We start from the raw sequence: 72,089 nt of genomic DNA on the forward strand, positions 1-72,089 counted from the left end.
GACAGCAGAAGCTCCTGCTGTCACTCCGACGATGTTTGCCGGCATACCAGCTGTCCCGACTAGCTCTCAACAGCTAGAAGGAGTCCACCCAGGGACTATTAGGACAACTTGGTCTGTTCCAGTTTGTTCTTCCGGTATAATACCCGGTAATTCTTATGTTGAAACTAGACAAATTGATCCCTTTGGAAATCAGTTTGGACCATCCAGTCCTCAAAGGCAATCCATACCCTTGAGCTCCGGATTGTTATCGTATGGGGGGCAATATGCCCTTTCACTTCCTCCTCCGGGAGGATACCCATACGGCAGTTTTCAACCGCATTCAGGTTTGACTGAAGTTACAACGAGTAGTTGGGTGCCTATGTTGCCCCAACAACCGAGAGTTGTATATTCCATGCAACAATGTGTACCTATGTCTAGCATCCCGACGACGCCAGCAATTGTAACCGTGTCGCAAGTTCAATCGATGCCTGTTGTATGTCAACCCCAAGTTGTAATGCAACAGCCCCTTGACCCTGCAACACAACCACAATCGCCAACTGCCGGGACGACACAGATACAAACGGGAACCATAACCCCGCATCTTGGTCCGTCGGTTAGTATCGCACAGCAAAACATGGCTTCGCAGCCATGGATGGTGCAATACCAACAACCTCAGTTTCAACAGGTGTACCAGGGATCTGAGCAACAGATCTTTGCGAATAGTGGGCAACCCTATATTCAGAACGGGTTAAATCAACCACTTTACAGTGGCCAAGCCCACCAACCATATCAGTCCTATCAACATCAGTTGCATTATGCTGGTATGCAAAGGCCTACTGCTCAGGCGATTCCATCGTATCCTGGGTACGCCTCGCCAAACCTGAATCAGCAGTTGCCATTCGTGGCGACTCTAGAATTACCAGATTTACATCGATTGACGAATGATCCAATCGCCTATGCCCATTGGTGGCCAGCAATTCCTCACAAACTTCCTTCGGACATTCCTAAATTCAATGGAAATCCTGGCGAAGACCCGTCGAATCATGTGATGACTTTTCATCTGTGGTGTTCGTCGAACACCTTGAATGATGATTCGATAAGGCTTCGCCTTTTTCAGAGGACTTTGACAGGTCCAGCGGCTAAATGGTATATTGAATTACCTAGAGCCTCTTTCGACAATTTTAGTTCCCTAGCCACGACTTTCTTAACACACTTTCAGTTACCTATAAGGTACGAAACTGGAACAGAGATCTTGACCAATTTCAAGCAGACAACGGCCACACATATATCAGATCATATACATGAGTGGCGTCGTCGTCGCAGAATGGTGAAGACCTATGTTCCAGATCAGCTATTAGCTGAGTGGTTTATAAAGTCGCTTCTTCCTGCTATAACAGAAGATGTGGCCAAAGGGGGAGTCGTAACAGAGGAGCAGGTTATTGCTCGTGCCCAGTATTTAGACTTAGTATATACTCAGTCTGGCACGCTCTATGACAAGATACCTGACGCCCCCAGACCGGAATTTTCAATTCCTCTCCCTCCTGGATCAAATAGTGACTCTCATGCCGGCGATGGTGTGATTGGCACTGCAAACGCAAAGTCAACACGGGATTCGTCTAAGAAAGCCCGTAAGACTTCGAATCAAAATGCAAATGAAGAACTTCTTGCCTCGGAAGTAAGTGCCGTGTCGGACGACAAGGGCAAACAACTGAAGCAACCAGGGGGCAAGAAGAAAAAGAAAATGAGAAAAGGGAAACCCCCTTCGGGCTGTCATATATGCGATGAGGATCATTGGACAGCAGATTGTCCATACAAAGCTGAGCTTAAAAGATTCTTTAAGAGTTCAAAAACCTCAGCTGTGTTGACTGATCCGTTTCCTAATCCAGGTCAAAATCTGGTTGCTAATCAAAATGCTTCCCGATCCCAAGTGCTTATGTTGTCTACCTCAAAGCAGCATAATAATGCTTTGACAAGGAATAAAGATTACGGGAATCCACGGCTGTCGAATAACAAGGCTAATGAACAACCTAGTAGTTCGACGACAGCTTTGACCAAAGTTGTGCCACCCATCATTCCTGAACCAATGATAAAGTTGCCAAAGGGAGTAGTACACAAATCGACATTTAATCCTCGTGCCAAAATAGCACAGAATTATAATATAATAGAGGACCTGGCCCAATCGCCGTCCGCTATGTCGACACTTGAGGTACCGCAAAATTGCCCCTCCCAAGAGCAAACTTTATTATCAGAAATAGGTGGGATTGGCCCAATGGATTCCAATCTTGTGGCCTTTGATCATAAAGGATATGACCCTAAGTTGCCAGCTCAACTAGCTTTCCTTATTCAAGTGAAAGCCCTCAGCAAAACTGTTCATCGAACAATTATTGATGAGGGGGCATCTACATGTCTTATGTCGATGAATTGCTGGAAAAATTTAGGCTCACCACCCTTGTCGAAATCGTCGACGACGTTAAAAGCATTTGATGGACGATCATACACTCCATACGGGATTTTAAGTAACTTGCAAGTTGAACTAGGGGGCAAAACAGTAGGAATTGATGTTGAAGTAATTGATGGAAACCTCGATTACAACATCCTACTGGGAAGGCCCTGGATATATGCCATGGCCGCAGTTGTGTCGACCTACTTCAGGAAGATTGCATTTCCCTTTCAAGGAGGAATTACAGTCGTCGACCAACAAACTTTTCTCCCCGACAGTTCACAAGTTACGGGAAGCATTCCAGTGATCCATGGAAGCAATCATTCGCTTCAAAATATCGGAGTAGGTCTCCTAAAAGACCCTGCCTTAATGGGTACTTTTGCCCTACCGCCTGCAAACAGTCTGGCAGAAGTGGCCACAGTGGAAACTTACAATATGAAATCTTCTATATCTAATGGATTTGGAAGATTCCTAAACATTTTGTCAGCGTGGATCATCGCCCTAATGGAAATACTGTAAATACAGTGGGCTCCGAGGACGGTTCTTATCTCATGTCAACCTCGTTAAAAAATGAAACAAGGAGTCATGAGGATAGTTCTTTTTCTGTGTCAACCTCATTAAAAAATGAAACAAATCCCCTTTCTCAAAGGTAAACCTTCATTCCAACCACCGAGTTGGATGCAATGAAGCTTGGGGGGCATGCACCTCGATTTGCATTATTATGCTGGGGGCATGCAAACTTATTACCGAGCAGTTTTAGCACATAGTTCATGCTCGTTAAAAAATAAACATAAGATTGAGCAGTGTTTTGACGCATTCAAGCTCGTTAAAAAATGAACCCATCCCGGTAAATAACCAATAAGAATGTAACCTGATCAACCATAAAAAGCCTTGGTCGTGTTTGTGCACCGTCACCTCCACTTTTCATTTGGCCGATCATTCACTTCCATTTGTGTGTTTACCCATTTTGAGGAACATCTGCGAAGAGTGATTTTACTTAGCCATCCTTGTGACACTGCCGTGATTGGAAAATTCCAATTTGTACCTGGAATTAGTTGCTATCCCTGTTTATCACTCGTTCCTCAAAAGACGAGTCTTCTTTGAGCTCTTTTCATCTGACTCGTAAAATATGAAAAGTTTGCCGAGTTTTGGCCTTCCAGCTCATTAAACGACCGGAAGAGCTATCCCTCCTCTAGATTTTAATCTTTTTTGGACCTGAGGGATTATTGCACAAAACGATCGAGCGCTTGTCTTGTTCGGCTCGTTAAAAGTACCGAACACCCATCCCTTCTGTATTGTTTTATACTTTTTTCGGACTTAAGGGATTAGATGACGAAAAAGGAATTATGGAGTTAACTTTCTGTACCTTTTCAGACTCTCTAAAAATGAAAAGGACCGAGTTTTCCTTGTCGTTAGACTCGTTAAAATGATTAAATAGCGACAAACTTGTCTTTAGACGAGAACGAGTTTCCCTATCGCTAAGCTCGTTAAATCATAGCGATGGGCTTGCCCGAAGGGCGGGTTATAGAACAAGCATATGTTATCCTCCTCAAGCTTGACAAAAATAAAGAGGTACTGGTCAGAAATGACTGGGGAAAAATTGGGAGAACATCAAAGTTTAATGGTAGCAAGTCGCTCTTGAACATGACACTTTTCCTCCGTACCACATCGGGTTGGGTTGTTTCATTCACAGGTCTCATCACCATGGTCTTCGCCAAACCGTCCACATTTGGGGTAATGCTACCGATCCATCGCATCAGTGTCGTTATATGTTCAAGAGAGGTCATTCTGAAAGCGTCAACCATGTCCCATCCACTGCCATACATTATCCTTCATCCATTCACGATCGCCACCCTGAATCATATGTCACAGTTTGTTTTCACCTCCACTAAAATCATTAGCTCCGTTCCGTGTCATTGATGTGGGATTCATTAAGGCCCTCCTTTGACGGATCGCTTCTTGTCGACTTCAGCTCATTATCCAAGAAGTTGATCTAGGAACACCCCCCATCAGTACTTTGAAGCTTGCATGCCTCAATGGCAAGTTTCTCACTTTCGGCGACAGGTATACATCAATGACCTTCGACCAGAAGATTTTGCGTGGCGTTCGACGCCAAGTCCTTTATTCACGCCACGTGAATTGTACTGCAGTACCTTGAGGGTCATTATCATTATCGGTGATTCCTCTCGCGCTTGTTAATGGTTTTCATTATTGGCCGGTAATCAAGCGATGTCTTTCCATGTTCGACTTCAGCGCAATTCTCACATGGATCGACTTGTACTTAGAGTGAAGATCGAACGAGTTTGAAGACCCCGGATCTAGTTTCATCCATCCGGGCTGCGATATATATTCAGGAAATATAAAAGCATTTGTCATGTACATCATTGCAGCAGATGATCATCCTATTCAAAGGATGATAATTTCAGCAGAGAATTATCAGTCTACCATCAGACGATCGTCCGTTCTATGTACCAAAATGTATTTATAAAGCTGAGCATGGGAATGCCCACCTCAGCTAGATCATGAAAACAGAATGAAAAATAATGTATTGTATTGTATTGTATTACAGGGCGCCTCCTCAGCACTGGAATGAACTTCGGACCCTCTAGATAAAGCATTTCACCCGATAAACGGCCTCATACTTTAGGGGGCAACTGTTATAGACATTTTTGTGCCTCGCAGCATGGAGCATGAAATGTCAATAATTACAGGGATCCTCAGTCCCTAAACATGTTGTTCTTACCCCTAGAAGAACAAGGTCAGCAAACCACAGCACTTCCCATCAGTTCTCCACCTGAAAACACTCAAAAACAGGCTATTTTTGGATCATGTCAGCTGCTCCACTAAGCAACTGCGCTGAATATCAACTGCTCCTCCTTGTACCTGCGCTGAAAGTCAACTCCAATGAAGGCTACCTGCGCTGGGCGAGATTGGCCAAGTGGCACAGTCATTCTGCAAGGTGTCAACTGCCCAGGAAGCTTCCAAACTGACACTTGGTTCAAGGGATTCGCCCTGTGATGAGTAAGAAGGTCTTGATCTCCAAGTGGACTCAAGAACTGAAGATTAACTAAAGTGGGAGAGGACACAAGGCGGCTTTAGGTCAGTCTCAAGCTGACTCATCCTTTCTCCAAATCTCCTATATATAGAGCTCTTCTATGAGGTCTAAGGGGGCTGGAATTTTGTGCAAAGCAAGGAAGTGCTGTTGGTTTACAGTTAGAGCTATTGGGTGATTGCTTTTATAGAGGTGAAGAGGAGATTTCTTGCTGCTGGGGAGGTGCTGCTGGATTGGAGCCATTAATGGTTGTAACCTTCTCAGAACCTTTTACTTCTATCAATAAAGCTTTGAATGTTCTCCTATATACTTGTATTGCATTGATGTATTGTAACTACTTGTATATCTGATTCACTCTAATCCATGCATCAGTTATGAGTACATGTTTCTTGTAGTTTCCCTCTCTTGTTTGTGCAGGATCTTTGTGTAGCTGGGCCGGCAAGGGAACAAGGAGCTGGGAGCAAGGGATGAAGAGAGAAGACAAGATCGACAAAAGCGAAGGATATCGGTTGGTCAATCTTTTCTTCCTTCTCTGTACTTTCATAAAGGAAAATATCAAAGCTTTACTTTCAGTTGTTGCTAAGGAACTATCGCCCTTAGAGTAGGGATAGGGTCATTCCGAGTCGGATACTTTTCCCCACAACAAATAGTTCATTTTTTAACGAGCTTAAACACGGGTGGAAACATTTGCTCATGTCTTATGTTTATTTTTTAACGAGCTTGAACTATGTGCTAAAACTGCTCGATTAATCCAGTCATATGATAAGAAAGTCTCATATAAAAATGGCAATTTTTAGATTTTTGCCCCACATCCTTTCTTTATGCAAGTTCGGTGACGACTAATCCTACGAGTTTAAAGGGTTAGAGGTCCTAAAAATTTAAAAAATAAATAGCCGCCCCTCGCTTGCACTCCAAAAGGTTTGCATGCCCCCAGGTATAAAATATGGTTTCAAAGTTACCCCTCAATTTGCAGACAAAACATTTGTTCTATCAGGAAAGGCCTACCTCTTACAGGTTACCCAAAGATTGTTCTATTCGCGGTGCAAAGAAAACACTTCTTCGACGATGTTTACCAAGATAAACAAAGGTGAGTGACGACGTCCGCCAACTCACATAACTTTGACAAGAGAATCTTATTCTAGAATAACCCCTCTTCCACCGACAGACGGGGTACAAACTAGTCATATTCTCCCGCGGAAACCTACCCTATACCCGAAGTTTTCCTGCCGAAGCAGACCAGGACGCATGCCCCCTGGGTTTCAATCCAATCCCTCCGAATTACTCGCGCTCATCGGGAGGACGGACTGGGGATTGAGACATTTCTTGCGTGAAGAGACCATTTAGGGATGGTATATGACTATTTTCTATGCGTGATCCGGGAAATGAAAGTTGATCCATGAGCTTGACCACTCTTCCTTCGTGCGGAAAACACATTACTCTAAAGAGTGAGGAGACGATGGCTCCCATGCAATAAATATAGTCTCGTCCAAGGAGTAGGTTATAATCCAAGAGTCCTTGAACAACCATTACGTTCATTTGCACTATCTTCCTTCTCAATGTTATGGGCACATCGGGAAGGATCCCTAAAGGTCGACTGGTTCCTTTATCAAAGCCTGTCACATTTCTCATCTCAGGCAACAGCGATGGCGAACCAAGCGCTTTCCAAGCAATAGAGGAAAGGATACTCACAGAAGCCCCCTCATCTATGATGGTACCAACCATGACCATTCTATATATTTGAACGATAATTCGGAATGGTATGCTTGCTGGTAAACGGGGTCTGCCTAGTTGATTCCAGTCGAAGGAGACAATTAGGTTGCTTGGAGGTGGGACCAAGTAGACGGCCGGGTATGGCTCTGACGAACTTCCTTCCTGCGGTAAAGGAATGGGTAGATTGCCCCCATGTTCGTCGGAGTCTGTGTTGATGAAGAGAATTTGGACGGTGTCATCCTTCTCTTCAGTGACTGTATCATCCGAAGATAAAACCTCTGAAGGCAAGACCGGGTCAACTGTCGCCTCAACCTTTTGACTTTCGTTTGGTATGGATTCAGATGGTTTATCTTTAATGATAGGCGCTTCAGCCGACCACTTGAGCGGGCCAGCTGGATTCTCAACTAGCGACGGACTCGGCAAGAGTTTTTTATATCCAGGAGGAAGTCGTAATGGTGAAACCAGATGATCATCCAAAACTCTTTTCGCTTCGTCTAAGAAGGGACAACGGTGGATGGTATGATTGCCTTGGCACAGTTTACAAGGAAATCTAGCTTTTCCTTTTTGTCCTGGGGCTTCACTTTCGCTAGTTGACAGTGTGCTTTCAACATGATCACCAGAGGTTGATGACACCAGATTGTGCAAACGAGGAGACCAGTCCCTTAGTATCCGAGGGATGCAAGGACAATCTCTGTGAAAGTGGTCTCCTTTGCAAATGACACATGGCGATTTAGGCCTGGTCGGTGTAGTGTGTGGATTTTCGTTAGACGACACTCGTTTTTCCCCATTCGCCTTTGGCTCCTTCTTCTTCTCCTTCTTCTCCTTAGGAACTTGACTTTTGGCTTTGCTAGCCCCATCAAGCGAAGAGAAAGGAGGAGAGGAAGAGTTAGAGGAAGTAGAAGGTTGGTGGGTAACTTTGGACTCGTCTAATTGCTGATTCGATTGTTCAGGAATGGTGGTGTTCTGAATGGCATTGGTTGAGAAGAGCCATACTGGCAAGCCAATTTTCAGTCCTGGAAGCGACAATGTGGCCATATGGGGTGCACCAACATCTCCCCAAGAGGAGAAGGGACTAGGATTTCCACCAAGGGGAATTCCTTGGTTGGTAGACTCCATTTTCTCAACCTAAGATCAACGTAGGAAAAGGGCATGAATATTCCGTTTAAAATAAATTTTTAGACGCTTTGACACAACTTGTTTTTTCAATTTTTAAGAGTCGAGAAAAAACAAAAGATGACTCTAGTCTCCTTCGATTTTTAATGAGCCTGAAGTGACAAGTGCTCAGATGGACCTTTTCCGTTAAGGAGTCTGAAAAGGAACGAAAGGGATTGCTCTGGAGATCTAGGTAGAGGGAGTACCAAACCAATCACAAAACTGCAGAATACTTTTTACAGTACGACAGTCAATCTTCCCGAATGCTGTGTTCGGTGCATTGCGATCAGTAGGGCGGCCGACACGACTTCCTATGGATAAAAGGTTTTAAGCCTATAGGGGTCTCCCAGTATATACTCGACGGTACGTGGGAGCACAAGTCCGTACTATTACTTATCGTCTCAAAGTGGAGGAATCACCCAACCATCAGTGAGGACAATAGTTACCAGGCTTTACGACGCCGGAATACGTCTCTAGCCTAGACCTCTAAATGTTGTGCGTTAAGTTCCAAAGCGTTGTTAGATTCATTCAATTTATTTTAAGTTGATCTTTCTTAGAAGTTTGCCTTTTGGGATCACCACGAGATGTAGATGTAATTCCTAAAATGCAATCTAAAGATGATAAGCAAAATTTTATCTCTTTTCAGCAATGAAAATCCTAGCTACAAGGGGAAAAGAAAGACACAATCTTTTCTCAAAGAGCAAAGATCACACTGTAAATGCACTTTTCCTAAATCAAGCCAAACAGACTGTCAATATGCAAATGCACATATGCATGTATTTGTTTTTCACTTTCTTAATATTGATGCCTAAAAAGAAAATTGATGTACAAATCTGAATCTGCTTTCAAGTGATAAACACAAACAAGCTTCTTTTCGAAATCAAAAGGTAGAGATGATTACGACACTTTATGATTTTGAAGTAAATACTCGTTTCGACACTAGAAAGTCACAAATTCAAACCAAAGGCAAAATTAAAAGCATAATCGACTCTCAACAGCAAATAAACTTTCTCCTAAGATCAAAATCGACACTTACGACAGATCTAAATCAAAGGACGACAGTATGACTATTCTACTTTTTCAATGGAAAACTGTAAATGATGTAACAAACACACAAAAACATCTACAATCTTTTTGTAAAAAGGAGGCGGAATTAAGGCAAAGAAAAGGGGTTTTTAAACAGACACATACACTGATCACAGGCTGCAAAAATCAGAGACAAAACTGAAAAAATGAAGCAAAGAACCTCAGCTGCACAAGGCTAGGCTGATCAGCGCACCTGTTACACAGAGAAACTGGATTGCAGCATAGGTAGCCCTCTCGAGAACTGCGTTGAAATGCAGAATCTCTTCACAGAGCCTGCGCTGGGGCAGAAACAAGAATTCTATCTGGGTTCTAGGTCACGGTTTGCAGTTTAATCTATGGTTTTTGGCTGAGTAAAATCAATCAGTAATGCACAATCAGAGGGTAGATTTAAAAGAGGCCTAAGAGCTATCACAAAGGGCAATCAGATCATTTGTGAATCAGCTGTTCAGATCATAGACAGATCCAGTGAATGGATTGGAGTAGCAGATGTCTACTTTGCATTTGTTAATGGCAAATGCAGTTCGATTGATACTTCTAAGTTTATGAAACAAACAACAAGAGAAACAAAAACAAAATAACTAGACACGATCCCCAGTGGAGTCGCCATTTTGTTAACAGGAAAAGTGTCTATTCAGAATGACCCTATCCCACTAAGGTGTGACAGTGACCTTAGAAACAAACAGAGAAAACTACTTTCGTATTCTTCTTTATGAACTATAAACGAAGAGGAATAGGATGAGCCAACCTGTGTCTTGCGCTAGTCCTTTGATCCAATCTCTCTCCTCTTTGACAGCTTCTAGCTACCTGCTCCCTTACTTGCCCAGCTTCACCAAGTTCCTGTAAGATCACAGAAGAAGAAAACTACACAAAGACATGGATTTATATTCATAAATAGCTTAGGATCAGATTTAAGCTAAACATGCAAATAGCAAACATCAATGATACACAAGCATGTAGGAGAAACTCAAATAGTTTTATTGATATAACAAGAAGATCCAGGAGGAGTTACAACCAATGATTCCTGATCCAACATCAACCTCCCAGCAAAGGAGTCCCCTCTTCACCTCCAACAAAGCATAAATCACCCAATACTCTGATATCTATCTCAAAACCAACAGCAATTCTCTGCAATGTACAAAAATCCAGCCTCTGGATCTCTGGGATGAGGGATCCATATATAGATGTATGCAAAGAGGATGAGTCAGCTTATGATTTGACTAGTGGCCTCTCTCTGTCAGTTCTTGTTTCCACTTGGAGACTGAGAGCCTCTTACTCATCCTTGGTCGAACTCAGTGAGGCAAGTGTCATTGGGGAAGATTCTAGAAGCTTCCATTGTCTGTCCACCTCGTGGAATGACACTGCCATTTGTCATTTCCCGCTCAACGCATCCTGGTAGTGCATTTAGGTGCGTTGCAACGCACCTAGCTAGTGTACTTGGGTGCTATGCAATGCAGCTAGCTAGTGGAGTAGCTGAAATGATCCTGATTTGACTGATTCTGAGCAGTTTCTGGTGGAGAACTTATGGGAGAAGCTATAATTTGTTGACCTTGTTCCTTTAGGGGTCGGAACAACAATTTTAGGGACTTAGGATCCCTTGGTTTATGGAAATTTCATGCTTAGAGCTGTAAGGCACAAAAATGTCTATAACACTATGGAAACTGTTCCTGGACAAAATGGCTTCCTTCTAGAAAGAAAATGATCTCTAGATTGGGCACAACAAACTTTAGCATCTCACTATTGACACAATACTCCACTCCCGGAAATTTCAGAAAATAATCCTTGGTACCCATGATCACAAGGGAAGGAGCTTGAATAGTGCGTCCATTGAAAAGAGTCAATCTCCGAGGATCCCTGTAAACTTGAGTATCTGTAAGTTTATGGTGATTTAAAATGAAATGAAAGAAAAGGGAAAACCAAGGTTCTAATATCAATGTTCTAATATTAATACTCTGTGCCTTACATGTTCTGCTTTGATTGATATCCACTCACAGGTGCTGATTTAGAAAGCCAGGAGAAGTTTATTCGGTGCTGATTTAGAAAGCCAAGAGAAGTTTATTCACTTCCTTTGGAAACTGTTCCTGGACAAAATGGCTTCCTTCTGGGAAAAAAAATGGTCTCTAGATTGGGCACAACAGACTTTAGCATCTCACTGTTGACATAATACTCCACTCCCGGAAATTTCAGAAAATAATCCTTGGTACCCATGATCAGAAGGCAAGGAGCTTGACTAGTGCGTTCATTGAAAAGGGTCAATCTCCCAGGATCCCTGTAAATTAAATGTTCAAAACGAAGATCAAATTTGAGTATCTGTAAGTTTATGGTGATTTATAATGAAATGAAAGCAAAGGGAAAACCAAGTTTCTAATATCAATGTTCTAATATTAATACTCTGTGCCTTACATGTTCTTCTTTGATTGATATCCACTCACAGGTGTTGATTCAAAAAGCCAAGGAGAAGTTTATTCACTTCCTGTGGAAACTATTCCTGGACAGAATGGCTTCCTTCTGGAAAAAAAAATGGTCTCTAGATTGGGCACAATAGACTTTAGCATCTCACTGTTGACATAATACTCCACTCCCAGAAATTTCAAAAAATAATCCTTGGTACCCATGATCAGAAGGCAAGGAGCTTGACTAGTGCGTTCATTGAAAAGGGCCAATCTCCCAGAAGCCCTTTAAATTAAATGTTCAACATGAAGATCAAATTTGAGTATCTGCAAGTTTATGGTGATTTATAATGAAATGAAAGCAAAGGGAAAACCAAGGTTTACCTTTTGCTGCAAAGGTATGAGACTTGCATAGGGAACACAAAACTAGATTTCTCATACAGGCTTGAATACATCTGATGGTCATCCTCAGTTAACCATGGTGGAAATGGTTTGGAAGGATCATAGAGATCCATTACCTCCTTACCATCTTCTGCCATGGGCAGTTCACTACTAGAGAAAAGAGTATATATATTCCTTACCATCGTTTTTACATCAAAATGCCCAAGATCTGCCAAGCCTCTCCCGGGTTCCGGTAATAATGAATCCAAAGGAGACTTTCAAAAAATTCCATGAGGGCTGCTATCATTATTTAAAGAAAAACCTGTATTATGATACAAATTTCCTTGTTCAATGCATATTTTAAGCACAGAGATGGGATAAAACATACCTGCCAATGTCTAAAACAAACTAAATACCTAGGATAGACAAAGTAAAACAGAATACCTGGTAGAAATTGTAGTAAACTCTTTGTTCATGGGCATAAATGAAAAATTATGTGCCATGCCCAGTGGGCCAGAATTTAGAAGAAAACTTCATAAAGATCTTGGAGTAGATAACCATATCCCATCTGTATATTGACAACAGTTTCCACAGCTGTGCAGAGTAGTTCAGAGAAATAAGAAAAATATAATCTTCTTAATCTAAGAACTTATTGTAAATGCCATGATCAGAGGGCTTATAATACATACAAGCAGATCAGGTTTAAAATTGATAAGTTTGGTTTGAATAACTCCAATGATGACATAAACAATGACAAGTTTAGTTTGATAAGTTGAACTGTTATCGGTCACAACCTTGACACCTTTATCTGTATGTTGGATGTCCCTCACAACTTATCAAAAGATTTAATGACAACACATGATAATAGATCAGTAAGTAGAAATAAGTTTTTTTTGGATAGAAAGCACTAAATTTTTGGGAGACCCCAACCTAGTTGAGCTTGAGATATATATTCGTTGTGTGAATCAAGGAACTCCTGAGCTATTTTATGAACTATGTGTTCGTATCCTCGACTGTCGGACACAGTATTCATCTTCCAAAAATTCATGAAAATTGGGATTGGGTAACACACTATTTAAGCTCGTCACTCATGGAGGTTCTACAGATCCACATCCAAATGCAATCATTTCCAGTGTGCATTCTGTATTTTTTAAAATTCATGGTCGCAATGTAAAATAAATGTATATTGTTCTATATAAATAAACTAACACAACTACATGCAGTTGATATAGGCTGATTGGCCTGTATGGTAGGGATTTAATAGTTCATAGTTGGGTTGCTTGGATTAGACTTACTGCACTTTAAAAAGATAAAAATAATATGTGTGCACTTTATGCTCTAACAAATTGATTGTTAGACTTATTTGAAAGCGCAATGGATACAGAAAAACAAAATTATTATCCTCCAAATGCTTTTGGTGGGTAGTAAACCTAACCAAATCTAGAGGTGCAACCTACTTCAAGCATTTGGTGAAAACAATAACAAAGGTTAAAACAATTTTGAAAATACAATAGATATGTCTCTGCATTTCTCTGTAAATTACACAAATGAAAGATATATCTGTAAATCTATGCTAATTGAATCAGGCATTGTGCAAATAATCATGATGAGAATTTGATATTTTGAAGTCGTAAAAGTAATAGTCGGTGGCCATATCCAAAGGCGTTATTGGCACACTACGTAACATGAAGTTGACCAGTTGACTATGGTTAGGGACAACCTACTCTTGGTGATAAATATTATAGTTGAGATTGCAACAGGAAGATTTGAAAGTCCTCAACTTGTATTTCTTTGGTTACCAATTCAGCTGTATAGTGCGTTCATTGAAAAGGGTCAATCTCCCATGATCCTTGTAAATTAAATATTCAAAATGAAGATCAACCTTGAGTATCTGTAGGTTTATGGTGATTTATAATGAAATGAAAGAAAAGGAAAAACCAAGGTTCTAATATCAATGTTCTAATATTAATACTTTGTGCCTTACATGTTCTGCTTTGATTGATATCCACTCACAGGTGCTGATCCAGAAAGCCAAGGAGAAGTTTATTCACTTCCTCTCGAAACTATTCCTGGACAAAATGGCTTCCTTCTAGAAAAAAAAATGATCTCTAGATTGGGCACAACAAACTTTAGCATCTCGTTGTTGACATACTATTCCACTCTCGGAAATTTCAGAAAATAATCCTTGGTACCCATGATCACAAGGAAAGGAGCTTGAATAGTGCGTTCATTGAAAAGGGTCAATCTCCCAGGATCCCAGTAAATTAAATGTTCAAAATGAAGATCAAACTTGAGTATCTGTAAGTTTATGGTGATTTATAATGAAATGAAAGCAAAAGGAAAACCAAGGTTCTAATATCAATGTTCTAATATTAATATTTTGTGCCTTACATATTCTTCTTTCATTGATATCCACTCACAGGTGCTGAATCAGAAAGCCAAGGAGAAGTTTATTCACTTCCTCTCGAAACTATTTCTGGACAAAATGGATTCCTTCTGCAAAAAATGATCTCTAGATTGGGCACAACAGACTTTAGCATCTCACTGTTGACATAATACTCCACTCCCAGAAATTTCAGAAAATAATCCTTGGTACCCATGATCACAAGGGAAGGAGCTTGAATAGTGCGTTCATTGGAAAGGGTCAATATCTGAGGATCCATGTAAATTAAATGTTCTTAAACGAAGATAAAACTTGAGTCTCTGTAAGTTTATGGTGATTTATAATGAAATGAAAGCAAAGGGAAAACCAAGGTTTACCTTTTGCTGCAGAGGTATGGGACTTGCATAGGGAACACAAAACCATATTTCTCATATGTGCTTGAATACATCTGAAGATCATCCTCAGTGAACCATGGTGTAAATGGTTTGGAAGGATCATAGAGATCCATTACCTCCTTACCATCTTCTGCCACGGGATAGTCACTACTAGAGAAAAGAGTATATATATTCCTTACCACTGTTTTTACATCAAAAAGCCCAAGATCTACCAAGCCTCTCCCGGGTTCCTATAATAATGAATCCAAAGGAGACATTCAGAAAATTCCATGAGGGTTACTACCATTATCTAAAGAAGAACCTAGATTATGATAAAATTTTCCTTGTTCAATGCATATTTTAAGCATAGAGAGGGGAGAAAACATACCTTCCAATGTCTAAAATAGATGCCTTTAGGAGCTAAGTCGCATTTATCTAGTCCTCTGGGTTTCAAGTAAGGTATACCCAATGTTACAATTCCTTTCACTCGATCTGGATGACACAGATCTAAATAATATGCAACAACTGCTCCAAAATCCTTCCTCACAACCAACACCTACTTCATGAAATGTAGTTTGAACTTTGAAATATGTTGATTACGATATATAGATACTAAGTTTCCAACTACTGATGTTTGCATAAGCATAGAGCAACCTTGATCATGAATTTGTTGAGCACAGAGAACATGAAAGCATTGCATAAGCACAGAGAAAACTTAATCAGGAATTTGTTAAGCACAGAGAACATGAGAGCGTAACTAGCACAGAGCATATTAACATGAATCAAAGTTCATGAATCAAGACTTATTTTTTTAACAATTTTGATAATTTTATTTATAGATATTAGTCCTATTAGTCCTATTTTCAATCTAAAAAGGACATCCATTTTATTAATGACTAAGTGGAGTTATTCCTTCTTAATGTACTAGATGATAAGAAGTTGTAAAAGAGTAGTTTGATATCCTAATTTTTTTGAACTTTTGAAATGGCTCAGGTGAAAAAAGTTTATTGGCGAAAACATATGAAAAAACAAATTATTTCTTCTAAATTTTGTATGGTTTCTAACTTATTGTCTATATTAATAGAAGCTTAAGGACGACTTTTTTCTTTGTTGAATCATACATCAAGCAAGAGATTGTGGGGGGATGATCATGGCTATAAGGGTTTATGGACAAATATTACTTTGGTAAGTTGAAGTTCCCTGTTTTTGGCTTCATTTGCCATTCAAAATTGCGTTCAAATTGTCCATTCCACCTAGTTTTATCCGCTTGGAGGCCTCTGCAAGCAATTTTCATCTTTTATCTTCCTTCCACATAGTACTAACTCATATGCAAAGGTGCCCGCTCAGCTGGTTATGTTAAATCTACCATCATGTAGGTTTATTTTTAATCTATGGGATATTAGAGGGGTGCTTCATTTTATATTTCCCATGCACTGTGGAGCCACCCATAGCTTGTTTCCTTTGTCTATAGAAACTAAGTTGGTCAATCTACCTAGATTCTTAATGACTTGGTATAAAAATAATCATATTTTCTTTCATTTTTACATATATGTAATATGATAGAATCCAGATTCTGTACACAATATCGAAGATTTAATGAATAAAGGCGTTTAACTTACTTACATTTTTCATGAGCCTCTGTAAAAATTGATGTTTTAATTTTTGTTTTTTGTTTTTTTCACTTATGCAGACCTTAGTGTTTGTATTGAAATAAAAACTTAATAATATGGAGTTGAATTGAAAAGAAATGGTGTTTTTCTAATTATTCTAAGTTTTAATTATTAAATGGTGGTGTCTAATTATTTTGATCTTTTACTATTATAAGTTTGGGAGTGTTTTTGGAAAAACAGTTGATATCCTTTGGTTAATTGATGCATCTCTTTTGCGTGTTTTTGGAATATCCTTTGGATAATTGATGTATTTCTTGAGCTCTGATGTTTGCATACGAAATCTATAGCTTCATGTATCTCATTTGGTCTTTACTGTTTGCTTTACTAACAATAGATTCAAAAAATTTCCAACATCAACTGTATGAGGAAACACAAAAAACGTTAACCATCTTTGCATCTTATTTAGATTTTCCCATTCCCATGTTGTGATTGTTCCTCAATTTATATCTTACAGCGTTTCCTTTGCAACATTTGGTACAAATGCTAGTTTTATTATGCTTCAACTTATGAATATGGAAATATGATTTTCAAAATATGAATTAATCTGACAATTGCAAATTGATTTTTTTTTAATTATATATATATATATTAATCAAAACTTATTTATTTAATGGATATTCAAAATCATATCCATAGATAATAAAAAACATGTAATGTATTTAAAGTATTCGTGATAAAAAGAATAAGGCACATTTTTGAGCAAGATGGAATAATAATTAAGGAATAAAGGACGTATGACATAAAGATGGAGTTAGGACATATATATTTACGCCGTAAGGGGTTCCCTCTGAGATGAAATTTCCTGTGGTCTTTGCTGTCATCGTTATCGTCCGTCTGATTTGATGTTAGACGATTCGAATAATGCCTACCGTTGGATCAAATATCCGGTTGAGGTGAAGGTGGAGCGTTATGGGTTGTGAAATTGAAGAGATTTATTTTTTCAGTATTTCTGTGGGTAAATTAGCTGCAACTCCATTCGCAACAAAATAGACTCGTCTAAGGGCGGATTGACACTCGCCTTGTTGACACCACCTCGTCTCGTTGATACAAATTCGTCATTCTATTTTTGATTTGGTAAACTGCTCACCCTATAGATGTCTGTTCAGAAAAAAATCGTTAAAATATGGCGATGACCCTGGAAGAAGTTAATGCTTATTATTTCTTATTTCGATTTCAGACTGAACCTGTCACAAATTAAAAGGGTTTACTATTGTGCGGAAGGGTTTTACTATTTTTTCGATTTCAACGTATTTCAATACACAGGTATGCATTTTAATTTTAATTTTTCTCTATTTTCCTTTGGCAATTATTGGTTATTAATTTGGTCTAGCGAATGATTTGAAATAAGCTCCGATTTGCAGTAGGTTAAGCAAGAGGATTTACTATTGAGAAAGTAGATGATACGAGGGATGCTTTTGTTTCAATTTAAAGGGCTGACATTTTCTTGCATACGTTTTGTTCGTTTGGGCTGTTTATCTCATTTATATATAATCAATATGGTGGCAGATTCTGATTGTTTTCTAATTTTTGTGCGTAGCCATTGAGGAGATGAGATGATGTTCGAGTGAAGGAGAAACAACGAATTTGTATGTAGCCATTGAGGAGATGAAATGATATGCTAGTGAAGGAGAAACGTCGAAGAATATGGTTAGTTACTTTTCTTGGATGAACTTCCTTTGCTTCAGCTGCTAGAAAAAACTAGGATCACATGGAGGGTTGCCACTAAACCTTCTCGACAAAATCACATCAACTGCTAGATAATGACATTATGGAGGGATTTTACTATTCTTCAAATATCATTTTCAGGTTGATGTCTAAAGGGACCATCCCTTCTCATAACTGCATCCTCTATTTTTATTGGCTTCAGGGCACCTCTTATGAAGGTTTCAAAGAAATGAATATTTATTCCTTATTGATTTGCAAGTTGGCTCGTCAAGGCTATGTTGATTGCATGACGAGACTACGTTTTCAACGCCCATCACAACCAGAAAATCTTCATATGCATTAATCTCGATAATTATACAGGTAGACTCAAAACAGTGACATTCTGGTGTATTGCCCACAATGCGGTCGATGCTTTTTAAGTGGTTTTTCAGTCGCCCTAAGGTTTCAAATTTTCATTATTTGTCTTAAAGTGACTTGTGTGGGTTTTTATGGATTTCTTTACAGTTGGATTGTTTTTTATATTTGTAGAATTTGAGATCAAATCATAAGAAGAAAACATATAATGTTTGACTGTGTTTTAAGAAATTCTACATTATACTTGTTTAGCGGTTTATTTAATTTTGTTATGAGTTGAGTTTCCATGAAGTGATTATTTTTAAAATTAAAAATATTTTGTTCTTGTGATAAAAATATAATAAAGTTATTTAAATTTCTCTTTGATTGACAAATAAATGATTTGCGCAACGATTTAGGTGCTATGATTAAGAAACACATTTAATAAAGCATTAGAAATTGTGAAAATGGTAAATCCAGCAAAACATTCAACCACTGGATGTGCTGAGTGAAGTTTGCGCAACGATTTAGGTGCTATGGTTAAGAAACACATTTAATAAAGCATTGGAAACTATGAAAATGGTAAATCCAGCAAAACATTCAACCACTGGATGTGCTGAGTGAAATTTCATAATTGGTGCTGATAGAAGGAAAGTACAACATCAAAGAAAAGTACTTTCATAATTGGTGCTGATAGAAGGAAAGTGAAACATCAAAGAAAACTACTTGTCCGAAACTCCACTGCCAAGTAACGAAAAGCACGATCATAGAGAACACACATGGAGATTGGTTTCACAATCTGAGCTTCATCACCGGATGAGTTGCATGATGCCATTAATGAATTATGAATATTTAATACAAACCCAATAAACCATGGTGTCCAAAAGTCGAATTGTTCTTCTAATGTCGCGTTGATTTTAATTCAGAACCACCCAAAAAAAGACGATGAGAATGAAATGGATCCTGATTAATGAAATATTTTTCACTCTAATCATGTCTTATTTATTAATACTAAATTTGAATGAATGTTATTTTTAGAAAATAAAAATTAATCTTGTCTTACTTATTCATACTAAATTTGAATGTATGTTATTTTTCAGAAAATAGAAATTAATCGTATCTTATTTATTCATACTAAATTTGAATGAATGTTATTTTCAGACAATAAAAATGAACAATGGCATCATATGAAAGGTCAATTACTCTGTCCACTATTTAATTTCCAGCTATTATGTGATTGACGATATGGCCTGAAATTTAATTTCTGGTTAATTAAATTCATCAAGTTATTTGTTTAATTAAGATCATAAGGGCATTAGTCATCCGGTCATTCTTACTGTAGTGTGCCTTACCCTAATGGCAGTAACCCTCAAAAGGATGAGGCCAGCAATCATTCATGTTGGATTTTGAGAAGTGCAAGTGCATCCGCTTTCTAATATTAAGTGGATTTTGAGAAGTGCAAGTGCATCCGCTTTCTAATATTAAGCAGTCCACCAGGATTTCATTTTTCACTGTTGTGTCCATTGTGACCTACCCAAATGGCAGGAGTCTCAAAGGGCAGAGGATGTGTGATGGTGCATATTAGATACTAGGCAGTCCTCTTGAATTCCTTTCTTGTTGTAGTCTGCCCTAACTAATGGTAGGAGTTTCAAAGGGATGAGACTGTGCGATGGTGCATGTCAGACACTAAGCATTCCATCAGTATTCAGTTCATAATGTAGTGTGCCCTGTCCTGATCCCTAACGGCAGGAAGTCTCAAAGGAATGAGGATGAGAAATGGTGCATATTCATTTTGAGTAGTGGGTGTGTCTACTTTTTAAAAATAAACTGTCCACGAGGATTCCATTCTTACTGCATTATGCCCTATCCTCATGGCAGGAATCTCAAAGGGGATGAGATTGGGGTAACGACGCATATTGGATACTATGCAGTCCACCCATATTACATTCTTACTATAATGGACCCTACCCAAATGGCACGAAATATCAAAGGCACGACGCTGGGAGACGGGGTATAATGTATTTTGAGAAGTTCAGGCGTGTCTACTAAATCTCGAAGGTAAGAGGCTGGGTGATGGTGGATACTGAATCCTAGGCAGTCCCCCAGGGTTACATTCTTGTTGTAGTGTGTTCTATCTGAAGGTAAGAGTCTCAAAGGGGTGAGGCTAGGTGATGATGTGTATTGGATATTAAGCAGTCCACCAGGATTGCGTTCTTCCTGTAGTCTGTCCCACCCTAATGGCGGTGGCTCCATGGTTTACTCTGTCGACGAGGTCTTGAATCTGAAGAAGAAGACAATTCGAATTGGGTTGGACATCGGAGGAGGAACAGGAACTTTCGCCATGAGAATGAGGGAGCAGAATGTAACAATTATTACGACTTCCATGAACTTGAACAGGCCCTTCAACAGTTTCATTGCCTCCATAGGGGTTATTCCCATGTATATCACTATAAAACACAGGCTGCAATTCTTTGAAAATACTTTGGACATTGTTCATTCTATGCATGTTTTGAGCAATTGGATTCCCACACAACTGCTCGAATTTGTACTCTATGATATCTACAGGATTCTGAGGCCTGAAGGCCTGTTCTGGCTAGATCATTTTTTCTGTACAAAGGATCAGTTGAAGATCTATGTGTCCATGATTGAGCAGCTAGGGTATAAGAAGCTGAAATGGTCTGTTGCCCCTAAGTTGGATAGAGGGCCCGAGCTCAAAGAAATGTATATCTCTGCTCTCTTGGAGAAGCCACTTAAGAGGCAGTGAGCAGGCTACTTGTAGATGCAGTTTTAAGTTTCATGGGCTTAAGGTCCCTTAACTTAAAACAAATAAACATTTCTCTCCGTAATGTATTTTAATTTTCAATTATGGGAATATATATGATGCCCTTGCCTGTCTTTAAGATATTTGCCACTTTCAGTGTATGGTTCATGTATCTGGGTTTGATTTAGGGCTCCAAGATTTTCATATTCATATTAATATATAAAACAGATCTGCAATTTGAATTTCTGGATTTTCTACCGTGCCGTGGTTTTCATTAATTTTTGAAACAATGTGGATGGTTCGTCTGTAATTGTCAAGGGCTGAAATTCAATGGCCATGTTTAGTAGGTTTTGACTGCAATGGTGAAACTGCAAATTAGCTGGAATTCATCGAGATTGAATTACGAATGGAATAACAAGCAGATACGGTATATAGTAAAATCACATTATTTTTATCGCTGTGAAATGTAGAATTTGTGTACTGTGTCCAAACTCTTTGTATTAGTGATAAGGACTTGGCCTCTTCTTCAATACACAAAATAGGGTTCCTTGATTTTACTAATATAGATGGCATAGGATGCCCACTGATTGTCTTTTCAAGGCTTGGAAATATATGCATACAAAATCTCGACTTCCTTAAATTATCAAGGGCCTCAGAACTGTCCTTTAAAAGATTCTCCGCTTCCTTACAAATATGTGGAATGACAAGTCCACCACCTTTCTTCTTTTATAGCCCGGAGATCAAGAATTCACAACTCCAATGACCTATACTGGTCGGCCAAATTCACAGAGCATGATAGTATATAGCAGTGCTTTATGTGACGTAGGCTTCTTGGCCTTATTACAAGCACAAGGAATAAGTAGGCATCTTCTTAGATAAAACAATTGACATTAACAAAACTTTTTCTCTTCAATAACTCAGAGAACAAAGAGGCATGAATAGATCGGATTCACTGTCTGAATTGAAGAGTGAGAGAGAATATATAACAGCATGGAGAGACCATGCAGAGCAGATATGTACATTAATACGGATCTAGGCAGTTCCATGTAGTTTACAAAATAGTTCCATATTTTCATGCAAATAGGGCCGTGCAATCCATAAAGCAACACATTCCAGACATACAGTATGCCGTATCTCTCGGGCCAACTGTACTGCTCAGTTTAGGGTGATTTGTTGACCATAGAGTTGCTGGATTTTAGCACACTATGAAGGTTTCTTCGTAAGTGTTTTTGAAAGAATGAAAATCTTATTTTGAAGGAGAAATTACCTCTGTATGTGTGAAACTGTTTTATGCTTCCACTATTTAATTTCCAGCTATTATGTGATTGATGATATTGCCTGAAATTTAATTTCTGGTTAATTAAATTCATCAAGTTATTTGTTTAATTAAGATCATAAGGGCATTAGTCATCCGGCCATTCTTACTGTAGTGTGCCCTACCCTAATTGCAGTAACCCTCAAAGGTATGAGGCCAACGATCATGCATGTTGGATTTTGAGAAGTGCAAGTGTGTCCGATTTCTAATATTAAGCAGTCCACCAGGATTTCATTTTTCACTGTTGTGTCCATTGTGACCTACCCAAATGGAAGGAGTCTCAAAGGGTAGAGGATGTGTGATGGTGCATATTAGATACTAGGCAGTCCTCTTGAATTCCTTTCTTGTTGTAGTCTGCCCTAAACTAATGGTAGGAGTTTCAAACGGATGAGACTATGTGATGGTGCATGTCAGACACTAAGCATTCCATCAGTATTCAGTTCATAATGTAGTATGCCCTGTCCTGATCCCTAACGGCAGGAAGTCTCAAAGGAATGAGGATGGGAAATGGTGCATATTCATTTTGAATAGTGGGTGTGTCTACTTTCTAAACTAAACTGTCCACGAGGATTCCATTCTTACTGCAGTATGCCCTATCCTCATGGCATGAATCTCAAAGGGGATGAGATTGGGGTAACGATGCATATTGGACCCTACCCAAATGGTAGGAAATCTCAAATGCACGAGGCTAGGAGACGGGGTATAATGTATTTTGAGAAGTCCAAGCGTGTCTACTAAATCTCGAAGGTATGAGGCTGGGTGATGGTGGATACTGAATCCTAGGCAGTCCCCCAGGGTTACATTCTTGCTGTAGTGTGTTCTATCTGAAGGCAAGAGTCTCAAAGGGGCGAGGCTGGGTGATGATGCGTATTGGATATTAAGCAGTCCACCAGGATTGTGTTCTTCCTGTAGTCTGTCGTACCCTAATGGCGATGGCTCCATGGATTATTCTATCGACAAGGTCTTGAATCTGAAGAAGAAGACAATTCAAATTGGGTTGGACATCAGAGGAGGAATAGGAACTTTTGCCGTGAGAATGAGGGAGTGGAATGTAACAATTATTACGACTTCCATGAACTTGAATGGACCCTTCAACAATTTCATCGCCTCCAGAGGGGTTATTCCCATGTATATCACTAAAACACAGAGGATGCCATTCTTTGAAAATACTTTGGACATTGTTCATTCTTTGCATGTCTTGAGCAATTGGATTCCCACACAGCTGTTGGAATTTGTACTCTATGATATCCACAGGATTCTGAGGCCTGGAGGCTTGTTCTGGCTAGATCATTTTTTCCGCACAAAGGATCAGCTGAAGATCTATGTGTCCATGATTGAGCAGCTAGGGTATAAGAAGCTGAAATGGTCTGTTGCCCCTAAGTTGGATAGAGGGCCCGAGCTCAAAGAAATGTATATCTCTGCTGTCTTGGAGAAGCCACTTAAGAGGCAGTGAGCAGGCTACTTGTAGATGCAGTTTTAAGTTTCATGGGCTTAAGGTCCCTTAACTTAAAACAAATAAACATTTCTCTCTGTAATGTATTTTAATTTTCAATTATGGGAATATATATGATGCCCTTGCCTGTTTTTAAGATATGTGCCACTTTCAGTGTATGGTTCATGTATCTGGGTTTGATTTAGGGCTCCAAGATTTTCATATTCATATTAATATATAAAACAGATCTGCAATTTGAATTTCTGGATTTTCTAGCTTCAGAATGACTGGATGGAAGGACTGCTAGCTTCTGAATTCTGATGTAGAGGTGCCAAAGGGATCAGATCTTCAAACATACTGTTGACTGCTTTATCCAATGAGAAGATTGGACTCAGATCAAAAAATTCTTAAAACAAAACTCTTCATTGACTTCTTATCATGACACATGGTTTAGCTGCTGAAGGAGGACTTTCCTATTGTAAGAACATTGAAATATTACCTCCGCAAATAGCATATCAAAAGTACCTAAAAAAATTAAATTACTGCATTAAATGGGTAATATGCATTAAATTACCTAATCCATGATGAGGAGGAGTCCTTTGCATCTAGGCATCCATATTCATAAGACCATCTTTCATAAGATCCTAGCTCAACGCATCAAATTGCCCAATGCCCTAATCAAGATGCCAAAATCAGGGTCCTCACAGTTCCCTCTGCTCATCGTGCTCGCCAAGACATAGGATCAGCCATGCACATCCTTGTTCCAATGTGTTCTTCATGAGGCACCCTTAGAGATACCATACCTCTGATTTTATGTTCATACAGGCTACTACAGGGGTCTGCTCCAAAGTGCCTCACACTTCTTCTATCTTCCAGACTTCCAAGGGTACTGTCACCCTTATCCAATGGTGCCAACACAAAGGAGCTGCATACTTTTCTTGGATGAACTTCCTTTGCTTCAGCTGCTAGACAAAACTAGGATCACATGGAGTGTTGCCACTAAACCTTCTCAACAAAATCACATCAACTGCTAGATAATGACATTATGGAGGGCTTTTACTATTCTTCAAAAATCATTTTCAGATTGATGTCTAAAGGGACCATCCCTTCTCATAACTGCATCCTCTATTTCTATTGGCTTCAGGGCACGTCTTATGAAGGTTTCAAAGACATGAATATATATTCCTTATTGATTTGCAAGTTGGCTTGAATGGAACAGGATTTTAACACTTGTGTGTGTGTGTGTATATATATATATATATATATATATATAGATATATAGATATATATATAGATGCGCTTGTAACATTGATAAGGACTTGGCCTTTTCTTCAATACACAAATAGGGTTCCTTGATTTTACTAATATAGATGACATAGGATGCCCACTGATTGTCTTTTCAAGGCTAGCAAATATCTGCATACAGAAGCTCAACTTCCTTAAATTATGAACGGCCTTAGAACTGTCCTTTAAAAGATTCTCCGCTTCCTTACAAATATGTGGAATGAGAAGTCCACCACCTTTCTTCTTTTATAGCCCGGAGATCAAGAAATCACAGCCCCAATGACCTATACTGGTCGGCCAAATTCACAGAGCATGATAGTATATAGCAGTGCTTTATGTGACATAGGATTCTTGGCCTTATTACAAGCACAAGGAATAAGTAGGAATCTTCTTAGATAAAACAATCGACATTAACAAAACTTTTTCTCTTCAGTAACTCAGAGAACAAAGAGGCATGAATAGGTCGGATTCACTGTCTGAATTGAAGAGCGAGAGAGAATTTAAGACAGAGTTCATCGAGCCATAAAATTTCTGCCTCCATACCACAAGATTGAGAACAGAGTAATCCTTTCTCCAAGGTTGGCTTCATGAAATGACCTTTGGCATATTCTTGTGTTCTTGCACTTTTCTTGGCCTCTTAGGAGAATAAAGTTATTTTCAAAAGACTTATCCAAAAGCATACTTATGCCCAGAATGTAAAAGAGAGATAGCTCCATTGCATAGCAGACCTTTATTGTTTCTTATGCTCAGAACAATGGGAACACTTGGCTCCTTCTTAATGGTTCAGAGAACTAGGCCAACAACTTGGTTCTTCATTGCTCCATAGGACTCTCTTTAATTCATTGATCAAATCCAAATAAATATATGTATCCCTAGAGTCACTTGTTTGATCCTCAATAACTTTGCTTGTTGGACATCTTTGTTTACAAGACTTGAACTTATGTGAGCATAGGTCACTGGATGGAAGGACTGCTAGCTTCAGAATTCTGATGCAGAGGTGCCAAAGGGATCAAATCTTGAAACATATTGTTCACTACTTTATCCAGTGAGAAGATTGGACTCAGATCAACAAATTCTTAAAACAAAACTCTTCATTGACTTCTTATCATGACACATGGTTTAGCTACTGAAGGAGGACTTTAACATCTTCAGATTTGATTAATGGCCTTCATGAGCTATTTAGCCCAACTCTTGCATATACCTAGACTTGTATTATTTTTTGAGACCTCTCATGATTTCTAAGGGTTGCAACAAGATACTTCAAATACATTAACAGTCCACTACTTCATCTCTTGAGATTTCATTCCTCCTCTTGCTTGGGCTTGACCTCAGCTAGCTCTAATACCATGTTAATTTTTGAGTTAACATGTTCTTTGCTTAGGTCAGAGGTCAGTTACTTCATTAATCCATTAGCCCATTATTAATTCCATTAATCCATTAGCAATCACGTTGACCATTATCACATGACGTAACTGATGAAAAAACATCAAACATAAATGCAAAAGACAAGCCAAGACAAGAGGACACCATGATTTAAACTTAAAGCTAGGGCAAAACCCGACAAGGGGGAAAACCCGCAGATCTTTTCTTCTTGATAATATCAAATGTTCATAGAGAGAGAAATCCATAAGTACATTGATACATTAGTCAAACTCAATATATTGACTTGACATAGATGATCCCAATCAAATGTCCAAAAGTCAAAGTCACATATGCAGAAGTCAACAACAGTCAAAGCTATCCTAACCAATCAGCAGTCAACAGTTAACAGCTCAGTCAAATCAGCCCAATCTATTTGGTAAAAGGAGAGAGAAATTCACCCTCTCTAGGTAGTCAAAATGCAGTCAAGGTAGCCTTCAAAAGTCTGGTCAAAACTTGGTCAACAGTCTGCAGTTAAACCTGCCTCAGACCTGTGGTCAAACACCTCAGTTTGTGATCGGTTCCTCTGCTCACAAGTGCGACCTAGCTGGAAGAGTAATAATCCATCAAAGTCGCAGTCAAACAGTTGGTCAAAGTGCCTAGTTAATGCTGCTCTGTGTACTAGGAAAGTCAACCGCAAAAAATCATAGGAAATCCATCCTCCAGAAATTTGCACGTATGGGAGAGAGATAGTTTCTCAAAGAAAGTTGAATCCATCATGAGAGGAAAGAGAAAATCATGTGTGCTGATGCCAAAATGGAGTGAACTCATCTTATATTTATACAATTCAATGTGGGTCAAAGTTCATGTCTTTTGGGCTTCATGAGTGTACATGACTGTGGGGTTGACCTTGACCAAAACCAACATTGTGGGTTTGACTTCAAATATACATTTTTGCCTGTGAGAATCCATCGTACTTTAGGTCAAAATTCGTCCTCTTGAGAAGAGGAATCCAATGCCATCATCATCTCATACAAAGGAGCCGTCCATAGTGGAATTTGACCTTAGTTGACCATTTTTAACAATTGCCTATACAGAACATCTAGTTAAAAGGCTATTTTTACTCTCAATAAACATTGGACAAAAACTTCTCTCGATCCAGTTTGACTCTGGTAGTATCAAACAAAATTTTCATTCCATAGATGAAACAACTTTTGTATTTCACAAGAGTTCAACGCTTTTGTGGAGAGGTATGTTCATGACACCTCACTTACAAACTGGTTTGTTGTAAAGTTCATCTTAACAATGATTGATTCACTCAAACGAAATAAAGTGGGCAATAGATCCACATACACATCCTACACACATGGACACATACATAAATATTGTGGGAAGGACAGGAAGATGTGCTGACCTGACTTGAAAAAGAAATTGTTTCAAACCAATGTTGTCAGACTTGGACTCTTCTAAGACTCGGCTAGGCTGTGACTCAATAAGACTCAGCAGAATCTTTCAGACTTGGAAAAGAGAAAAAAAAAATACTCAGAATATGTGTTTGCAAGTTTCAGAGGAGTCTAGCAAGTGGGGATTATGACAGAAGAGTGTCTAGGAGTTACTCCTTTCAGTGGCAACTCAGTGGACTTGGAAAGATTCAGGAGTTCGAAAAGAGTCTGACAACATTGTTTTGAACAAGCATCAGTCACAGTCGAAAAGAAAATGAACGAACAAAAATCAGCACTCTTAATAGAAAGGATACATGTGTAGAGTTCTATTTAAGAGTTCAAGGCTAGACTCCAGTATAAAAGTAAATTTTGTTTGCTGCTGGAAACTATAAAGTAGAAAAACAACAAGCTAAGTATTTTATTTAGCTGAACCTGAAAAGCTTTGAAAATGCTCAAACGTTAAAATCAGTCAAATTCCTACCATTTATCTTGGACCTAATTTCATACATAAGCATGCTAGGAAACCACACTCTATAAAAATATACAAGTTGTCAGACGATTATATAAACAATCATAGATTGAAACAATTTTGAGCAAAGGAAATGTTATTTCAATATATTGGCCCTGTTCAAGTTTTGAATGATTTAGAAATTAGCAGATCTATTAGATACTGGAGGCAGGAAATTTACACTTCTTTTCTGTCAAACCTGGTAGCTGATAAAAGATGAGAAACAACTTAATCACACACTTGTTGGTAAAGGCCTAATACTAAGAAGGCAGGTAGAAGTGGATGATTAAGATTGTTTACAGGTTTAGCCAACAGTTTTATTGGTAACATGCTTAGTTTGAACTTTTGGTGATATTGTTTCATCACATAGCCTGACTATGGTTTGGTGAATTGTTACTGGAAATATACTTAAATCAAGATAAAATATAGGTGATTTTCATTCACATGCTTATTAGAATCGCTGGCTTCTTGAATAGGGCAGTCATGCAGTTGACTATGTGAGAGGGGTTTGTAGAACACAATATCTAATGAACTCTTATGTAGAGGCAAAAAGTCTCACTCATAACCTGCTCAGGGCTTCAGATGGGAATTTCTTTTATAGACTGATCAACTTATTAGAACCACTGCTGCACTTTCTTCATCCACAGAAGCCACTTGAAAATTCTTGAAAATAAACTCTCTGTAAGGGCCATTGTCAATAAAAATATTTGTAGTGGAGGCCCTCAGCCCAACAACCATTTTAGCCAAGCTTGGAAGGCAAATAGTTGAGTTCAAACATGATGAAAATTTAATTCCCTGTATACAAAAGCATGTACTAGGTGTTGATAATGGCTAGAAATATGCACTGAAGATGTATGTACCTCCTTTTGTACAAAAATGAACAGAAGAGGCAGAGGTATAAGGTTCACCTCGAATTTTCTTGCAAGTTCAATCCACTGTAGGATGTGAAAGGAAGTGTCATAATGCTAAGAGTGAAAAAGAGGGGAAGGAAGAAACTAATAATTTCAGAAATTCTAGCTTTCTATCCGTACCTTGATTTGTTCTAATAAAATAAATATTAATTGTTTGACGACATCCAGGGAGCTATCTAGTAATAATAATAATATTTTATTAGTATTATAATAATAATAAAAACAATGGAAAGGTGGGGAAGGAAGAAACTAATAATTTCAGAAATTTGGACCTTTTATCCTAGCTTTATTTGTTCTTCAAATAAAACTAATATTTTGTAGATCCAACTTGTGGTGAACTAGTAGCTTGAAAGCCAATTGCAAGTCATTCAGCCAACAACAATCTATCACAATAGTGATTCGACTGTCATATTATTATTCCCCACTTGGACAGAGCGATGACACAAGGGATTTCTACATGTTGACCAACCATGTAAATTGGATCTTATAAATTAAAATTCTTATTTTCTAGCCTTCTATTTTTGTAGATATCAATTGTGTAGTTGATGGCATACTTTTTATAAATTCTTCCACAAACTATTATTATTTACAAAATATTCATTTTCAGAATACACATAACTAACTATTGCAATTGTAACTCAGTATCATCCACCCTTGCTTTCAACAATGTCCATTCACATGTCCCTATTCTTCCCCACTCTATGCTATTCTTCCCCACTCTATACATGTCTCTATTCTTCCCCACTCTATGCCTTACGACGTTTCCTTTGCAACATAAGGTGCAAATGCTAGTTAAAGTGTTCATGATAAAAGGAATAAGGCGCATATTTAAAGTATTCATGATAAAAAGAATACGACGCATATTATAGAAAGATGGAAGGAATAATAATTAAGGAATGAAGCGTCTATTACATAAAGATGGAATACGAACCAGTTATAAAACATGTATCACATAAATATCAAGTGAGAATCGCTTAAGGAATGATTACCATTGTAATTGTGTAATATTTTATTTATATCATTTTGAAAATAAAAAATAATAACATGTTTCCATAAAGGAAAAAGAGGACGAAGTCATTATTCTATAAAAGATTGATCATTGTGTTTTATGGTGACTTAGTGATTTCTGATCTATCAAAATGGACATGTTTATGTAGATTTGGGGATGTGTTAAAATGCTATTGTACAAGAGAGGCATTCTAGTATTTATAATAAGAAGGTTTTGTTACTTAGCATGTGACAACACTAAATCAAAAAAATAAAAAATATATATTAAAATATTAAAAATTAATATGAGTGGTCTTTAAAAGGGAAAAAATTAAAATGAGTTTTTAAGTAAATTTGAATCTATGTTTTTAAATTAAAATTAATTAGGATATGTTAATTTCAAATTTTTCAAGATGTAAATATTTTTATGAGTGTAAAATTTAAGGAAAGGTTTTCACTTCTAGAGGTTTGGCTCTTGGAAGGATTTGGTAGATCCAAGTTGACATTATCTATGCTAGTTCTTAATAATATTATTTATATTTATATAAATTTTGCCCCTTTCACTCTCTATCTATATATATATTAATTTTCTTAAAACCCTCTCTTTATCTATATATATTTTAATTCTCCTAAAAAGCTCTCCCTATTTATATATATTTTAATCTTCTTAAAACCCTGATAATACATATAATTAAATATATATGCACTTACATTTTTCTTTGACATGTTTTATAAAAAAAATTAGTGTTACATGTGTAGTAGTCATTTTACATGTACATAGAGATATAGTTTAGAAAAATAGTGTATTATAAGTATTAAGTTCTTATGTGTTTATTAATTAAATTTAAATATAAACTTTTGAAATGTGATGGTTACAAATATGAATCATCATCATCATTATTTTTTCTTTTTTCTTTTTTCTTTCACTTTTGGTTCACGGATACCCGGGTCAATGGGTAGCCGCTACATCCAGGGTTGTTCAACATTGAGTGGACGCACCCGAAGGCATCAACACCCCTCGGCCTATTTACTGACCTAACCCCAAGAGCTTTCGGGATTCGACCCTGTGACCTCCCATTGGCGAGGCACTTGATTTGACCGATTGAGCTAACTCTTGGGGCTAATCATCATCATCATTATTATTAAAACATTCTATTGATTAATAAAAAAGATACATCAATATACATCCATAACTAATACCTCTATTGTTGTAGCTTGCCACTTAGGAAACTAGACTAGTGGCAAAAAAATATAGCTTTAGTCCAAAAAATCACATTATCTGACAATGACCCAGTCATTTTCTAAGCATACTACTAACATCATCTTTTCTTATATAATACATATATCTAAGTTGATCAAAACTGCAATATTGTTGCCTCTAAACAACATGAATAAGAAACATAAAACCACCTAAAAGAGAGATCCTGCCTACAAAACTACGGACCATAGAGTAGCTAATTTGAAAGTGGAAACATCAATGGGGTCTGCCAGGGTGCTTAGCGATGTTGGGCCTTGGCACGAGATAATATGGCCTCAATGTGAGCTAGTCGAAGTGCCATATCTTGGTACTCAAGAGACATGTCCTTGTGCTCGGCCTGGATGTCATCGAGCTGGACAAACATTTATCTCTTGGCTTCATTTTTTTCCAATAGAAATTTGCTTAAGAGAGCTTTGATATGCCAATAAATATTGATAATTCAAAGATACTAGTTTTGCTACCCACGAGTATGACATGGGCTAGAAACCCACTCAATGACCGAGACCAAGAACTATGTGTTAGAGAATTTGTCTCTGTCAACCATAATCTTTGTTGTTGCATTGTGAATTTCCTGGTGGATGTGATCACGGGTCTAAATGTGATATCTTCAGGTAGGAGAGCGGGCACATAGGTGGCCCCACATGTTTCCCTCAACCCTACTAGATGAGCCTCTTCAACTCCTGGCACGTTGACATGCCACATGACTGAAGCAAGTGAGATGGAAAGCGTGAAGTAGGGAAAGGGACAAAAAAATGCCACCTAGGGGAGTGAAAACTTATGAATATGGTAAGGCAAGGGAGGGGCAGACATAGTATTGAATGAGCGCAAAGAAAGGAGTCGAACCAGGCATGGTACACGATTGTATTAGCCAACATAGGTGTAAAATGGCCTTTCTAATAGAGAGAGGAGTCATACATAGATGCAATCACGAGCGAATTTCCACCCCACCATGGAATAGACATAGAAAAATTGGAATTGATAACTAACATAGAAATTCTACCGCCACAGGAGATGAGAAACAAAGTGCAAGATGAATCAATGAGGTAGTATACCCGAGTCCCTTTATAATTGGAAGAGCAAACACCTAGGAAAAGAAGCAAGAGAGGACCCTTGCACTAGTGGCTAATTTTCGCACACTCCTCTATAGCAACAGACTCCCACCACCACCTGTTAATGTTCTGTAACATTTCAAGTCTAACTCTTGACAACACTTTTGTTGTGCACCAAAAAACCATTGTCTTGATTGCAAAATTAGGCCAAGGCTGGGTGCCAAGCGTTATGGGGGAGGCTAGGTCAGGGGGACCTGGTCTTGCCTCCGCCAAAGATAGAAACAACGAAATGAAACTGGAAACTGGGTTGAGAGAAGGAAAGTTTCCACACAGACTCAATTGTAACAACTCCTCTAATCCCACTTATTAAGCAACATTGTTGAGTCTAGATCCATCCATTGGTTCTATGCCCTTTTCAATGAATGCTTGGGAGTGTGATTGACATGTCAATTCATGATTTAGTCCATGATATGGGTCGAGATTGGGAAGTTTCACCTTCCCCCTCGATTGAGTGGGGTGAAGATGGTGGTTTTTTCGTCCCCCCAGCCACCCCTCCCTCCATATATAATGGATTTTTTCCTCACCTCGTCTTTGGTGTGTCCCTAGTACTAGAATTAATTTTATCATGATCCTTAGATATTAGTGAATGAAATTCTTGCAAGGATGGGGAAGATGCCAGTTTTGACCAGTGGGGGAGATGGAGCATTTCTCATTAGAACAACCCAAATTTGTTGAACAATATGCCACCTTGTTGCCTAATATTTTGGTGTGAAGGGGATACTGACTAGAAGGAGAGAAAGAAGAGAAGCAATGAAATATAGATTTTCAAGCCTCCAACAAGAGGAGACTTTATTCACTACTACGCCTTTGATGAGTTTTTTTAGTGCCGAGATAGTCAAGTGTGAGTCACCTTCCATAATTAACTTGTTGAATCCCAAAGATTTGGATATAAGAAGACCACTTTCCAATTCAAAACTATGCTACATTATTGTTATTGAAGCCCATATAGGGTGCTAAGCTATAGGTTGGGTTCCCTTCAGAATCCCCAAAGAGCCCCCCATAACCAAAGGCACTCGACTTTCCTTTTGAGGGCCCATCGAAGTTATACTTAAGAAAATGAAGGGGGGGACCAAATAGAAGGGAAGGTAGAAATTATGGTGTATATTTGCAACTACTCATGAAGTTTTAATCAAAATCACAAGAAACAAACCTACTCTACTGCTATGCAGAAGTTAATTCACAATTTAGAACATTAATCACAAACATGAAATAAGAAATAACACACATGCACACAATATTTTTCCCAGGGAAAGTAATCTAGTAAAAGCCCTAATGTCTGCTTCCATTAATTTGATAAATAAAGATGTATTACAATTATTTTCTCAACTAAGCACAACCTACAAGTGAATAACCTATCTCTATGCTTACTAAGAAGCTCTAACCCACACTTAGTCAATTTTTTCCTTTGCTTGAGCCCCTATTTCCTTGCGCAATTCCTTGAGAAATTAGACCCCTATTATTTAGGAATTTCTTAAAAATGGATTGCGCAATTCCCAAGGTTGATCATTAGACTACATGCAACATCTATACACTCAAGACTAGTGTACAACTGATGTTACACTACCATGGAATCTCCACCAAGCTTGGAGAACTCAAATTCTATGCATAAACTAGATATTTTGGGTTGATTGATCAGTTAATTGGATGATCACTAAGTTTGACTAAAGTCCCACTGCACAATTGACCTTCTAGTAGTTCCTCCAACAATTGGAACAAGTTTAACTAAAAATAACTTGAGATAACTAACCTTGATTGCTACAAATTTGCAATCAAACATTCTTAATTGAACTCTAACTACTCCAACTTGAATTTACTGATTTACCTGGGTGACAAAAGCCATGTCACATAAGTTAACTGCATCCAAGTTGTCTGCTAATGTGGAAATTTGATTTTTCTCAATATAATCAAGGCAAAATCAAATTGAGAATTACTTGCTACATTTTTCAACACTCCCTCTCAACAAGAAATGGATTATCATCCACATCTATCTTGCTCCTATGGAAATCAAACTTCCCTTTTGACAAGGCCTTTGTCAAAATGTCAGCATCTTGTTCCTCTGTCAGAATGTATTATAACAACATTATCCACCTCTACACATAGTCCCATAAATGGTAATACCAGATATCTATATGGATTGATCATGAAAAACAAGATTATCAAAGAGCTTGATGCAAATATAATTATGACAGTAGATCGTAGTTGGATCCATCATCTGGCCAAACAATCCAACATGTATCTTTCTCATCTAGATTGCCTCACATGCTACTTGACTTGTAACCATGTATTCTGCTTTTGCTGAGCTAAGCACCACAAATATTTTCTTCCTGTTGTACCAAGAAACAACTGCAGACCCAACACTAAAAATTCCACCTGATGTACCCTTTCGGTTTGATGGACTCCTCGCCCAATATGCATCTGTGAAGCCACACAATTTCACTTCCTTTGTCCATATGTACCATAGTACAAACTGGGTAGTGCCTTTGAGGTACCATAAAAAATGCTTAGCTTCCTTCTAGAATAATTTAGTTGGCCTAACCATAGCTTAGGTCAGTTGGTTGACTGCATAGCACATATCTGGTCGTGTGTTCACAAGATACATTAGTGAACTCACTAGCTGTAGATAAATGGTAGCATTCACTTCTTCACATGAAGTGGCATCCTCCTTCCTCCAGTTGGTCACTAAAGGAGTTTCCGTGTGTCTACAACTATCCATGCAGAATATTTGCAATATCTAGTTGGCATACTTGCCTTGAGAGAGAAACAATTCCCCACCGCCTTGCCATACTTCTAAACCAAGGAAGTAGTGCATGAGACCTATGTCCTTCATTTCAAATTCCCTTACAAGGTCCTCCTTGCAAGATCTAATCAACTTCTCATCACCAGTTAAAATCAAATCATCAACATATAAGACAATAGTAAACAATTTACCTTCTACCAAGATGTGATAGAGGATTGTATCTGCTTTAATTTTGGTGAAACCCAAACTGGTGAGATAACTATCGATCATGGTGTACCAAGCATGAGCTGCATGTTTGAGACCATACAATGCTCGCTTGAGTCTAAACACATGAGACTCTCTATCAAAAGTCTCAAAGCCTTATGGCTGCTCGATGTACACCTCCTCCTTAATAACTCCATTGAGGAATGTTGTTTTTACATCCATCTGTTAGATCTTCATCCCATTTGCACAGCCAGAGCAAGAATTGATCTAATGGATGAGTACCTTGATACAGGAGAAAAGGTATCCTCATAGTCAATTCCCTCAACTTGAGAGTACCCCTTGGCCACAAATACAACCTTGTACTTTTCTATGCTTCCATCTACTGCATTCTTTACCTTGAAGATCCATCTCGATCCCACAACTGATTTATTTGTTGGCCTTGGTACCACTTCCCAAACAATGTTCTTTATAATGGATTCATATTCCTCCACCATTGCATCAACCCATACAAGTTGATATACTGCTTCCTCGAAATATGATGGCTCAATCTCTACAAGCTCAATCATTAGAGCCATGTAGCCAGTGTATTGATCAGGTGACCTCCTATGCCTGTGCTGATTTGAAGGAGCACCCACATTATCCCTCGCATCCTACAAAAGTATTTCAACTTCCCTGGTTCTTTTCCTGCCTTCTTTGGATGGTTATGCTTGAGTGGATATCTCCACTCCATGCTCCTCAATTTGTGGCTGCTCCAAAACTTCTTGAGGTTCCTCCTTTGGAGCTAAAATCTCCTCTTCTGATGGTATTTGAAGCTCCCTCTCAAGAGAGAACCACATTGTTTTATCCTCATCAAATTTTACATCCCTTCTCACAACTGTCATTCTGATGGATGGCAAGTACACACAGTAGTTGTGGGAAGTTTCTGCGTAACCCAAAAATACCCACAATTCTGTTGTCAGCTCAATATTCTTCCTTGATTATTTGGAGACATGGCAGTAAAACATATAATCCAAAAATATTGAAGTACGACACATCTGACTATTGAAAATGCAACAAGAAAATCCTATTTTAATTTACTCCTTGAATTAAATTAGGAATAAAATTGTAATTCCACATGACATGACAACTTGTATTAGTTAACAAAGTTAATTTGACTTAGTTGGCTTGGTTAATTCAAGCTGAGGGCATAAATTGAGTCATGTAGAGTGTCTCCTACATTATAGGAGCCTTGGTTGAGTTTATTTTGAGTTGTAATTAATTAATTCAGTTTAACCGAGTTAAAGTTAGTTAAACTAGTTCCAACTATTGGAGGAACTAGTGGGAGGTCTAGTAGTGTGGTGATGCGTGCATTGATCAACAATAAAATGATTATTCACTCATAAATAACTCATGCATGCGATATCTGAGAGTTAACCAATTGATATTGGAGTTCAGGGACAGTGTACTATCAGTTGTATAATCATCCGAATTGTACAGGTGGTGCATGTAGTTAGAGGAAGGCCTATGAGGATTGCACAATTCTAATTCAGGAATTTCCCTAATTAATAGGGGACTAATTCCCAAGGAAACAATGCAAGGAAATAGGGACTTGGTCAACCAGAAAATTGGTTAAGTATTAGCCTGGGCTTGTCTAGGAAGTAGTGAGACAAATAGAGATAGTGCAAGGTTGCTTCGGCTTGAGAAAAGCATTGTGATCTTCCCATATTTTCTAACTAATGCAATATACATATAGCATGCATTATTAGCTATGGATTTCTGTTGGGTTGTGTTATATTCTTTCCACGTAGTTAACAGGGGGTTTGAGGGGCACCCGTAACCCCACTTTATGGGGTCCAGGGCAGTGCCCCAGAATATTTTGGTTTTGGACCCTATGTTAGGTTGGGCGGACCCACCTATGGTTTTGTGCATGATTTTCGACATGTTTGTTGGATGCGATGGTTTTTGGTCCATGGTATTGGAAACGTTGGTTTTTGGTCCATGGTATTGGATGCTTTGGCATGTATAAATATGTATTATAACATTGAAAGGAACATAATGAAAAATCAAGCTGGTAGTCCCGATTTTGGGATCCAGGGGAAAATCTTTGTGTATATGTGTTTTATGTGTTATGCTCTCGCATTATTTATTTTCTGTGTTTTAGAATTCATATGCAGGTAATTTCTGTATGGGGTTAAAACCTACATTTTGTATTAGAGCAAATTTGGCTTCAAGAGGACGCCTTTGTTGTTGAGGGGTTTCACTCAGGCCTGTGGTAGACCCTGTTCAGTGGGAGATCTGCGAGATCGATTCTGGTGGTGAAAGAAGATGGCAAGTAGTGGAAATATAGAGATCGAGAAATTTAATGGTCAGAGTTTTGAGTTGTGGAAACTCAAGATGGAGGATCTGTTGGTGGATAAATATCAGTGGATCGCGGTAGTTCTGGGTACTAAACCAACAAGAGTGTCTGATGAAGAATGGAAGAAGTTGGATCAGAAGGCAAAGAGCACAATACGATTGTGTGTCTCAGATTCAGTATTGCTGAATGTATCAGGGGAAGCTACAGCAAAGGCTTTGCGAGACAAGTTAGGGACTTTGTACCAATCTAAGTCTCTGGTGAATAAACTGTTCCTGCGGAAAAAGCTGTATAACCTGAGGATGAAAAATGGAGACTCGGTGACAGAGCATCTGAACACATTTAATACTCTGGTAAGTTAGTTAGCATCTGTTGATATTAAAATTTCAGATGAAGATAAGTGCATCAGTTTGTTGTGTTCTCTACCAGATTCGTGGGATAGTCTGGTTATTGCAATAGGTAGCAATGCAACTACCTTACAGTTTTATGAAATAGTCTCAGCCCTGCTGACGGAGGGGATGAGACGAAAAAATATGGAGAGGCAAAATGGTGATGTCTTGTCTGTACGAGGATGGTCCCAGAACACAAACAAAAATAAGTCATCGAGTGGGAGATCTAAATCTAGAGGGAGATCTAAATCTCCAGGAAAACTTGTAAAGGTGGTGTGCTGGAAATGCGGAAAGGAAGGCCACTTCAAAAGGGATTGTAAATCTAAAGCTCCTGACAAAGGAAAGGGATTTGATGAGGCTCCTTATGCAGAGGCGAAACCACCTCATATGAAGGTGGGGATGTGTACTTGGCTTCTTCAAGTACACATGTAGATCATGAGGCATGGTTGATTGACTCAGGTGCATCCTTTCACTTCACTCCCCATAGAGAGTCGTTCTGTGAGTATGAGAAATATGATGGTGGTGATGTCTTCTTGGGGGATGACAGGAAGGCTAGAATAATTGGTCGTGGAAAAGTAAAGTTGAAGCTGCAAGGTGGAAGGGTTAGAACATTTTCGGGTGTTTTGCATATTCTTGCATTAGCTAGAAATTTGATTTTTTTAGTAATCTTGATGATGCAGGTGTAAAAACAGTGTTCGAGAAGGATACCTACAAGATGGTTTAGGGAGCACTGGTATTTATGCGAGGAGTTCGGATTGGAACTCTGTACAAGTTGCAAGGTAGCATTGTTGTTGATGGGTGCAACAGTTCCGCGGTTCCTGAAAGTGGAGCATAAAATATAGTGGTCTCTGGAGAAAAGACCATGCTGTGGCATCAAAGGCTTGGACATATTGGAGAGAAGGGCCTTTGAATATTTCATGGTAAAGGTATGAGTAATAGCTCTCTAGATTTTGATTTCTATGAAAATTGTGTATATGGGAAGCATAATCGGGTGAGTTTCCCCTCTAGTGGTAAGAGGGCAAAGCATATATTAGAGCTTGTGTACAATGATGTGTTTGAACCTCTGAAGGTTCCATCACTAGGTAAGTCTGTGTACTATGTATCATTTATATATGACTTCTCAAGGAATACATGGATATATTTCCTTAAGAAGAAATCTGAAGTCTTTGATAGGTTTAAAGAATTTAAGGCTCGGAAAACCAGACAGAGAAGAAGATAAAGGTGCCGAGGACAGATAATGGTGGAGAGTTTTGCAGTAAGGAATTTGAAGAATTCTGCAAGAACTGTGGTATAGCACGATAGAAGGCTACTCCATATACACCTCAGCAAAATGGAGTTGCGGAAAGAATGAACAAGACGTTGATGGAAAGGGAAAGAAGCATGCTCAGTGGTTCTGGGTTAAGACAAGAATTTTGGGCAGAAGCGATGGATACTGCGTGTTACCTGGTCAATAGGTCACCTTCATCAGCGTTGGAGGATAAGACTCCGCAAGAGGTATGGACTGGTAAGAAACCCTCTCTTTCACATCTGAGGGTATTTGGATGTGATGCATATGTACATGTTCCAAAGGAGAAACGAACCAAGTTGGATAGTAAATATGAAAAGTGCATATTTATTGGGTATAAGGATGGTTTAAAGAGTTATAAGCTTTGGAACCCAGTCACACGAAAGGTTGTGTATAGCTGAGATATGGTGTTCAAAGAGGTGAAAGATGTTATTAAACATGAAGTCCAACAAAAGGAACTTGAGAAGATAGAGTTTGAGCTAAAGGAGGAAGAATCAGACTCTACAGCAGAGGAGGAATCAGAAGATGAAGAGCCACAAACTCCAGCTGTGAGAAGATCAGTTCGAGAAAGAAGGCAGCCAGAAAGGTATAGTCCATCTGCTTTCTATTCAAATTTTTCTTTGTCTGTTACTGATGATTATCCCAGAACTGTGAAGGAAGCAGTGGATTCAGAGGATGGAAAACTCTGGAAAGAGGCCATGGTTGATGAAATGGCATCTTTGCACAAAAATGAGGCTTGGGATCTGGTGGAGTTGCCAGCTGGAAGGAAACCCATTGGCAGCAAATGGGTGTTCAAAAAGAAGACAAATGCAGAAGGAAAAGTGGAGAAATACAAAGCTCGGTTGGTAGCAAAAGGTTATTCTCAGGTGCCAGGAATTGATTTTGGTGATATTTTTTCTCCTGTTGCCAAGGTAACTTCTATAAGATTACTTTTATCTGTTGCTACTGCTTTTGATTTTGAGGTAGAATAGATGGATGTAAAGACAACATTTCTTCACGGGGATCTAGAAGAGGAGATCTACATGAAGCAACTTGAAGGCTTTGCAGTGAAGGGTAAGAAATAACTGGTATGTAAGTTAAAGAAGTCTCTATATGGGTTAAAACAGTCACCAAGGATGTGGTATCAGAATTTTGATACATTTATACGGTGACTTGGCTTCACCAGAAGCAAAGCAGATCACTGTGTGTATTTTAAATTAATTGGTGACCGTGTTATTTATCTGGTCTTATATGTGGATGATATGTTGTTGGTTGGAAATGACAAAGAAGTTATCCAGGATTTGAAGACCCAATTGTCCTCCAAATTCGACATGAAAGATCGTGGTGCTTCAAACGATATTTTTGGCATGGAAATTAAAAGAGATCAGGAAAAAAGGAAACTTTGGTTAAACCAGAGGAAGTATGTCGAGACAATATTGCAGAGGTTTAATATGCATGATAGTAAACCGGTGAAGGTTCCTATTCATGTAGGTGTGAGGTTATCTGCTGAACAGTGTTCGAAGACACAAGAAGAGGAAGAGGACATGTCCCATGTTCCATATGCAAGTGTAGTCGGTAGCCTGATGTATGCAATGGTTTGTACTAGACTAGACATTGCACATGCAGTGGGAGTATTGAGCAGGTTTATGTCAAAACCAGGGAAGGATCACTGGACAACAATGAAGTGGGTTTTCAGGTATTTGCGTGGCACTAGTGATTATGGTTTGTGCTACCAAGGAAGACTAGTATTGGACAGAGTGTTGGATATTCATGGCTTTTTTGATGCAGACTGGGCTAGAGATCTGGATCAGAGAAGATCTACAAGTGGGTATGTGTTTAACCTATTTGGAGGTGCAGTCAGTTGGATGAGTAAGAAACAATCTGTAGTGGCACTGTTAACTACAGAGGCAGAATACATGGCAGCCACTCATGCAAGCAAGGAAGCAGTTTGGTTGCAGAGATTGTGTTCAAGTATAGGGTTAGTATAGGAAGCTATAAGGATAGATTGTGATAGCCAAAGTGCAATTTTCTTGGTAAAGAACCCCGCATATCATTTAAAGACAAAGCACATTGATGTTCAGTATCACTTTGTGAGGGATATGATAGAAGACAAAAAGGTAGTGCTGGTAAAGGTGGACACTTTGAAGAATATTGCAGATGCATTGACAAAATCTGTGAGCTCTGAGAAGTTCTCTTGGTGTAGAGAGACAATGGGCATTTCAGGGCTAGAAAAATGACTAAGATCTCTTGTGGCCCCCTGTGGAAAGAAAACAACAAGTGGGAGGATGTTGGGTTGTGTTATATTCTTTCCACATAGTTAATAGGGGGTTTGAGGGGCACCCATAACCCCACTTTATGGGGTCTGGGGCAGCGGCCTGGAAAATTTTGGTTTTGGATCCTATGTTAGGTTGGGCGGACCCACCTATGGTTTTGTGCATGATTTTCGCACATGTTTTTTAGACGCGATGGTTTTCGGTCCATGGTATTGGACATGTTGGTTTTCAATCCATGGTATTGGATGCTTCGACATGTATAAATATGTATTATAACATTGAAAGGAACATAGTGAAAAATCAGGTTGGTAGTCCTTGTTTTGGGATCCAGGGGAAAATCTTTGTGTATATGTGTTTTATGTGTTCTGCTCTCGCATTATTTATTTTCTGTGTTTTAGAATTTGTATGCAGGTAATTTCTGTACGGGGTTAAAACCTAAAATTTCCATAGGAAATCATAGTGTAATGTGTTTATTGAATTCTTTCTCTTGTATGCTTCGCGATTTCATGATCGTTTAATTGTTTTTGCTGATGAGTAGAGTAGATTCAAGTCTATTGTTTTAGTAAATTATAATTAGTGGTTTGAATCTACAAGGAATTTCCACATGTTATCAGAGAATAAATCACTCTAGAAGAGGAGAATACGATTTTGTCTTTTGTAGGTGAAATCAGATTTGTAGTATCATACTTCAGAGCTAGCAGGATGTCGTTCTACGGATTGAGACTCGAATATACCCTTGAGGGTAGTTCGGACTATATTGATTTTAAGGACATGATGGAGGTAGTGTTAGAAGATAATGAGCTTAAGGAATTCATATACAAAGATATTCCTAGGCCTCTAGCAACTGATGCTCAAGATATGGCAGAGTGGAGAAAATGTGTTGCAAAGGCAAGAAGGATTATCCTAGAAGGAGTTCGAGATAATATTGTCTCAAACCTACATGGTAAGGAGAATCCACATGCAATGTGGGAGGCTTTGACATACTTGTTTAAAAAAAACAACTACCACAAGAAGCTGGCACTAAAGGACAAGCTTAGAAAAATCAAGATGGAGATGGGCGATACAATACCAAAGTACTTGACCAAGTTCACCCAATGTCAAGATGAGCTTGTAAGTGTTGGTGTTACACTTTCTAAAGATGATATGGTTAGCCTAGCACTTCTAGGCCTTCCCAAGAGCTGGCACAACTACCAAGAATCAATAAATGGGAGGGAGAAGCTACCAGAGTGGGAGAATTTGTGGTCCGACTTGGTGCAAGAAGAGATTTGACGGAACACCAGAGATATATCCTCATCCAAGCATGACAATGAGGAAAACTGTTCTTTATCTGGAAAGGTGAAGAAAGGGAAAGAGAAGTAATCCCATTCAAAAATTATATTCCAGTCAGGGCGACAAGAAGAGGTACTCGTCAAAGATTAAATGTTTTCACTGTCATTAGCTGGGAAATATGCCATGAAGTGTCTGCACAATAAGGCCGAAAATAAGCCCTCAAGAGGAGTGGCAGGTGAAGCTCTTGCTTCACAATTTGAGCTGGGTTTCACCCTCATCGCTTGCATTGTGACATCAGTGATGGGTAGTGTGTGGTATCTGGATGGTGGAGCCTCATTCCATATGACCTGCAACAAAGAATTCTTCAGTGACTTCGAGGAGAAGGAACTCCAGATTCACATTGAAATGGGAGATGATGGAAGGTATAACGCGACCAACATCGGTGTTGTTACTTTTCAAAGGGAGTTTGGTTTTCCTCTCACATTAAAAGATGCCATGTATGTTTCAGTTTGAAGAATATTTTGGTTTCAATTGCCATGTTGGAGGATTATGGATAATATGTGATATTTAGAAAAGGAAAGGCTTTCCTTCGTCACATAGCCTCAGGAAGAGTGAAGTGGATCAGGGTTCAGGTGAAGAAGCTCTACAAACTAGATGTAGAAATTTGTGCTTCTTTGAACACAAAAGTAGAGAAGGTGCAGATCCAAGACATTAGTGAGTTGTGGCATAAAAGATTCGATTACTTGCACCAATAAGCTTTGAATATCATGCAACAAATTTCTATAGGACTTACCAAGGGTACACTAGAGTAGAGAGACACATGCAAACGATGTACATTAGGGAAGTACACCAAATCTACCTTTCACAATAAGGATTTTCGAGCACAAGCAATCCTTGAAAGAGTTCACTTAGATGTGTGTAGACCTTTCTCGACAGCCTCCACAACCAAGAACATGTATTATGTAATATTTGTAGATGATTTTTGTCCCAAGTGTTGGATTTTCTTCATGCATAAAGATCAGACGTTCACTAAATTTTTTGAATTTAAAGAATTTGTTGAGAAAGACACTGGCAGGAAACTTAAAGCTCTTAGGAGTAATAACAATGGAGAATATGTGTCGAAATAATTCAATAAATTGTGTGCATAAGAAGGAACTTGATGAGAGATAATAACACCCCATAACCTACAACATAATGGGGTGGATGAAAGGAAGAACACAAGTATTGTGGGAGTTGCACGGGTGATGTTACTTGATCAGGGAATACCTGTTGCACTTGTGGGTTGAAGCATGCAACACAATTGTATATGTGTAGAACATGAGTCCTCATCGGATTCTTGAGATGAGTACACCAAAATAAGCCTTTTTAGGTAAGAAACCAGATGTGGCATACTTCAGGATCTTTGGTTCATTATTTTATTTTCATGTTACCAAGGATGCACGCAAAAATATAGATCCAACAACTGAGATGGGCATATTTGTGGGGTACACTGATACACCTCACAACTATTGAGTGTACATGCCATCTCACATGACGATAGTGGTTCATAGAGATGTGAAGTTTGATGAAGAGAAGGCCATGAGATGTTCCCTTGAGAGGGAGCCTTAGTTGAATGGAGATGAGGGGATTTTAGCTCCAAAGGAAGAACCTCAGGATGATGTGGAGCAACCACATGTAGAGGAGTAGAGAGTGGAAGCATCCACTCATACAAAGACTTCTACAGATTTGAGGAAGCACATCAGAGAGGTTGAAAAATGTGGAAGCACCCACATTACAACGCAGGAATAGGAGGTCACCAGATTGGTACACAGGCTAGATGGCTCTAACGAGCAAGAGCGTAGAGATTGAGCCATCCTCGTTTGAGGAAGCAGTGCCAAAACTAGTCTTGGTTGATGCCATGGTTTAGGAGTATGACTCCATTATCATAAATTGTGTTTAGAAAGTGGTCCCAAGACCAACAGACAAGTTAGTGGCGAGTTCCAGATGGATTTACAATGTAAAGTAAGAAGCAAATGGGAGTGTGGAGAAAAAAAAGGCCAGAGTCGTGGCCATAGGTTTCTCTCAAGTGGAGGGAATTGATTATGAGGAGACCTTTTCTCCAGTAGCAAGGTACTCTTCAATGAGATCTATTCTAGTAGTTTCAGTGCAGATGGGATGGAAGATACATCAGATGGATTTAAAGAAAAAATTCCTCAACGATGTGATTGAGGAAGAGGAGTACATTGAGTAGCGAGAAGGATTTAAGACCTTCAATAAATATTCACATATGTGTAGACTCAAGTGAGCGCTGTATGGATTGAAACAAGCACCCCATGCTTGGTACATCCAGATTGACAACTATTTCACTAGGTTGGGATTCACCAAAAGTGAAGCAGATGCAAACCTTTATCAAATTGTGGTTGAAGGTAAATTGTTGATTATAGTATTATATGTCGATGATTTAATTCTAATAGGTGATGAAAAGTTGGTTAAATCTTGCAAAGAGGATCTTGAAATATAATTCAAGATGAAGGAGCTAGGGTGCATGCGTTATTTCCTTGGTATAGAAGTATGGCAAGGATATGAGTAACTATCTCTCAGGGCAAGTATGCCAATGAGACACTGAAGAAGTTCCACATGGAGAGAACAAACCCATGGAGACTCCTCTAGCAGGAAATAGGAGGAAGGAAGATGCTACTTCAGGTTAAGTAGTGGAGGCTATTATTTACAGGCAGCTTGTGGGTTCACTTATGTATTTGGTGAGCACATGACTGCGCATATATTTTGTAGTTAACCAACTTAGTCAAATAATGGTTAAACCAACTAAAATCTATTGGAAGGTAGCTAAACATGTGTTGAGATACCTCAGAGGCACCACTCAGTTTGGTCTTTGATACATATGGACAAAGGGAGTGAAGTTGCAAGGCTTCACAGATGTAGATTGGGCTGGGATTCCATTCCGACAAAAAGAGCACATCAGGGAAAATATTTAGTATTGGGTCAACACGAAGCAGAGATTAGTTGTACTCAGTTTGGAAAAAGAAGAGTACATGGATGCTATTTAAGCATCTTGTGAGGCTATCTGGATGAGGAAGGTCCTTGTTGGGTTATTTGGTCCGCAGATGGATCCTACAATGGTTTACTGTGATAATAAGAGTTGTATCAAAATCTTTGAGGATCCATTTTTTCATGATCGGTCCAAGCATATCGACATCTAGTATCACCATCTACAAGATTGTGTGCAGAGGAGAATCATGTTGATGGAGTACATTCCTATAGAGGAACAATATGCATATATTTTGACAAAGGCATTTTCAAGATTCAAATTCAAGTTTCATAGAGGTAGGATGGGGGTAGTAGATAATCCCTTTCTTATTGAGAGGGAGTGTTGAAAATGCAATAAGAAAATTCTAATTTAACTTTGTCCTTAAATTAAATTAGGAATAAAATTGTAATTCCACATCACATGACAACTTGTATTATTTAACTAAGTTAATTTGACTTATTTGGGTCAATTAATTCGAGTTGAGGGTCTAACTTGAGACATGTAGAGTTTCACCTACATTATAGGAGCCTTGGTTGAGTTTATTTTGAGTTGTAATTTATTAATTCAGTTTAAATGAGTTAAATTCAGTTAAACTGGTTCCAACTATTGGAGGAACTAGTGGGAGGTCTAGTAGTGTGGTGTTGCTTGCAGTGATCAACCAGTAAACTAATGATTCACTCATAAATAACTCATGCATGTCAGATATGAGAGTTACCTAGTTGAGATTGGAGTTTAGGGACAATGTACTATCAATTGTATAATCATCTGAATTTCATAGGTGGTGCATGCAATCAAAGGAATTATTATGAGGATTGCACAATTCCAATTGAGGAATTTCCATAATTAATAGGGGGATAACTCCTAAGGAAACAATGCAAGGAAATAGGGACTTGGGCGAGTAGAAAATTGGTGAAGTATTGGCTTGGGCTTGTCTAGGAAGCAGTAAGACAGATAGAGATAGTGCATAGGTTGCTCGGGCTTGAGCAAAGCATTGTAATCTTCTCATATTTTCTAACTAATGCAATATACAGATAGTAGGGGTTTTTAGCTGTGGCTTTCCCCAGAAAATCATTGTGTAATGTGTTTATTGAATTCTTTCTCTTTTATGCTTCATGATTTATTGATCATTTAATTATTTTCGTTGAAGAGTAGAGTAGATTCAAGTCTATTATCTTAGTAAATTATAATTAGAAGTTTGAATCTACAAGGACTTTCTACACCGAATTCCTCCCCGAGAAAGCCTCCTCCGACATAATCATGCCCAAAATCTGATAAGGACTCCGGTTATGAAAATAGACTGTTGTGTTACATTATTCATCCTAGAAATGCAGAGGTAGGCCTTGGTTATGCAACATTGCCCTCACTACTCCCACAATGCTACGATTCTTTCTCTTAGCCACCCCATTCTGCTGTGGGTTGTGGGGTGTTGTCAACTCCCATCAAATGCCTTCTTTCATACAATTTTTTTTAAATTCATTCGACACTTACCCACCTCCATTATTGCTCCTAAGAGCCTTCACCTTCTTGCTGGTTTCTTTCTCAACTAGTCCCTAAAATTATACAAACTTGGGGAATGTATCATCTTTCTTTCGCATGAAGAAGATCCAACACCTCCATGAGAAGTCATCTACAAATATAACATAATATTTGCGTTTGGTAGTGGAGGTTGTCGAGAAAGGTCAACATACATCAGAGTGGATCCTTTCTAGGACTCATGTGCTTTGTTGTCCTGGTCATGGAATGTGGTTTTTGTGTACTTCCCTAAGGTACATCCTTTGCATACATCTCGCTGCTCAAGTGCTCCTTTAGGGAAGGAAATGGTTATTTGTTGCATAATATTCAAGGTGCCATGATGCAAATGGCCAAGTATTTTATGCCAAAGTTCATAGACATCATGACCCTACACTTTCTCTAGCTTAGTGCTTAATGCAACACAATATTCCACATCTAGCTTATACAAGATCTTCACACGAACTCTGATATGCTTCACCTATCCCATGGCTATGTTACTTAGGAATTATTTTCATTTTCTAAAGATAATATCTTAACCACAGCCTTCAAAAACTACAACGAGATGAGAATTTTCATTAGGTTTAGAATGAACATGACATCCTTGACCCTGATGGGGAAACCTGACTCCCTATGAAAGTCTACTGTACCAACCTCGGTCACACTATACCTTCCATCGTACCCCATCTTGATGTGCATCTACAAGTATTTCTCCTCTAGGTCACTGAAAAAATCTCTACACCCTATCATGTGCAACGATGCACCTGAATCCGAGTACCACATGCTCCCCATCACTGTGTTTGCCATACATGCGATAAGGGTAAAGTCAAGCTCGAACTATGAAGCCAAGGCTTCACTTGCTTCTCCTCCTGAGGTATTCTTGCTTTCTTTTTTGTATGGACACTTTGTGGCATAGTGCCTAAATTCATGATAATGGAACTATTTAATTTTTTACAAATATTTCTTCTTGCCCCCTTGGCTACACTTTGGTTTGGATTGAGATTTATTCCCTTTTCCCTTCTTTTCATTTCCTTCCAATGCAATGTTTTCTTTATCCTCGCTCTTGGATGAAGTCCCATTTCCTCTTGTACCAAAGCAGATCATAAGCGTTCCCAATTTGGTAGTTTCTCCCTCCCATTCACAGAATCTTGATAGTTATGCCAACTCTTGGGAAGGCCTAGAAGGGATAGGATTACCAAGTCATATTATGGAACATTTACACCAACCCCACAAAGTTCATCGTGACATTTAGTGAAGCTACTCAGATACTACAGAATAATGTCATTCTTATATGTCTTAATGCTATGAAGTTTACCCTTGAGCACCAACTTCCTGTGGTCACTACTATTCTTGAAAAATTATGTCAGTGCTTTCCACATTATGAATGGAGTTTCTTTTCCATGGATATTTGAGACAATGTGATCCCGTACTCCTTCCAAGACTATTCTCCTCAACTTGACTACATATTTCTTCCACTGAGCAAGGTTATGGGCATCAGATTTCGATGGTTTTGTAAAACCTATCTTGATCTATCCTAGCAATCCATTGTCATCCTATACCGCCTCCATGTGATTCTCCATGCAAAAAAAATAGAGGTTCCTTCCAAGGCATACTCTAGCCTTATTCCATTGAAGGTAATATTCCCAGCTCTATATAGATCGTGCTGCATTGAACTCCACATTCGAACCTCCTGAGAAACAACTTCAAAATTTCTACTCTAATGTGAATCCTACTTTGGTACCATGTAGGAATTATGGTGTAGATTTTCAAAAAAAGTGAGAGGGGCTGCCAATGGAGTGTGCACTGGTTGCCAACTGTCTAGGATCAGATAAGAAAGGCGCACTCATGCATTTATCAGGGACAAAGCATGTGTGAGCAAGTGACTTTGACACTTAGAATCCAAGAAGAAGACTTGAACACTTTGCAAAGCATCGACCAACAACAAAGCAACCATGGAACAACAAATTGTAAGATTCCCAATAGGCTCCAAAATTCAAAGGTAAGAAAATTTTTGGAGGGTGTTGATCGCAACATCAACACTTGGCGACACAATGGTAGAAATCCAACTTCACTGTCCAAGTCTTACCCTTTAAATGCAAGGTCTCAGTCCTTCAACAAGTATTGACTCATTGTGTAGATTACCTTGGCTTCCCCATTTGACCCAGTTATAGATATAATATATTCTTTTCCTTTCCCAGATTAAAACACATTTACAAGACTAGCTACACCTCACTTGTTTCAATAAGGAAAAAATATAGTAAGTATACCAAGCTTTTGATAATTAGAGTTAAGCACATTCCCTGGTGCTGCTCCACTACCAGCGAGCCTGTTCAGTACCCCGATAGAGTCACCTCAAGGAAACAAAAGCATCACTTCACTGCCAACAGGTCTGTGTAGTACCTCAACGAAGTTTCTTTCTTCACCTTTCCGCACAGGAAGCCTTTCTCTTCTTCACCTCTTTATTTAGTTACTAATAGAATGTGTAAAGACACATTTTTTTTGACAATGGAAGAGGGATCCCCACTTATTTAATTTTCAAGAGAGGTTGTTTCCTTGTTTAAGGGATTTGAAAAATAACTGAAGTTAATATGCTCATTTTAACTTTTTCTCCTTTCTCTTCTCTACTCGGTTGAGTCAACAATTCAAAACACTATTCAATACAAGGTTGAGTAAAAAATGAAGATCCTAATAGATACATGCTTCATAGTTTGACCAAAGGTTTTCTGTTCGGAACAAATTTGATTTTTTGTTTAGACGTCATTGACTTTAAATATATATCAACCAAGACAAAGAAGAGGGTGATAGATTAGCCAAGCATTGTTCGTTGTCACAATTTCCCTTTTCAAGTTTTTCCACATTTCCTTTTGAGCCAAAAGGATATTATGTCATGCAAATCCTTATTATGCAAGACATAAAAGAAAAGACAAGACAAAACAAGGAAATAAAAACAAAAGGACAAATTAGATGGAGGACTAGACTAAAACAATCAACATGTGGGACAAAAGTGAGAAAACAAAGGAAAGACTAAAGAGAGAAAATGCAGGATGAGCGCGCAAGGGAAACTAGCATGCAACTAGACCTATTCCTAACCTAACCAACTAGAAGGTTGGGACTAAGTGTAATGAAATTTCTAGTGTAACCACCGTAGTTGTTCTCAACCTGCAATCATAAAGATATAAGCAATTAAAACTGATATAAAAAAGTGTGTAATAGAAAAGATAAGAACTTGAATAAATTGAAAAAAATACTGAAGATATTTGCTTGAGGCAAAAATATGTTGCATAAAAATTGTCCTTAACCAACCTACAATCTTACCTTTTTTATTAAAACCATAATCAAACAAACCGCTATACCACCCACCTCCCACATCTACCCAAGTAACTGACGAACTGGGGTAAACATGTGATGAAAAGTCACTATGATATGATTTGACTCCCTATGTGTCATTTAAGGAAGTGGAACCAGAGGAACACATCACACATAACTTTCACATCAACAACAAAATTCCCAGGAGCCATCCCAAGCGTTCAAGTAACTAGCCCCTCGGTACCACTAATTTTTTAGGTCGTTAATCTCCCAAACATTCCCTTGATATGGACAAGAATTCATCTAGGAGGATACAAATGCTCCCAAAACATGGGTATGCATGCGTCTAGGGACTTTTCTCCTTAAACCTGTGCCTGCGACTCCGAGATTTGTGCCTTTTTGAGGCATAGGTCACTGCCCAGAACTCAATGACAATTTCAGAACTGAAAGATACCAACAAAATAATAATATAAATGAAATTACTTGAACAAGGACTTGAATGAACCCATAATAGCCATGAAATTCATTTCTTTAAACATGTCACAATTATGTCATCTACAGGTTTAAACAACATATCTGAGCATATGGGTCTCATACTCATTTAAGAATTGCTAAGAAGCATTGATGCCTCAACACATTAGCTACAGTTTCATTCATTAGGTTTGTTGGCTTAAGGGGCTCGAACCCATGTTCAAAGTGTACTGCGAACCAACAAAACCCTCAACCACTGGCCCTTTCGGAAATGACCTGCAAGTAGATCACAGTCTCACCCGAAGCAGTTATGGGAGGTTGCAGAACTAGGTTTCTGCAACCAGTGGGATATGCACATTGTGGCATCTATGTGTTTACTTATGTTTTATACCTATCTACAAATTTTCATACATAAATAACTTTGCGCTGATGATTTACTTCACAGATTTGCAATTATCACATAAACATATCAAAGAATAGTATAACATGTAATCTTCGACATAATTAAGTAAAAATCATACATAATAGTATGTATAAACATAGATAATGAACATAGATACACAATACTTTGTTAAATCCTCTTCTTATTTATTAATATGGATCTTTCAATACATACACAAATAGAAAGACCCAAAATACAAACTAAAGATAGAAAATATGATCAATCATTCATATATGACTTAGCTACCATTGATAAAGTATTACATCTCCTTATATAGATTCCATTACTACAAAACTATGATCCACATACTATGGATACGACAAAAAAATTAACTAACACCTGATGCTAGTTACAAAATAAGGGGCTTTGACCCACCCCAAAGCCCCTAGACACTGCACGATGAATATAAATTTGCGGGCTCTTTGAGTTCTGCTCCTCAAAATGCGGAGTCTTTGACAAAAACTGGACCAAGTTTGGCTGCACCCAACATGCCCCCAACACACATGTGACTCGTCCCAAGTCACTTAGCTATGATGCCCTTGATCTTCGCTACAGTACCATTGTAAACTACGTTGTACTACTGTACTATTTCTGCTACTTGTTTCTCCTCTTGACCCACCTCATCCAAAAATGCCTCTATAGTTGGACCAATATGTTATAGACATTTTTGGGCACTACAAACCCAATCATAAATGTCCATAAACCAAGGGCTCTTAAGTCCTTAAAAGTTTTGTTCCAACCTCTAAAAGAACAAGGTCAACTGATTACATCTTCTCCCATAAGTTCTCCATGAAAAACTACTCAGAACTGGTCAAAACTGGACCATCTCACCTGCTCCATGGTCAAAGTGCATTGCATCCCACCTAAATACACACGGGAGGTGTGATGCATCTTGAAAAGATGATGCAGGAGCATCAAGACCATTTTTTCATTTGTAAATATGTGATTATAGGGGGTGTGACAATTTTTAATATTTTGTTAATTAATTTGTTATTTTTAATAAAATAAGAGAAAGTGAGGATTTTGTAAATATTCTTTTAAGGAATATGAGAGAAAATAGAATTAGATAGAAATTCTAGGAAGTAGAAATGCTATGTACACGACTTAGTTGAGTCCACACCTAAAATCTATTTAAATTAGATTTAGTTGAAAAACGTTAGGGACAGATCTAGATTTTAGGGATGTTGAGAGATTTAGGGGTTTGTTGAGGAAGTGAAGGGATTGAGCATTTAATTAAATGATTTTTTTAAAATTGTATAAATAGGTGGGCTTTTTGAGGGAAAATACAGGAGAGATTGTGAGAGAGGTTGATTGAGAACAGGCTTGATCAGCAAGGCTGTAAGCCTTCAGCTTGTAAAAGGGCCATAGATTGTTTCTCTGGCCATGAATGTATAACTGTGTGACTATTTGTTTTATGTAAATATAAGTATGTTGAATTCGATTGTATGGACATGGTTGTGTTTAAGAAATTTCTGAGATATGGTTTGGTTGAAGTTGCCTTTCTTTCAATGCATAATTCCTGTGAGAGCTTGATTGCGTTCCGCGTTCTATTATTAATAGGCCTCTGTAATACGCATGCGCGGTGCGGTATATTTACCACCGAAATCATTCCATAATAGCTGATTCTTCATTGAAGACCGTGCCCTTTTATATGGTAAAGTCCTTGATTATCAACGAAGGTTATACATGTGACTGTTTTGTATATCCAGCCCGGTTGCTCAAGAGGGCGAAGCGTGGAATTATCGGAAGGAGCGCTGCTGATGGTTTAATTTTATGATAAAAGAGTTGTGTATTAATACATGGTCGATTTTTCCATTTGGCAATCGGTCTCAGGATTGACTGTTAAGGCGTGGGTATTTACGCCTCTGCTGATATCTTGTGAGCCGTTATATATATATGCTGATATCTTGTGAGCCATTATATATAGTTAAGTTTGACTGCGGCGTAAGTGGATATTAATATTGTCTGCATATTATATGCTGTGTTAATTTACACCAGGTCCACGACATAAACAAGTTCTATAATTGGGAGCGATATGATATAAATTACAATCGTATAAGATGGACCGTTGAACAACAGATTCTATTTGTATGGGTTCTATTCTATCTGCGTTATATATTGAGCAGTGCCGAGTTATATCTGCGTGGATTTGAGCTAATATAGCGCAGACACATATATCTATTGTGTAATCCGCCAGAGCTAACGATATATCCAGAGGAGTTTTATATATGATAACATGCTGTGCGTATATACCATGAAGGCACATGTATATTGTGTGCGTCAGTCCAAAATTCAGATGGTTCTATAAAAAGGATTTAAACAGAGGCCAGTGCGTTAAACAAGCCAGCACATAATCACCGGGTGGAACAGGAGATAAGGAAATTCCGTTGCGGTATGATTACAATTATAATGCTGTGTCATTGGTATTTTAAATCTGAGGTAAGGCGCATTCTTTAGTTGTGCTCAGTCAAGATATTTTGAGATTGATTATGGGATATATAGCCGTAAGCTGGGTGTATGGTAAATTCGATTCTTTGTTAAATAAAGCCAGCTATATAACCAGCGCAATATCAATTGAATGGAGAATGTATGGGAAAGTTGTATGTCCATGCGATGATATGCGTATGTGAATGTTGCATGCTGTATAGCAGAACAGAGGCCAAGGCGAATCTATAACTGGTGGAAATTATATACAGATAATTCTTTTAATTGTTTGGGACTGCGGTTTATGCGGCTTGTATGCGTTGACGGTAGTGTGTGGAATTCGCCAGACAGAGATTTTTGATTTGGGAAAACGCTGAGATTTCATTTTTATATGCATGGAGTCAGAGATTCTGGGTTGGCGGGATTTGTCCGCCATCATTTTTGGTATCAGAGCTTGGCTCTGTTGAAATGATTGGTTTGTTTAATTTTGAATTGGGTTTTACTGACAAGAAACAGATTGAGGATTGATGGTTGCAGCGTCCGAGGAGGTGAATAGAATGGCAGATCGTTGCAAATGGTACAGCGCTGGAATGAAGTTCATTCCTGGTCAAAAAACGCAGATATAAAGGTATGAAAACTGGATTCATTATGTGGTTCTGAACCTGGAGTAAGACGCTTATATAGATGGAAATTTTAAGTCCAAAGAATGTTGTTAAATTGCAATGAAATTTGTAAACATGGAAAAATTGTAATGCATTGGGTTAATGGAGTTCCATTATGATAATGATGAAGACTGTGGCAAATTGAAGGGCGCAATTTAGTTGGTTGACTTCCAAATTGGGATTTGAATAACTTTGTTAAGTTGTTAAGATAACTCAAGGGCGCATTTAACTGAATCTAACACATGGGAAAGAATTTGTGATGGTATGTTGGTGATGAAATGAATGAGGGACTTAAGGCATAGTTCTGGTGTTGTGAAGCATCTAAAATCTGATTGATAAATAATTTGATGTTTGAGAAATGATTATTGTGAAAAGGTTTCATAACCATAAATATGAAAGAAAGCTTCTGCATGTTGAAATGGGAGAAAGATGAATTTGCCAGTGATTGATATTTGAAGTTTGGGAATTTGCTGAGTATGGTAATTTGAAGATCCTGGTATTGCAGGCTAGGCTCTAGGCTTGCGTCAATTTTTGGTAAGATGATATGTTTTTGAAGAATAGAATATTGTAGTCTTTGCATTGAAATATTATTGCAACTAACAGATAAAGGAAGCTGGTGAAAGTTTCTAGGTGAAACATAGAGGTGGCAGAACCTTGAGGAAATCCAATAGAGATTGGATAAGGAAGACAGTTGTAAACAGGGAGATGAGTTGAAGCCAGGAAGAGCAAAGAGAAGTGCTCAAAGGAGGTTCCGGAGATAGAACCAATTGCTTGCCAAAAGGCCGAGTGAGGAGGGCTTGGTGAGGTAAGTGGCGGCAGGAAAGGACTTGCTGCGAAAGAGGCTTTAGTGCAACTCATAGTAAAGTGAGTAAGGAACTCATAGAAATGGAAATGATGATGACTAGTGACAATCATAACAAAGGTTCTGAAATAAATCACAGCAGAGGACAAAAGGAGAAGGATGCCAAGGCAGTTGGCATACAGAGACAGTTAAGCAAAGAGGAATATGAAAGGGAGAAGGCTGAGATAGCAGTTCAGCTTGAGGTGTTAATGGAGATGTTGCAAAGAAATGAGGAAAACCAGAAGCATGGTTATGTCATAAGAAAGAAGTTGAGGTGGCAGAGACTACAAGAGAAGTGGAATCATCAGGTAAATTTGCGGTTGATAAAGGAACTAAGGGAACTTGAACAGGTTATAGATGCCAGATAGAGGATAGAGAAGCTCGAAACAGTTGAGCTACAACAAAAGGAAGATGTTGAAGTTTCGTTATGTTACCCAGAGAGTGGACCATTACTTTTTGAAAGTGATGAAGAGTTAGAGGAGTTGAATCATATGAATGATTCAAAGCAGCCCAAAGATTTGATGACTGAAGCATCAAATAAGACCGTAAGGTCTTGTGATTTTAAAACTAATGATTTGTGTGTGATTGCAGGTTTGGAAGAACATCTACTGAAGGATGTTAAGGAAGATTTAGGAGAAGAAAGACCATGTGAGGAAATGGAAGATCGTGTAAACTTTCCGAAGTCCACTCCAAGTAAAATCATTGAGCTATATAGAGAATTAGACTTTCAAAGGAGGAAATTGGAAGAACAGAGGATGAATGTCCAGGATAGATTGCTGATGAAGGATGACAAAGCAGTTGTCATAAATGATAATCAAGATGAAATTGCAGGTGACGAGCAAAGGAATGTTGCAAAGGGAAAGGAAGATTGGGAGGCCGCAACATCCATAGTGACAGCAAGAGCAACATGGGTTATTGAAGATGTTGGAAACAATCAGCAAACAGAGGACATACTAGACAAAGAAATTGAGTTGATAAGGAGATTAATGATGAAAACATCCCAGAGAAAGACAACCGAAAGAAAGAAAAGGAACGATAACAAGAGAATGACAATGAGAGATTGCAAGAGCAGAGCAGGTGGAGCACTACAACACAAAATATGGAAACCTGGAAGACAACAACAGATGACAACAACAGTGAAGCAATCAACAAGCACGGAAGGATTACAAAATAAAATTTGGGATCCAGGAGGAGGTATCCAGACTTATGACCAGGTGGTCATGAATTTTCTTACATGGGGAGTCTGATGCAGGAGCATCAAGACCATTTTTTCATTTGTAAATATGTGATTATAGGGGGTGTGACAATTTTTAATATTTTGTTAATTAATTTGTTATTTTTAATAAAATAGGAGAAAGTGAGGATTTTGTAAATATTCTTTTAAGGAATATGAGAGAAAATAGAATTAGATAGAAATTCTAGGAAGTAGAAATGCTATGTACGGGACTTAGTTGAGTCCACACCTAAAATCTATTTAAATTAGATTTAGTTGCAAAACTTTAGGGACAGATCTAGATTTTAGGGATGTTGAGAGATTTAGGGGTTTGTTGAGGAAGTGAAGGGATTGAGCATTTAATTAAATGATTTTTTTTAAATTGTATAAATAGGAGGGCTTTTTGAGGGAAAATACAGGAGAGATTGTGAGAGAGGTTGATTGAGAATAGGCTTGATCAGCAAGGTTGTAAGCCTTCAGCTTGTAAAAGGGCCATAGATTGTTTCTCTGGCCATGAATGTATAACTGTGTGACTGTTTGTTTTATGTAAATATAAGTATGTTGAATTCGATTGTATGGACATGGTTGTGTTTAAGAAAATTCTGAGATATGGTTTGGTTGAAGTTGCCTTTCTTTCAATGCGCAATTCCTGTGAGAGCTTGATGTTTTAAAATGTTGGACTTGTGTGAATTGCGCTCTGCGTTCTATTATTAATAGGCCTCTGTAATACGCATGCGCGGTGCGGTATATTTACCCACCGAAATCATTCCATAATAGCTGATTCTTCATTGAAGACCGTGCCCTTTTATATGGTAAAGTCCTTGATTATCAACGAAGGTTATACATGTGACTGTTTTGTATATCCAGCCCGGTTACTCAAGAGGGCGAAGCGTGGAATTATCGGAAGGAGCGCTGCTGATGGTTTAATTTTATGATAAAATAGCTGTGTATTAATACATGGTCGATTTTTCCATTTGGCAATCGGTCTCAGGATTGACTGTTAAGGCGTGGGTATTTACGCCTCTGCTGATATCTTGTGAGCCGTTATATATATATGCTGATATCTTGTGAGCCATTATATATAGTGAAGTTTGACTGCGGCGTAAGTGGATATTAATATTGTCTGCATATTATATGCTGTGTTAATTTACACCAGGTCCATGGCATAAACAAGTTCTATAATTGGGAGCGATATGATATAAATTACAATCGTATAAGATGGACCGTTGAACAACAGATTGTATTTGTATGGGTTCTGTTCTCTCTGCGTTATATATTGAGCAGTGCCGAGTTATATCTGCGTGGATTGGAGCTGATATAGCGCAGACACATATATCTATTGTGTAATCCGCCAGAGCTAACGATATATCCAGAGGAGTTTTATATATGATAACATGCTGTGCGTATATACCATGAAGGCACATGTATATTGTGTGCGTCAGTCCAAAATTCGGATGGTTCTGTAAAAAGGATTTAAACAGAGGCCAGTGCGTTAAACAAGCCAGCACATAATCATCGGGTGGAACAGGAGATAAGGAAATTCCGTTGCGGTATGATTACAATTATAATTCTGTGTCATTGGTATTTTAAATCTGAGGTAAGGCGCATTCTTTAGTTGTGCTCAGTCAAGATATTTTGAGATTGATTATGGGATATATAGCCGTAAGCTGGGTGTATGGTAAATTCGATTCTTTGTTAAATAAAGCCAGCTATATAACCAGCGCAATATCAATTGAATGGAGAATGTATGGGAAAGCTGTATGTCCATGTGATGATATGCATATGTGAATGTTGCATGCTGTATAGCAGAACAGAGGCCGAGGCGAATCTATAACCAGTGGAAATTATATACAGATAATTCTGTTAATTGTTTGGGACTGCGGTTTATGCGGCTTGTATGCGTTGACGGTAGTGTGTGGAATTCGCCAGATAGAGATTTTTGATTTGGGCAAACGCTGAGATTTCATTTTTATATGCATGGAGTCAGAGATTCTGGGTTGGTGGGATTTGTCCGCCATCAAAAGACCTTCTATGGGGTGCGATGGGCGAGAGTGGACAAATGGCAGGGTCAATCTGCAAGGTGGAGGATCATGGAATCTTCTAGAAACTTCTGCTGTGACACTTGCCTCTCTGCATTCGCCCAGGGATGAGTAAGAGATCATCAATCTCCAAGTGGAATCATGAACTATCAGAGAGAGGACACTAATCAAATCTCCAAAGCTGACTCACCCCCCTTGCAAACATCTATATATGGATCCCTCATCCCAGAGATCCAGGGGCTGGAATTTTGTATCTTGTAAGGAAGTGTTGCTGGTTTCTTGGTGCAACATCATAGTGTTGGGTGATCTAAGCTTTTCATGAGGTGAAGAAGGGCTTTCTTGCTGAGAGGATGATGCTGGGTCAGAACAATTGGTTGTAATCCTCTCTTCTATTCTTGATTATTAATAAAGCTATTCAAGTTTTCCTCCACATTCTTGTATGATTGATGATATATGCATTTGTGTGGTCAATATATATTTGGTCCTATATTGCTTATGATAATAGATCTATGTTCTTGGATAGTGTTATGCTGCTTTGATTCTATAGGTTCTCTTTGAAGCTGGGTAGACGAGGAAGCGAGTGGCAAAGATCTATCAGAAGGGAGAGAAATCAAGCAAGGAACCAAGCGCAAGACAGAGGTTGGTCTCCTTTATTCCCCTCTTATCTATTTCTCATAAAGGAAAATGAAAGTAGTTTTAGTTTGTTTGTTTCTAAGGTAGCTACCAACCTTAGTGGGACTAGCAGCTCTGCATAGACACTAGATTTCCCGATAACAAAATGGCGACTCCGCTGGGGAGCGAATAGATTGTTTGTTTGTCTACATTTGTTTACTTTATAAAATTCCAGATGGAGCCTGAAGTTAAGCCAGCTAGCCTTCGAACTGCATTTGCTATGCAAGTGCAAAGTAGATCGATGTTGGTTTAGTCTATCTCCAGGTTTTGTTTATGAGCTGAACAATTGATTTACAAGCTCTCTAATTGCCCTTGTGGTGGCTCTAGTAACCTCCTTAGATCTACCCCTATGATTGATTTACTGATTACCACTTGCTCGGCCTAAATCCTTGAACTGAGCTGCAAACTGTGACCCGGAACCCAGTTGAAGTCTCGTCCCTAGACCATCGCACTGTCTCTTCTTTGGATTCTGGATGCATCACACTTCCCAAGTGTAGTAGGTGCACTGCATCTCTTTTTCCCTGTGTTACAGGTGTGCTGATCAGACAAGGCCTCTTCTGCTCTTAGAATTTGGTTTCTGTGTTCACTCTTTTCAGCTCTATTCAAGAGTTTTGCTGCTTGTAGTCAGTACACCTCTGTTGAAACCCCCTTCCTTTCCATTATTCTGCCTCCATTGTGCAAAGGACTGTAAATGTTTTTATATATTTTGAGCCATTTTTAGTTCTCTTTTACAAAGAAGTAGCGTAATTGAACTGTCGTTTCTTGAGTTGAAAGTGTCGCAAGTGTCGTTTTCAGTCATAGAAGAGAATCTGATTGTTCTTGATAGTCGATTACACTGCTACTCTTGTATTTGAATTGAATTAGTAGTTTTTCAAGTGTCGAAAGCAAGTTTTCAATTCCAAATCGCAAAGTGTCGTCATTGCCTTCATTTTGTCTTGAAAAGAAACTTGTTAGTAATGTCGCTTTGAAAAAATAATTCAGATTTGTGCTTAGCTTTATTTTTATCATTCACACATTAAGAAGGCTGAAAACAAATACATGCATGTGCATTTGCATTTAGACTGTTTGTTGGTTTGATTTAGGACGGTGCATATAGTGTGTGATCTCTGCTCTATGTTGAAATAACATCATCTCTCTTTCCTTAGTAGCTAGGATTTTCATTGCAAAAAGAAGATTGAACGATTGTTTATCATCTTAGATTGCATTTTAGGAATTGTACATCTACATCACGCGGTGAACCTGAAAGGAAAATTTCTTAAGCAAGATCAACTGTAAAATAAATTTAATGAATCTAAAAACGCTTTGGAACCTAACACACAACATTTAGAAGTCTAGGCTAGAGACGTATTCCGGTGTCGTAAAGCCTGGTAACTGTTGTTTTCATTGATGGTTGGGTGATTCCTCCACTTTGAGATGATAAGTGCTAGTACGGACTTGTGCTCCCATGTACCGTCGAGTATATATTGGGAGACCACAATAGGCTTTATCCTTTATCCATAGGAATCCGTGTCTGCCGCCCTATCGATCGCAATGCACTGAACACAACATTTGGGAAGATTGACTGCCGTACCATAAAAAGTATTCTGCAGTTTGGCGATTGGTTTGGTAATCCCTCTGTCTATATTTCCAGAGCAGTCTCTTTCGTTCCTTTTCAGACTCCTTAAAGGAAAAGGTCCATCTGAGCACTTGTCACTTTAGGCTCATTAAAAATCGAAGGTGACTAGAGTCATCTTTTTTTTTTCGACTCTTAAAAATTGAAAAAACAAGTTGTGTCAAAGCGTCTAAAATTCATTTAATTTGGAAACATATTTCCCCTTTATTTTTAGTTGATCGAGTAATCCACAATTGTGGAAGAAATTCAATTGAAACCCCGTCATTCGCGGAGGCTTACGAGTCAACCATCTTTGTCTCCAGAATTGAAACTGTTACGGACAAAGCGAACTTGTTTAACCAGTTCCAAATCCCATGGTAAAGTTAGAACAAGTGTTCCAACACCTTCAGAGACTCCGGTTACTCCAAACATTTATGGTATCCCTGCCTTTACAGAATAAGTTCAACAACCACCAAAGGATAGTAGAACTGATCCTAGTGTGAAGATAAACACTTGTATTACTGAACCAGCTCGATCTATAGCTGATTCGGAAGGGGTTATTCCCCAAACATCTGTCGCTGTAGATTCTATACCTTCTTCGGCACTAGAAATATTTTACGGACCTGACGGTCTACCTCTCCCACCTGGTCTGATTGCTATAGAAGAGATTGTGGAGGATCCTCCATCTATTACTCCGTCATGATTGGGATTCGGGATCACTCTATATCCTTCTTCATCAGAAATTAGTCTACCGTCATCGGAAGCTCCTGTAGAATCACTAGGCAAACTTTTGGATAGACTAGAAATTTCTGAACAACCGTTGACATCTAGGACTGTGTCATCCGACACAGCGACGACAGAACTTCCTACTGTCACTCCAACGATGTTCACTGGCATACCATCTGTCCCAACTAGCTCTCAATCGTTAGAAGGGGCCCACTCAGGGGCTATTTCGACAGTATGGTCCGTTCCTGTTTGTTCATCCGGAATAGTATCCGGGAACTCTTATGTTGAGTCTCAGCAAATTGATCCTTCGGGGTGTCAATTTGGGCAGTCCGGTCCTCAAGGAAAAACAATTCCTTTGAGTACCAGATTACCGCCGTATGGGGGGCAATATACCCTTTCATTGTCTCCTCCTGGAGGACAACCATATGAGAGTTCACAACAAAATTCAGGTTATGCTGGAATTACATCTAGCGGTTGGGTGCCAATACTACCTCAACAACCAAGAGTTGTATATTCGATGCAAAAATGTTTACCTATGTCAAATATACCAACTACACCGACTATTGTGATGGTGTCACAAGTACAAGCGTTGCCTGTTGTATGCCAACCTCAGGTTTCTCAGGTTGTAATGCAACAGCCTCTTGTCCCTGCGACTCAACCAGAATCGCCAACTAGTGGAATGACACAGACCCAAAGGATTCTAATCTTGTGACCTTTAATCACAAAGGATATGATCCTCAGTTACCAGCTCAACTAGCTTTCCTCATTCAGGTGAAAGCCCTCAACAAAACTATTCATTGAACAATTATTTATGAGGGGGCATCTACATGTATTATGTCGATGAGTTGCTGGAAAAATTTAGGATCTCCAACCTTGTCACGATCTTTGACGACATTAAAAGCATTTGATGGACGAACATATACCCCATATGGTATTCTAGGTAACTTGCAAGTTGAACTAGGGGGGAAAACAGTAGAAATAGATGTCGAAGTAATCGACGGAAACCTCAATTACAACATCCTACTGGGAAGACCATGGATATATGCTATGGCTACAGTTGTGTCGACCTACTTTAGGAAGATTGCATTTCCTTTTCAAGGAGGAATTACAATCGTTGACCAACAAACATTTCTCCCCAGTAGTTCCCAAGTTATGGGAAGCATTCCGATGATCCATGGAAGCCCCCATTCGTTTCAAAATATCGGAGTAGGCCTACTAAAAGACCCTATATTTATGGGGACTTTTTCCCTACCACCTTCAATCAATCTGGCGGAAGTGGAAACAATAGGAGCCTGCGATATGATATCTTCTATTCAAAAGATCTCAGAAAATGATATTAGCATGGATCATCTGCAGGTATTGTCTCCAATCCAAACAGAAATATTATAGTAATCAATGTTTTCGGCATGGGAGGCAGACCCAAATCAACGCTCATCAAGCATTTGGATAGATAGGTCTAAGGAATATGACACCCCTTTAGATCCTTGGTTGCAAGTGCATCACACCGACGAAGGAATTGTTCAGTCAATTATAATTGAAGGGGCACCATGGGAAGATTACCACCATCATTCCCATCTTTCGGATTGTCAAGAAGATACTCCTGATGACTTGCATCATCCTTCAGTTTTTGATTTCCTATCAAATACTGTAAACACGGTGGATTCTGAGCGAAACTTTTTCAATATTGAAGAGACTATCGCCATAAATATCTCGACCAAAACAGATGTTGTAGAGAATATTTATGTTGGCATATGTTGTTCTCCTTCAGAACTAGAAATATATAACGCTCTTTTTCGTGAATTCAGAGCTGTCTTTGCTTGGTCATATGATGAAATGCTAGGCAATGACTCGAGTATAGTTGAACATGAAATAAAGATGTATCGAGATGTCAAACTAGTACGACAACAACTACGGCAGGTGCACCCCAAGAAAGCCGCTGCCATCAAGGCAGAAGCTGAGAAACTTCTCCATGCTCGTTTTATTTACCCAGTTCCTCTAACCGATAGGGTATCAAACATTGTTCCTATAATGAAAAAACAAGGAACAATTAGAGTGTGCGTCGATTATAGGGATGTAAATCAAGCTTGTCCAAAAGACAACTACCCTACACCATTTATTGACCAGATAATTTATGAATGCGCCGGATGTGAAATCTTTTCATTTATGGATGGATTCTCCAGGTATAATCAAATAAATATCCGCCCACAGGACCAGTCAAAGAATACATTTATTTGTCCATGGGGCACATTCGCATATTGCAAATTACCCTTTGGCTTAAAGAACGCAGGGGCAACATTTCAGAGGGCAATGAATTATGCCTTCCATGACATCAAAAACATTGTTCAACCATATCTCGACGACCTTCCGACTCATTCGCGAAAGCAGACCGATCATCCGCAGCATTTGAGAGCGATATTTCTACGTTGCCGACACTACAAGATACGACTCAATCCACACAAATGTGTGTTCTATTTCAGTTCTGGTCGTTTGCTTGGCTTTGTAGTCTCAAAGGACGGGATTCGTATCGACCCATGTAAGGTTCAGGCAATCATAAATCTGCCTCCACCTTCAAATTTGCTTTAGATTCAGAAACTCCAAGGGAAAGCAAACTTTCTGAGGAGGTTCATTCCAAATTATGTCGAACTTGCTAAAGGATATACACATCTATTGAAAAAAAAAGTACCCTTCGTATGGGATCAGGTTGCGCAAGCTTCCTTTGATGCTTTAAAATAATCCCTAATGAAAGCATCATTGATGTATGCTCCTCATTATAAAAAAGACTTTAACCTGTATCTGGCTACAGCGGATACAACCATCGCAATGGTTTTAGTTCAAGACGACAACGGAATTGAACATCCTATATATTATTTGAGTATGAACTTAAATGATACAGAAAGCAAGTATTCCTATATTGAAAAGCTGGCTCTCGCCGCTGTTCAAGCGATACAGAGATTTCGACACTATGTCCTCTTTCGAAAAACTACCATTTTGTCAGATTGCAACCCCATGACTTATATATTGTCGTGACAGTTGCTGGGGGAAAATATTCAAAATGGATAGCAATTCTTCAAGAGTTTGATCTAGAATTTGTAAAATCCAAATCAAAGAAATCCCTGGTTTTCGCGGAATTACTATGCTATCTCCCATCGTCGTCTAACGATGAAACATCTGAAGAAACAATCGTGGATGAATCTTTGTTTCTGATATCTTCAAGCAATCCGTGGTATGGAGATATAATCATCTATCTCCAAACCCAAAAGTATAGCTCTAATACCTCTCGCTCGGAACAAAAACGTATTTGATACCAATCAAAAGACTACATGATCGTCAGTGATACACTTTATCGTCGTGGTGTCGATACAGTTCTGAGGAAGTGCCTCACCCATGAGGAGACCGAAAAAGTCCTGAATGATTGTCATTCAGGCACGTGTGGGGGGCATCAATTTGGTTATGCTACGACGCAATAAATTTTACGAGCAGGATACTTCTGGCCAACAATGTTCAAAGATTGCATAACCGCAGTCAAGAGTTGCCATGCATGTCAAATTTTCGATAGCAAAACCAGAAAACCACCCGCACCTCTGCAACTGATAGTTGCTGTCGGGCCATTTTCAAAATGGGGCATTGATTTCATGACATGTAACCCCACCTCGACCGGGGGGCATGGGTATATCATAGTCACAGTAGACTATTTTACCAAATGGGCCGAGGCGATGCCTACATTAGATAACACTGGTGAAACAACTGCCCTTTTCTTTTTCAATCATGTAGTCGCCAGATTCGGCGTTCCATAGACTATAGTCACAGATCATGGATCGCATTTTCGCAATCACATGATGGTGGAATTGGCTGCCAAATTAGGATTGTCTCACGACAGCTCTACTCCGTATTACTCGCAGGCCAATGGACATGTTGAAGCAATCAATAAAGTCCTGAAGCGGATGCTGCAAAGGATGATTGGAGTCCACAAAATGAGTTGGCACCTGATCCTATACTCAGCCTTGTGGGCATACCGAACATCGGTAAGGAATGCAACCAGGTTTACACCCTTTCAAGTGGTGTATGGTCTAGAAGCAATCTTACCAGTTCAGTGTGAAATCTCGTCCCTCAAACTCGCAGTCGACCTTCTCCCCGGAACTTTAGAAGAGGAGGCTCGTTCCTTGGAACTAATCCAATTGGATGAAACCCGTTGTGATGCCACTTTGGCTAACGAAGCCCATAAGAAACAAGTCAAGGTGCAGTTCGACAAAAATGTCAAACCCCGTGTCTTCTCAAAAGGTGACTTGGTCTTAATTTACGACCAGGAATCTGATAAATTGGGAGCGGGTAAGTTCAAGTCTTTGTGGATGGGCCCCTATATTGTTAAACATGTATTAGCAAAAGGAGTCTACGAGTTAATGGATTATGACGGAATTCCACTGGCGCAACCCCATAATGGGTTGTACCTTAAGCGTTACTACGCATGATTCAGTGTGGTAACCCATATTGTTACATTTTTGTTTTCGCTAAGAGTAATTTTTTTGGTCAAGTAATCCACTTTTTACATTTGTTTCAGATGTCGAACCCATTGGAATATTTTGTTGGATATGTCGACTGAGCGAGTCGTAGTTCGCGGAACCTATCTTCCGCGGCCTGGGCCATTTTTGATCCAAGCGGCGCGTTAGTAAGTTTCAGAGGGTTATGTATTGGTCGGTCAACAAATAACATCGCTGAATATAGCATGTTGATAGAGCTTCTCTCTGATGCCATCACACATGGCATAAGATGACTTGTTGTCAGGCTAGACTCGCAGCTCGTCATACTACAACTCACTAGTATCTACTCCGTCTGAAATCCAGCTATCTATTGCATGTTCCTAAGGGTTAAGATTTTGGAAAGACAATTTGATTTTATTCAATATCAACATATTTCTAGAAACTTAAACACATGAACAAACTCATTGGAAAATTATGTGTTAGATAGACATTTGCAACATTTATAAAAAGAAGCATTTCATCAGTATTTGCATCAGGATCATGTAACTTAACTAAAATAAAACTCCAAAAATAAAAAATATATATATAACTGTTTATGGTTTACACATAATGTTCTGTAACCAAGACAAAATTGGTCAAATGACCCAAAACTCAAAACGCTAGGGGGCACCCTAGTCTAATGATGCTGGTGATAACAAGTCACTGCCTATGCAATCATGCGTAAAAGCCTAGTTTACCGACTCGGCATGCCAGTAGTATGTCACTGCAACCTCAGGGGCAGCTCGCCGGTCCTCATTTCCGGAATACCAAGAGTAAGGCCTTCGACCTGATCCTGCAATGCTGAAAGAGTCTTGACCACATCAAGGTCGCGAATGATAGCCCTTCCCACACCCTCTCCTACTGGAGAGGCAACTGGCACTCTCAGGCGTACTACTGGTCGAACTGGTCCAACATCTGCATGAGCACATGAGTTTTGATTAGTCCTGATAGAAGAAAGCACAAGAACATTATAAAGAGAAATGATAAATAGAGATATGGTCAGAGAATTTACCGATGACACCCCATTGCTCACCAGCAGGCAGTACCAAATCCGGATCACCCTGGAAATCCATACCAGCATATGGATACTTGGAAAAAACCATCTCCTGACGGTTGAACCACTCGAAAAAGGTATCAGAAAAGGAAACCTAGGACTGACCAGCATGTCTGGCCATAAGGTCGACCCATCTCTGCATCCGTGGCTCAGTCGGTGGAGGTAAACCAAGTGAAACATACTGCGGCTGCATCAGCGGGATCTTTTCCAAGGCGAAAGCTGTCAAGATAGAACCATATCAAAATTTCTTCAATCTTCCATTTTTCACCTTGGTTAGTTGTTCTTTCATCACACAGAGTACTGCATCACACTAGTTGAACACCTTTGGTTCAAGGCATTCCAAGGCGTAATGCATATAAGACCTGTTGGCCACGTGAAGAGCCGCACTACCAGCCAGTCTAGCAAAAGTAAACAGAATGGTCCTCAGAGACCTGTCACTGGCATCTCGGATAATGATCTTATCGTCCTTACTCGGCTGAGATACCTCTCTGCAATACCTGTGAATGTATTCTCTCACAGATTCAACCCCACGGGCCGAACCTAATAATGAGATAGGGGCACCCTGCCTCGATAAGCCAGTCAAAACATAGATGTCTACGACAGTCAAGGGGATGGACTTACCCCTAATTTGGAACACATGGGTGGTAGGATCCCATGCATCGAGAAAATATGCAACAGGTTGATTTGTTGCCTCATGCAAGAGATGTGGAAAAACTTGAACAGGCCACAGTTCCGCAATGCATTTACCATAACTGGATCATGTAAAGAATGCATGTCCTCTTCTTCATGCTCATGTTCTCACCATGTAACAAGCATTTTGTTTCAATGAATCTCTGAAACAAACAAGAGAAGAGTCAAGATCCTGATTTGGTGAAAAACAGCCAAAAATTTCCATGAAAAACTGTGCATAAATTTCCCTCTTTGCGCCCATCGCACCCCCAGCAGTGTTCTAGCTGGGATGCATGTTGACTGGCCAATGGCCAAGCCAGCATGCATCGCACCTTTCGATGTAGAAGAGGTGTGATGGAGCCAGGGCAAGTTTTTCAAACCCCAGAGGCTCAGAAAAATTGCAAAACATGCTCAGAATTTAAAAAGGAAAGGATGAAACTAAAGAGCTCAGGTTTAGCTCCTACCTGGTCCGGACGGCACCGAGAATCGTCCACAGAATCTCCTGGAATCAGCTAGTGAAAATCAAGGGGGAAAGTACCTCCAAAGCTCCAACAAACCAAAGTTCAAATGAAATGGTAAAATGAGAGGTAAAAAGCATTTTTAGATTACTTTTCACGTAATTCAAGTAAAATATTAGTGTTTTAACTCATTTTTCAAACATGTATTATTCGTTTCTAACTAGTTTCATGAAGCAATTGAGCAGGTAGTACAACCTTTGAAGGAACAAAGTTGTCAATGGTAAAACCAAAATAATCAATGACCATTATATCGAGCAGTTTTAACGCAGAATTCAAGCTCGTTAAAAAATAAACATAAGCAATGAGAAAATGTTTCCCCAGAGTTTAAGATCATTAAAAAATAAACCAATTTTCGGTAAATAACCATCATGAATGTATTACCACCAGCCTTTGAAGCCTTGGTCGTGTTCTCATCATCACCTCCACTCTATATTGGCCGATCATTCACCTCCATTTGATTGTTTACCCTTTTTGAGGAACAGCTACAAAGAGTGATCCTGTTAGCCATCCTTGTGACATTGCCGTGATTGGAAAATTCCAAACCTTACCTGGAATCAGCTGCTACCCGAATTTATCACTCGTTCCTCAAAAAACGAGTCTCCTTTAAGCTCTTTTCAACTAACTCGTAAAATATGAAAAGATTGCCGAGAAATTGGCCTCTCCAGCTCATTAAAGGGACCGAAAGTACTATCCCTCCTTTAGATTTTAATCTTTTTGGACTTGAGGGATTATTACACAAAAAGATCGAGCGCTTGTTTTGTTCGACTCGTTAAAAGTACCGAAAATTCATCCCTTTTGTATTATTTTATACTTTTTCGGACTCAAGGGATTATATGACCAAAAAGGATTATTGGAGTTTTCTTTACGTCACTTTTTCAAACTCTCTAAAATTGAAAAGGACCGAGTTATCCTTGTCGTTAAACTCGTTAAAACCGAATAGCGACAAACTTGTCCATATAGACAAGAACGAGTTTCACTATTACTAGGCTCGTTAAAACATAGCGATGGGTTTTCCCGAAGAGAAAATTATAGAACAATCATATGTTATCCTCCTCAAGCTTGACAAAAATAAAGAGGTACTGGTCATCAATGACTGGGGAAAAATTGGGAAGAAAACTTGAAGAAACCTTATTGGTAGCAAGTCGCTCTTGAACATGACACTTTCACTCCGCATCCGAGTTGGGTTGGGTTGTTCTGTTCACTGGTCATATCACCATGGGTCCATCACACCATCCATATTTGGGTTTAATGCTACCAATCCATCATATCAGTTTCACTGATATGTTCAAGAGAAGTCGCTCAGAGAATTCACCTGTGTCTCACCCACTGCAATACATTTACACTCCATTCTTTCAAGACCGCCATCCTAAACCTTATATCACCATATCGTTTTCACCTCCATTAAAATCATTTGCTCCGTTCCGTGTCATTGATGTGGGATTCACTAAGGCCCTCCTATGATGGATCACTTCTTGTCGACATCAGCTCATTATCTAAGAAGTCGATCTAGGAACAACCCTTTCAGTACTTTGAAACTTGCATGCCTCAATGGCAAGTTTCTCACTTCTGGCGATAGGTTTACATCAATGGCCTTCGACCGAAAGATTTTGCGTGGTGTTCGATGCCAAGTACCTTATTCACACCACGTGAATTGTACTATAGTACCTTGAGGGTCATCATCATTATCGGTGATTCCTCTCGCGCTTGTTAACAACTTACATCATTGGATGGTAATCAGGCGATGTCTTTCCATGTTCAACTCGAGAACATCTCTCACATGGATCGACTTGTACTTTGAGTGAAGATCAAACGATATTGAAGACCCCAGATCTAGTTTCATCCATCCGGGCTGCGATATATATTCAGGAAAATAAAGACATCAAATGTACATCATTACTGCACAGATAATCATCCAACCTAAGGGATGATGGCTCTACCAGAATCATCAGTCTACACTCAGATGATTGTCTATCTTATGTACATGAAAATGAATTTATAAAGTTGAGCATGGGAATGCCCACCTCAGCTAGATCATGAAAATATTATGAAGATAAAGTATTGTATTGTATCTTATTACAGGTCGCCTTCTAGCTCGAAAAAACTTCAAATCCTCATGATAAAGCATTTCACCTAACATCAACAGATTAACGACCTCATGATTTAGGGGGCAACTGTTATAGACATTTTTGGGCACTGCAACCCCAATCATAAATTTCCATAAACGAAGGGCTCTTAAGTCCCTAAAAGTGTTTTTCCAACCTCTAAAAGAACAAGGTCAACTAATTAAATCTTCTCCCAGAAGTTCTCCATGAAAAACTACTCAGAACTGGTCAAAACTGGACCATCTCACCTGCTCCATGGTCAAAGTGCGCTGCATCCCACCTAAATACACACGGGAGCTGTGATGCATATTGAAAAGTCCTTCTATGGGGTGCGATAGGCGAGAGTGGACAAATGGCAGGGTCAATCTGCAAGGTGGAGGATCATGGAATCTTCCAGAAACTTCTCCTGTGACACTTGCCTCTCTGCATTCGCCTAGGGATGAGTAAGAGATCATCAATCTCCAAGTGGAATCAAGAACTATCAGAGAGAGGACACTAATTAAATCTCAAAAGCTGACTCACCCCCCTTGCAAACATCTATATATGGATCCCTCATCCTAGAGATCCAGGGGCTGGAATTTTGTATCTTGTAAGGAAGTGCTACTGGTTTCTTGGTGCAACCTCATAGTGTTGGGTGATCTAAGCTTTTCATGAGGTGAAGAAGGGCTTTCTTGCTGAGAGGATGATGCTGGGTCAGAACAATTGGTTGTAATCCTCTTTTCTATTCTTGATTATTAACAAAGCTATTCAAGTTTTCCTCCACATTGTTGTATTATTGATGATATATGCATTTGTGTGGTCAATATATATCTGGTCCTATATTGCTTATGATAATAGATCTATGTTCTTGGATAGTGTTATGCTG

At 38.9% G+C, this 72,089-nt stretch overlaps 3 pseudogenes; 1 reads left to right on the forward strand and 2 right to left on the reverse strand.

Annotated features, from left to right (window-relative positions):
- Positions 1 to 11,452: 11,452 nt before the first annotated feature.
- Positions 11,453 to 12,755, reverse strand: LOC149142221 (epoxide hydrolase 2-like; annotated as a pseudogene).
- A 1,441-nt stretch (positions 12,756 to 14,196) lies between these two features.
- LOC149142222 (epoxide hydrolase 2-like) lies at positions 14,197 to 20,865 on the reverse strand (annotated as a pseudogene).
- Positions 20,866 to 23,628: 2,763 nt separating this feature from the next.
- Positions 23,629 to 24,141, forward strand: LOC149142223 (putative methyltransferase At1g29790 pseudogene; annotated as a pseudogene).
- Positions 24,142 to 72,089: the final 47,948 nt, after the last annotated feature.

Source organism: Pinus tabuliformis, chromosome X (assembly GCF_031772625.1).
Source record: "Pinus tabuliformis cultivar Carrire ecotype Pingquan chromosome X, CPIR1, whole genome shotgun sequence".
Lineage (NCBI taxonomy): Eukaryota > Viridiplantae > Streptophyta > Pinopsida > Pinales > Pinaceae > Pinus > Pinus tabuliformis.